General features: G+C 38.3%; 2 non-coding genes across 2 annotated transcripts; one reads left to right on the plus strand and one right to left on the minus strand.

Annotated features, from left to right (window-relative positions):
- Window positions 1-37159: 37159 nt before the first annotated feature.
- LOC131654281 (small nucleolar RNA R71) lies at window positions 37160-37266 on the minus strand. Its single transcript, XR_009299323.1, has one exon. It is a non-coding gene; the product is annotated as a small nucleolar RNA R71 (small nucleolar RNA).
- Window positions 37267-54504: 17238 nt separating this feature from the next.
- On the plus strand, window positions 54505-54611 carry LOC131654339 (small nucleolar RNA R71). The gene has a single exon (XR_009299380.1). It is a non-coding gene; the product is annotated as a small nucleolar RNA R71 (small nucleolar RNA).
- Window positions 54612-72089: the final 17478 nt, after the last annotated feature.

Consider the following 72089-nt stretch of genomic DNA (forward strand, 5'->3'; position numbering starts at 1 on the left):
GATCCACTACTCCCCACTCATCGATCAAATTATTTGTTACCAAAAACCTATCGATTCTACTCATAGCTTTTGCGTTATCTTTAAACCAAGTGAACTTTCTTCCTACGCATGGGACATCAACCAAACCCATACGCGCCATAAAATCCTTAAAATTCTCCATCCCTCTTCTATTACCACCTTCCCCTAGTGTTTCTTCACTCCTAGCCACTTTGTTAAAATCACCACCTAGGCACCATTCTTCGTTGCCATTCTATAATCTCCAAACCTCCAACTTATTCCAAAGCTCTCTCCTAGCAACCAAACTATTAGAAGCGTACACATTCACGAGATTGTAAATAATTCTATTCCAATTGATGTTAATGCCTACAAAGCCTTTACCAATAAAATTGTTATTGAGATTCAAGAAACCTCCTCCTCTAATATTGTAAGATAATAAATTCATGGTAACGTTGCTGAATTCACCCTCTTCCCCTCTACCACTTCTTTATCTCTATCTTCCAATTCCTCCACCAATTTGATGCTGGATTCTTCATCCACTCCATTCACCATACCTAACCTAGCTATCGACTTCCACACTTTGCTACCCACTTCCAAAATTGACGAACTTCTCATTCTAATGTTACAGCAAATGACATCAGAGTCATTGTGAGATGGGAAAGGATAGAACGTACCAGAAGGTATGGAGTCTTCGACTTGAGCAGGAGTTGTATCCGAAGAAGAATTCCGAGAGAGGCCACTGGTACTCCTAGGTGCAATACAAGAGAAATAAGAAGGCTTTGGCTCCACCTTTTCTCCCAGGTTCTGAACCGAACGCATTTTTCCCTTTCTTTTTTCTTTTGGAACAACGGGTAGAAAGTTTGGGTTTAGTTAGTGATAATCTTCTGCAGGTCGAGTCAAAGGTTATTGGGCTTCTAACAGATCCATCATTCTCCACCGGCCCAACATATTCTCCCTTTCTCCTGTTACTGTAGCTGGTCCCACCATTAAGGATATTAACCTGTATGTTTTTTCTTTGACTATTACCATCTGTATCGCTTCCCTCGATATTCCCCATTTCATCATGCCTTGCATTAATTGCATGGGAAGATAAGAGCAAGTTATTAGCCGAGAAGTTTTCATCAGTAAAGCCATGTTCCACCTTTTTGGACTCGGAAGACAAATTCTCCTTAAACATGCTACCATTCTTATTATCCAACCCCACTTCGCCATCTGTTCCTACTGTAACCAAGCTACTAACCTTAGCTTTCTCTGTTGTCACCATCTGCGCAGACTTGTCAACCATTGCTGTGTTGGGAACCAAATCCTCCTCGCCTGCCTCCTCTCCATCTGAAGAAATTTCCGCCAGAAACGATGCTTCTACTGTGCTATTATCATCGTCCTCCCCGTCGTAGTTCGGTACAAGAAACGTCTTTTGAAAGTGTAGTTCTTCTTTCAAAAATAGAGTGAAAAGAGTTCCATCAACTATTACATACAAGGCCTCATTTATCCACGACTGGTGTTTTGTTTTGATCAGAATCCTTGCTCCGTCCATCTTAAATCTGGCCAACATCTGATCATCACATTTGATAAAGGAACCAAAGGTTTTAGAGACAAGTTTAAAGAGCTTCAATCCCCACGCATGACATGGTATGCCGGATATTCTAAGCCATACCAGTCTCTCCACATCTAAATCTGTTGGTTTCCACTGAGTAATGCTTTTAAACCACTGTTCCCACCATCTTCTGTGTCTTCAATGAAAAGCTCTACCTCACCAAAGATTAAGTCTTCCAAAATGCACAAACTAGGGCCCAGGCGTGTGACTCTGATTGTGAAGATGCCCTCCTCAAGAAATAACTTTTTTAGATCAAACTCTACAACATGTTCTTTCAACACTCCCGTGAAAGATCTCTCATATCTATCGAGTTCTTCTTCATCGGATGCCATTCGTAACATGTTACGCACCGATTTATCTGAAGTCCCAGCTACCCGTGCCTTCCTGTTTCTAATGACTTCTGCAAAAGAGCGTTCTTCTATCCATCAAGAACCTCTACTTCTCAGCTTCCTGTTGCCTTCTTCACCCTCGGTCACCTTCGAACGATCAGCTCTGCTATTGCTCGCGTAATTAATGTTTGCTTCTGAGCGTTGAAATCTTGGTAAGTTGGCGAAAAGTTTCCTTCCTTCAAAAACGATGCTATCAAGTTTGATAGCCATGAGCTTCACGTCTCCAACGATGAAAAACCTCACAAAACCGAATCTTCTTCCTTTCCTATCTCTTTTAGGGGATATAACAACTTCATCGATCTCCCCATACTCCTTCATTTCAAAATACAGGTCCTTTGCTTTCCAATCGTCTCCAAACTCTGTGATAAAGAAGGAATTTGTAGCTGTTGTGGTTGCCCTCTTCCTTCCTCTGCCAGCTATGTCCCATGCCCCGTTAAGGTTCTTCCCTCCATGCTTCCTCTCAACTCTCTTCCACCCTTCAGCATTCCCTTGATAACAATCCATAAAGAACAAAGAAACAATGACTAAAAAGAAAAACAAAAGTTAGAGAGGAGGAGTTTCTCTCTCTAACATTTTAACTCTGGAGAGGTGCCCTGAGGTTACTGTACGTTTAGTTATACTTTTTATGTTGCATGCATTGACAATGCAGTGGACTTAAAATACATTTTCACGTTCTTAAAAGGTATATTCGAACATTTTTGCATTTCAAATTGATAAACGGGTGAAGTAAAATGTAGTCTTGTTATCTTACAATCTCTCCTTGAAGTAAGATTATTTTTTCGTAAATAGTTGATACCTTATCATATTTGACAATATATTCACGACGAAGTGGGAGTTTTTTTCATAAGCAAGATATGAAAGTATTACGTAATCCAAAACTAGAACAATCAAAGTTAATTTTTTATTATTTTAAGGAAATTAACATAAATAAATACTAATGAGTTAACGAAGGTCAATATGAACAAACGGCAATTCTCGACACAAAATAATTAACTTCAACCAATGGGTCAATGATATAACCAACTTCAACCAATAGATTAGCGAAGGTCAACAAACATCCTCAACCAATGGGTCGAATCAGATCGACATGATATAACCAACTTCAACCAATGAGTTGACGAAGGTCAATGAAGTATCGTTCTAAACCAATGGGTTGATTAAGATCAACATGATATCAAATATCCAACTACACCCAATGGAGTAATGAAGGTCCACAAGAAAATAAAAGACTGTCCTCAACTAATGAATTGATTTAAGTCGATAAGAAAGTGAATATTGTCCCCGACCAATGGATTGATTCTGATCAATATAAAATAACCTACTTCAACCAACGGATTCACAAAGGTCGACGAATGAAAAAGTCTTCCTCAACCAATGGGTTAATTCAGATCATCGTGAAATAACCAACTTCAACCAACGAGTTGACGAAGGCTAACAAGATCATAAATGACCAACTCCAACCGAGGGGTTAACAAAGCATAATTTAATGCCAGGCATATTCGTTTAGTAATTTTATAGTACATGATTAATGGCTTATGTATTTGTAGTGTTTATGAACCATGAGATTTAAATCTAGATCAACCATGGAATTCCCAACCAGATTTAGACATGGAATTCCTCTGTAGAGCCATAATATGCAATGTTTATGGTTTGCCATAAATTCAGTAAAGAAATTGTTTGCTGAGTTAATTTTTGTTAAGATGATAATTAATTTTTTTCATTGCCTTTAAAAGTGATTGTAGTGTTATTAAAATATGAGTTTTTTTTTTAAGAATAAGTTGTAGACTTGTAGTCTTCAACTATTTACTAGTAATACTTTTAACTTCAACACTAAATGAAATTATGGTTTCAAGTCAAAATACTAATAAAATATACCAATGTATATTATTAACATGTCCCTGTCTTACCTCACTGATAGTTCATAATTTTATTTATTTTTTGTTTAACTACCAGTTTCGGTCCACATAATGAACCCATTAATCTAATTTCGTGGTTCAGAGGGACGACTTACTAGCCAAGTCTTATTTCCACAAGAATCGAACTCAGGTAGTACCCGAGCGATTCGTCTTTAGTAGAAGCTCATTTCCCACTAGAGTCTAAGTACTTGCTTAGTGATAGTTCATAATTGATCTCTCATTCTTTCGATGACTTTTGTTTTGAATCATGCACACGTTTGATTATAATACTAGTAAGTAAGTAAGGCTTAAAACATGTCCATGTCTCACTTCAGTGATCATTAATAATTGATCTCTCATTGATAATACTAACTTATACTAAATTATAATGCTAGTAAGGTTTGATTAAAATATAGTTTTAATTTTTATAAACTAGTAAGAGACTTGTGCTCCCACTACAAAAAATAAGGCTTGTAGCGACGTGATTCCCATGCCACAAAATGGAATATCACGTCACAACATATAATTAGCGATATGGACATATATGTAGCTTGGGAGAGCGAGGCAACTTGGTTGTGTCATGATTCTCACGTCACTAAATAATGACATGGAAATCACGTCGCAACGTGATGCACAGAAACCAACAAATTTGTTGAGATGATAATTAATTTTTTTCATTGCCTTTAAAAGTGATTGTAGTGTTATTAAAATATGAGTTTTTTTTTAAGAATAAGTTGTAGACTTGCAGTCTTCAACTATTTACTAGTAATACTTTTAACTTCAACACTAAATGAAATTATGGTTTCAAGTCAAAATACTAATAAAATATACCAATGTATAATATTAACATGTCCCTGTCTTACCTCACTGATAGTTCATAATTTTATTTATTTTTTGTTTAACTACCAGTTTCGGTCCATATAATGAACCCATTAATCTAATTTCGTGGTTCAGAGGGACGACTTACTAGCCAAGTCTTATTTCCACCAAGAATCGAACTTAGGTAGTACCCGAGCGATTCGTCTTTAGTAGAAGCTCATTTCCCACTAGAGTCTAAGTACTAGCTTAGTGATAGTTCATAATTGATCTCTCATTCTTTCGATGACTTTTGTTTTGAATCATGCACACGTTTGATTATAATACTAGTAAGTAAGTAAGGCTTAAAACATGTCCATGTCTCACTTCAGTGATCATTAATAATTGATCTCTCATTGATAATACTAACTTATACTAAATTATAATGCTAGTAAGGTTTGATTAAAATATAGTTTTAATTTTTATAAACTAGTAAGAGACTTGTGCTCCCACTACAAAAAATAAGGCTTGTAGTGACGTGATTCCCATGCCACAAAATGGAATATCACGTCACAACATACAATTAGAGATATGGGCATATATGTAGCTTGGGAGAGCGAGGTAACTTGGTTGTGTCATGATTCTCACGTCACTAAATAATGACATGGAAATCACGTCGCAACGTGATGCACAGAAACCAACAAATTTGTTCTGTTGGAACAGACAACGCTAGGAAAAAGCAGGAAGGCACTGAACATAGAGAAGTTTTGTGGCGTGGAAAACATGACACAAATTAGCGACGTGGTAATCATTTCACAAACTTTCTGATTAGTTTAAAAGTGTAGCGATGTGATAAACATGTCACAAATTAGGGACATGTATAACACGTCACAAACTTTAATTTTTTTTAAAAATAAATTTTATTATTATAAAAAAGGTTTTATTATTAATTTTTTATATTCAAAATTAATAAATATTAATAAAAATATTTATTTAATTGAAATAATAATAATAAACAAAATGCTATAATATAATAAACAAAATACTAAAATATATTGAATTTATAATATAATAAACAAAATATTACATAAAATTAAATTATCTTACACAATTTCAAATTTAAATAAAAAATAAAAATAATCCTTAGGGTCATCTGGATCGGGAAAATCCTCAAGGTTCATATCTTCATCATCATTCTCTCGCTCATTTCCATCCACTCCTATGTTTCCACCAAACGGTTGATTACCACTTCTTTGTTGGAATTGCATAAATAATCGCATTTGCTGCTCCATCTCTACTTGCCTCTTTGCCATTGCCTCTATTTGTTGTTGTTGCCCCTCCATTTGCGCTTTTAGTGCCGCCTCACGTTGCGCTGACTCACGTCTCGCCTCAGTTAGGACCAATTGTCTTATTGTTTCCATTACTTGCGGTGACAATTGTGCTGGACGTGACGATCCTTCCCTATCTCTAACTCTTTGAAATAAAGTTCTATCCCCACTTCTCAAGCTTCCCGCCAAATTTCCACCACCAAAAAAATATCCATTAGGCCCTTTTCCGCCAAGGACTTCATTCCAAATATAAAAATCAACATCTGGATGAAGCGGCTCTCCTTATCTAGGAGTATATTGGGGAATATTAACCAAAAATGTTACAAGCAATGTTTGATAATCCTCCTACACAAAAAAAATTAAGTATTTAACTTAAATTAAAATATATTAAATAATAAAATGAAAATTAGTTGTCATGTGATTTTTATGTCACAACATCAGAGTTGCCACATGAAAATCACGCCGCAACTTTTTTAGTTGCCACGTGAAAATCACGCCACAACTTTTTTAGTTGCCACGTGAAAATCACATCACAAAATTGTCATTAAATATAAAAAAACAATAAAGATCGAATAACTTACCAAAGCTTTTCATGTACGCTCAACAACATAATCACCCGATTTTTTTGTCCGGGTTTCTTTAACCAGCTCGACCATCAGTGGTTGTCTCCCTAACCTCTTAGCCTATATAATAAAATTAACTTTAATTAAAAACAAATAATTAATCAAAACATAACTTTAAAAAGTGGTAATAATTACCATGCGTCGAGAATGTTCGTAAGTGCTTATACTTTCAACTGCATTAAGGTGACCCCCTTTCTCAGATGCCCTCATTTTTTTGGCATTTTCAGATTTAGCCTTAAATTCGTCTGATTTACAATACACAAGAAGTTTCTCAAAAACTTCTTGGCCCATCCACTCGGGACGACTACCATCACATTCCCAACGCTTTCTAATACGTCGCAACGTGTCGTAAGGTCTTTTTGATGTTCTGCTATAATAATTTTTTTAACAAGTTTCTCGCTCATTTGATCCCAAGTACATTTTTTCTGATGACATTTAAATAAACTGTTAGAAAACTATAGTAAAAAAAATTAAATAAACAATGACTCAAAAATTAATTAATTATACCTTAAAACAATTAAACCAAGCCTCTTTATTTGAAGCGTCTCAAAAAGTCGTCCAAGCTTCTTTATACATTTGTTGAATCACATAGTACACACACCTGGCAGCAGTCCGACTCGGCCCAAAACTAAAAACAATAATTTTAATTAGCATGCATTAAATATAAATTTTTATTTAAAAAAAGAAATGTAAACTTAATTAAAATTTAATATATAAGATACTTACGAACTTCTTGCGTGCCAAATATAATATATGCCGTCAATGACATGAATCTCTCTTGGATCATCCTCCCCCTGAGTATAGTCACCATCAGACTGATCATCATCTCCATCATGCGCAGTATCATCCCCAAGTGGCTCCACATGATCATCCTCACGTGTAGGTATAAGTGTGGTAGGTGAGGTGCGTGACCTTCCAATCTGCTGAAAGGGTGGGGGCACCTGTGTGGTAGGTGAGGTGTGTGACCCCCGAGTCTGCTAAAAGGATGGGGGCACCTGTGTGGGAAGTGGAGTGCGGGATCCCCAACTCGGCTGAAAACCTGGGGGCATCTGTGTGGGATGTGGAGTGCGGGATCCCCAAGTCATCTGAAAGCTTGGGGGCATCTGTGTCGGACGTGGGGTGTGGGATCCCCCAGTATGCTGGAAGCCTGGGGGCACATATGTGGTAGGTGGAAAGCTAGGTGGAAAGCTAGATCCTGCACTATGCTGGTATGATGAATAACTAGGTCCTCCAGTCTGGTGGAACGGATAACTAGGTTCCGTAGGTGGGCTAATTGTAGCAACCTGCCCTAAAAATTTATAACTTAGAGTCGCCACCTATTCTACCAAGGCGAATAGGAAACCTATGCAATTAAGAGGTCAGTGTAAGATACTATATTCAGGTCGAGGGAAGGTGTTAGGCACCCTCAACCCTTTCCTATGGCTTTGAATCTAATGGTCAAGTTTTATGGCTAAAAATTAAGGTTAGTAGCTAGGAAATTGAATAGGGGAAAAATTGAGATTTTAGGGAGGGGGACTCGCCTTGGTTTTCCAAGTGCCTACGTATCTCCTTAGGGAGAATCAGAGTCAACGTAGTTCGGGAAAGGGTTGTACGCCTTAGAATTTGATATGAAGGTGTTTGAAGGCTTTTTGAATGGCCTGTCGTAGTTTTAGTAATTGTGATTTGAAAGGCATTTTGAATTGCCTGATTGACAAGGACGAAAATCCGTAGTGTCGTGGTTTAGTGTTTTAGAGGTTTTGGGCGTACAACCCTGATTTAATATGTTACCGTTAGCTGCGATGATCAATGGGTTTAATCACCATAGTTAACGGATTAGTACAGAATTGCTGGCAATTCTAATCGATTGATTCGATTATCACTTTTAGCAAATTGAGGTATTTTAATTATTGACTTATTAATTTATCGTTATCTCTCATAATCGATAGATTCGATTACAAATGATAACGAATTGATAAGAAATGCTAATCATCATAACCAATAAGATGGTTACAACCTTTTAGCAAAATAAATATTATTTTAATTTATAGGATTTGATTAATTAAATTAACCGATTATTAATCATCGCGACTAATAAATTTAGTCGAAACGAATAATAATTTAAACCCTAATATTTTGATACTTTGGCCAAATGGGATGGGGTAAACCCTAATGGACGAATAAGTCTTTCTAGGATTTTTTATTGTGATTTTTCTTAATTATTAAATTTAGATAAAAAATAATTAAATCGAATAATTAAAATAATCGGGAGAAACTCTCAACCCTAATCATTAGCCTGATCCTATTATCTAATTCTAATTAAATAAACTAATCAAAACAAATAATATCAATTATCATTTTAATCTAAATAGTTTAAATAATAAAAATAAATAAATAAAACCTGTCACCAATCCTCTGTGACAACCTTTGAGGTGCATAGTGGAGCCTGGCAATTCTGATACGTTAGATCTGGATCCTAGGAGATCTGTTGGCTTATGAGTGAGGGTGTATGGTAACGCTGGCATGTGAAGCGCATAGGATCTGAAATCATTAAATGTTAGAAAAAGAATTTGACGTTGGGGGGACTTGAACCCACGTCTTAGGACCTGAAGACACCTTTCATTCACCAACTCAGCTGCAATAATTTCTTGCTATTCCGACACAACCAAATTATTAAATAATAAAACATATGTTCAATGGAAATTTCAAACACAAAGTCAAGCCGGGCCCACTGACTTATAAGCAGACCAATGAGGATTGGAGAGAACGTGTGGACTTGCTGACTGGCCATTCTGATTGTGCCACGCCTCCAGAGAGAGAAGAAGCTTGTGGACCCTCCAATGAACGCTTGCCGCGTGGTCACGTATTCCCTTCTTCAACTGGATCGCCGCCGGAACAGTGACGTTCCGTCACCTTTTCCAATAAGCCAGGTGGTCGCGCCTGCAAAAATCAACCAAAGACAAAACGGAAACTACCCAGATGCACTATATGAGACCTTGCAAATCTAATGGAACAATTGGTTTTCCCTGAAAAGACATGCAACCATGGTTTTGAAGCTTCTTCAACAACTTGCCCTAACAATGGCAGGTTATGCTACCACTCGGATAAGCTTCATGCGATTGCTATAACCTGTGCTATGGGCTCTCAGGAACACACTAGGAAGGTTAGTTGGGACAGAAATATGCTGGAATTTAAAACACGGAGACTTACCCTATGAGGTGATCGGAGCTCGTGGTGTGCGCGTTTTCAGAGGTGATATCCCATGGTTCTGGACCTGCACCTGTTTAATGATACCCCAGGAACACTCTCATGTGACTGGAACGGATTCAATAAGGCTCTAAGTACCAACTCGGGAATCTTACTTTGCATGAGAAATTCAAATGATAAACCCTAGTCCCTTGGCTGCTTTTCCCCTCCCCCTCGTGGCTGCTTCTTTTCACCTTATATATGTAATATTTTAGGTCTAATACCATAGGAAAGAATCAAAGGATTTGTTTAGAAAATTTTGATTTGAATTTTACTTCCAAACTTTCTATTTTGAGCTAAATATATTTCATGCACTTTTTCAATTCTTTCTTGGCCCTTGGATCAAGTTGGGATTTGATTAAAACAAAAGGAAAAAATTAGAACCATAATCACATAATTATTTCATGATTTTATTGGATTTTATTTGAAATTAAATAGTTAAAATCAAATTTAAATAAAATAAAAATCATAAAATATATAAGAATTGGTTTATGGGCCTCTTTTATGCTTGTAGTCACGTTCATAATCCATAGTCATAAGCCCATTACTCAAAATCCTAAATTTCATCAATTAGGGTTCCATGGTTTTCTTGAAAATCGACCATCTTGCACGCCTTGTATCTCCCTTCATTTTAATCATATACATGCATTCTAGGACTTTTTAGAAAGCTTGATGAGTCCTTTAAAACCTCCTTTTGGTTTCATCTCCATTGAATCTTCTATGTTCGAGTTATGAGCTTTGACCTAAAAGGTGTTTTACGTTGACTTTTCGGAGGACCTATAATGTATTGCACCATATCTCTTGAATGAAGCATTTCTGGCCTTGGCTTGTGAGAGACAAAGTTGTAGAGAATCAAATTTCCTTCAAAATAGGCTTTGGTTGGGAAATTTTTGATACTCCATGTGAAAGTTATGGTCAATCAAAGTTGCGTTGACTTTCTCCTAAAGAAACCCTAATTTGAACCTTTTGCATTTGTTCATTTCTGAGTTTCTATTGATGGATCATGATCAAGCTTTGATCAATTGATGGATATAACCTCACATACTTGATGTTGACCAAAAATCTTGAAGTTTGACTGTATTTTGACTATAGTTGACTTTCAGGTCAACATAGTCGATTATTGATCATCTGAGCCATTGAATGAGCAATCCTTGAGATATAAGCTTGCATTTTGACATGGAGATATATTGAGACATATGAGACATCTTGAGATCCATTTGAGGCCTTAGAAATTCAAAATCCCTTGATAAAGTGCAAACCCTAGCTTTGAGAGACCCTCGATTACGAGAGTGTTGTTTTGAACAGTCCCTTGAACTTTGAGCCATTGAAGATGCATAGAGGAACCTTTGATTGAATATAGGAGGGAAAATTTTGGGGTATGACACTAATAAAAGATGGTGCCCCAGACATAGGATACTCCTGAGAGGAGAGTAATGACGTAATAGGTTGAGTGCTGGCCATGGACATGTGATCTAACTGACTCTGTGGGGGAGGACATACTGCTCACTGAGGTGACTGGCATACTACTGTCCTTGGGCGTTGGGTCTTCTGACCCTTACACTTCTCAGATTGGGTTGGCCTATTACCTATTTATTGAGAATACACAATTAATTAAATACATACACTTACACAAATATATTCAAACATGTTTCTCATATATATTCATTAACTCATTCAATAGATGGTTCATTAAGTAAAATTATAAAAAAACACATTCTCATCCAAATACATTTATTATTCTAAATCTACATTGTAACACCCCATATTTTATAATTTTAATTTAATCGGAAATTAAATTATTATTTATAATTATTTGGCATTTGATTGGATTTAATTGAAGAATTATGGAAAAAGAGGTTATTGGGCTTGATGTGGTGAGGGGGTGCTATGTTAGTAATCCTTTTACTAAATTAAATCTATTTTCATAAAATAAGGAATTGAGGAAAAAGGAAAATAGATGTGGAAGAGAACAGAAAAGCAGAAGTGCTGATACGTGAAAGAGGAACAGAAGAGGAAAAGGGCTAATCAATATTCTTGGCTAAGGTAAGGGGGGACTCTTCCGATTAACCTCTTTTATCGTATTATAGATAATAGGACTGATTTAGATGCATTTTTTGTGTCAATTGGTTATATGCTAGATTGGGGTTTTGGGATGATTTGAAGGGAATTGTATGATTTGATGAATTGTGTGGTTATATGAATGTTATGATGATTAAATGATCCTATTTGTGTGTTATATTTGTGTTATAACATGTATGTGGCTGATATGGTGGTATTTGAGGTTCATGATATAACTCGATCTGGGTTTTGAGGATTTTGGGATAAATTTCGTAATGTTGTCAATTTCGATGAGAACTCTGACTTTGGCCAGTTCGCGCCGCGAAGGTAGGTGCGCGTGAAATTCTGGACTCAGACACGCGATGTCTTACAGGATGTCACGACATCACTATCTGAATGTTTTTAAAAAAATGAACAAAGTGTAAACAGAAAACAACACAGAAAATTGTTAACCCAGTTCGGTGCAAACACACCTACATCTGGGGGCTACCAAGCCAGGGAGGAAGTCCACTATAAGTAATATTAATTCAAGGTAATACAAATCAAGATTACGCCTTTCACTTAATATCTACCCAATGCAACTTCAATCTAAAACACTAGACCAGAGATCCTACTCACTCCCCCTCAATCACAGCAGTGATGAAGAACTAACAGGCGAATAACAAAAGAAGACACTCTTCAAAAACACAACTTGATCTTGCTTAAAAGCTTTGATCAAGTACAATAGTACTCTTGCTTAAAAGCTTTGAGTACTTCTTACAACTCAAAATAGCACACCTAGACCAAGACAATCATCATGATGATTGTTTGGCTTACACGAAAGCTAGTACACAAACGAGAAACAAAAACAACAAACAAACTTCTGGACGACAAACCCTAAAACCTCTAAAAAAAACACTCCAGCAGTTTCTTCAATGTTATAAATAACCTTGCAGCAGCTGGGCCTTGGATCCAATAATAGTTTTAAACCTAATTAAACCATTTCCATAAAGCAAAGATCCTATGAATAAACATCGCATAACGTTGTTCTGAAACAACTCAAAATCCAAAGTTTCCAAAAGAGGCGCGCAAAGTCTTAACAGATCACGAGAGCAAAAATAGAACACAGCAGCTTCGGATGTCATGACATCGGTCTTGACATCAGGAAAAAGCCTGCACAGGAAAAACTTCAAAACAATGCATGTCATGACACCAGGTTTGACATGATAAAGACACTATTTGTTTTACCAAAAAATACAGCCAATCAATAACATCTACAAACTCCCCCTTTGGCGAATTTTTGGCTAAAACAATAATAGATGATACCATCAGAGATTAGAGTACACGCAGCAGCCAATAGAAACAAGGATCCAGAAAAATAAATTCTGTTAGCCAACAACATCCTGCATGATTACTCATAGTACATCCAAGGAACCAAAAGTAACAGAATATCCCTTGTCAGGACAGGAGGATCCAGAGAGCAGCAACAATCAGCAACAACCAAATCATCATCTATCAAAACATCATCTATCACTTCTCCCCCTTTCTAGCCACAAAAAGAGCCAAACAACAGATGAAGATTTGCACTTCAGAACCATCCTCTTTACCCATCTCCACAACATTGGAGCTACTAGTCCGGGCATCAGCATCCTCACCCTCCTCAGCCATCACTACTAACAGTATGGTCATCACCACCATCAGCAGAGTATACTTGACAGTCAAGAGAGAAATAGTGCTGGTCCCACACTCAATTAATTGCTATAATCCTTCACAAAGACAAATGCCTAGTTTGCTTCTTAGATTTTCAAACTGATTTGCATCCAAGGCTTTTGTGAAGATATCAGCTAGTTGAAGGTTTGTAGCAACATGTTCCAAGACAATTGTTTTATTTTCAACAAGATCTCTAATGTAATGATGTCTAATATCAATGTGCTTGGTCCTGCTATGCTGAATGGGATTCTTTGAAATGTTAATGGCACTTAAATTGTCACAATATAATGTCATGACATCTTGTGTGACATTGTATTCGGTTAACATCTGTTTCATCCAAACAAGCTGAGAGCAACTACTTCCTGCTGCAATGTATTCTGCCTCTGCAGTGGACAGAGACACACAATTTTGTTTCTTGCTAAACCATGAAATAAGATTATTACCCAAGAAGAAACATCCTCCTGAAGTACTTTTTCTGTCATCAGCACTTCCTGCCTAGTCTGCATCACAATATCCAGTGAGAATGGGTTCACACCCATGAGAGTAGAGCATTCCATATTCACAAGTACCATTCACATATTTCAGAATCCTCTTGACTTGATTGATATGGCTGGTTTTGGGTTCTGCTTGATACCTAGCACATACTCCAACAGCAAAGGCAATGTCAGGTCTACTGGCTGTAAGATACAATAGACTTCCTATCATGCTTCTGTATAGACTTTGATCAACACTGATTCCCTTTTCATCTTTGGTCAACTTCAAATGGGTAGGTGCTGGTGTCCTTTTGTGAGAAGCATTTTCCATTCCAAACGTTTTGACAATGTTTCTAGCATACTTGCTTTGAGAGAGAAAGATTGAGTCTTCCATCTGTTTGACTTGCAGCCCAAGAAAATAGGTTAATTCTCCAACTAGACTCATTTCAAATTCAGATTGCATCTGATCAACAAAATGTCTAGTCATCTTGTCTGACATCCCACCAAATACAATATCATCCACATAGATTTGAGCTATCAGAATCTTCCCGCCTTCATCTTTAACAAAAAGAGTTTTATCTATCCCTCCTTTCCTGTATCCATTGCTAGTAAGAAACTCAGTTAGTCTCTCATACCAAGCTCTATGGGCTTGTTTCAGACCGTAAAGAGCTTTTCTTAATTTGTATACATGATCAGGGTGGTTTGGATCAGCAAAACCTTTAGGTTGTTCTACATAGACTTCCTCATTCAAATATCCATTCAAGAAAGCACTCTTCACATCCATCTAGTATAGTTTGAATTTTAGAATACATGCAATCCCTAACAATAGCCTAATTGACTCAAGTCTGGCAACTGGAGCAAAGGTTTCATCAAAGTCAATTCCTTCAACTTGGGTGTATCCTTGAGCAACTAGCCTTGCTTTGTTTCTGATAACAGTTCCCAGTTCATCTGACTTGTTCTTGTAAACCCATTTAGTTCCAATGACATTAGTACCTTTAGGTCTTGGTACCAGCTCCCATACTTCATTTCTTTCAAACTGGCCTAGTTCTTCCTGCATGGCATTAATCCAGAACTCATCTGTTAATGCTTCCTTGACATTTTTAGGTTCAATTTTTGATACAAAACAAGAGTTTGAGACTACTTCTCTTGACCTTGTAATAACCCCACTGTTGAGATCTCCTATAATAAAATCTTTAGGATGATCTTTCTGAACTCTTATAGAAGGACTCTTGTTAGGAGGTTCAGTCTCAGATTCTGTGATAGTGGGACTGCAATCATCTTCTCTTGTAGAACCTTCTGCTGTAATATCCCAGAATGTTCCGACATCTCCTGTGATATCTGCTTGATTGTGAATATCATCAACCACAACATTTATGGATTCCATTATTGTTTTGGTTCTTGAGTTGAAAACTCTATATGCTCTACTGTTTTTAGAGTAGCCCAGAAAGATTCCTTCATCACTCTTGGGATCCATCTTCCTCCTGTGGTCTCTATCAGTAAGAATGTAACACTTACTACCAAACACATGGAAGTATTTGACAGTGGGTTTTCTTCCCTTCCAGATCTCATATAGGGTGGTAGAGGTTCCTTTTCTTAAGGTAACTCTATTATGGACATAACAAGCAGTATTCATGGCTTCAGCCCAGAAGTAGATAGGAAGATTCTTAGCATGGATCATGGCTCTTGCTGATTCTTGGATAGTTCTATTCTTTCTTTCAACAACCCCATTTTGCTGTGGAGTAATAGGGGAAGAGAATTCATGATGTATTCCTTCAGAGGAGCAGAATTCAGCAAACTTTTGATTCTCAAATTCCTTTCCATGATCACTTCTAATTCTCACAACACCATTTTCTTTTTCTCTTTGAATTCTTTGACATAGGTCTTTGAAAACATCAAACACATCTGACTTTTCTCTGATGAAGTTTACCCAAGTGTACCTGGAGTAGTCATCCACAACCACATAAGAATATTTCTTTCCTCCAAGACTTTCTATTTGCATTGGTCCCATCAGGTCCATATGTAGAAGTTCAAGAACTCTGGAAGTAGTCAGATGTGTAACCTTTGGATGTGACATCCTGGTTTGTTTTCCTACCTGACATTCACCACATATTTTTCCTTCATCAATTTGTAGCTTCGGAATTCCTCTTACAGCTTCCAGGGAAATAATTCTTTTCATACCTCTTAGATGAAGGTGACCAAGTTTTTGGTGCCACAACTTTGCTTCTTCTTCTTTAGAACAAACAGTAGAATAGCTGGATTCATGAGACACCCACAAGTAGCAGTTATCTTTGGATCTTACACCCCTCATTACAACTTCCTTTTCTTCATTAGTAACCACACACTCAGCTTTGGTGAAGTTGACTTGATATCCTTGGTCACATAGTTGACTGATGCTTATGAGATTGGCAGTCAGGCCTTTGACCAACAAAACTCCTTCTAAATTTGGCACTCCTGAACAATCTAATTTTCCAACTCCTTTGATTTCTCCTTTAACTCCATCACCAAAGGTTACATAACTAGTAGAATGACTCTTGATATCAACAAGCAGATTTTTTAGTCCAGTCATGTGTCTGGAACATCCACTATCAAAATACCAGTCTTCTTTGGCTGAAACTCTGAGAGATGTATGGGCTATTAAAGCCATACTTTTAGGTTTCCATTGTTGCTTCTGGATGGGCATGATCTGCTTAGGCTTGTAAGAAGGAGCTTGATCTGGATATCCGTATAGTCTGAAGCAGAAGGGCTTAATGTGTCCAAATCTTCCATAGTAGTGACATCTCCATCTTTGAAACTTTCTCTTCATTTCACCTTTCTCGTGATGTTGAGTCACATGTTTTGACATCGGCTTCGACATCTCAGCTTCAGGTTTAGTTCCGCTACTATCTTGGACATATTTCTTTGCACCAACAAATCCTATACCAGACATATCTCTTGAACTTTTTCCAACCTGCAAGATTTCCTCCAACATGTCCGTGCCACTGTTCAACATTTTTACTGATTTTGACATCTGATCAAGTTTGGATTGTAGCAGGATAATTTCACCATTCAGTTCAGATATAGTTTCATTAAGCTCTTTGTTATTAGCCTCCAACTGGGCTATGTATTTCTTCTGCTTTTCACCTTGTTGACATACTTCAGCACTTCTGATACACAACTTTCTGTAGGAACTTGCCAGTTCTTCAAAGGTTAGCTCATCTTCCCTAGCATCTTCATCAGAATTGCAAACTCCAGTAAGGGCTGTGACATGTTTGGCTGATTCTTCTTCAAAGTCACTCTCAGAATCTTCATCAGACCAGGAGATTGACAATCCTTTCTTTTGTTTCTTGAGATAAGTAGGGCATTCAGCTCTAATATGTCCATACCCTTCACATCCATGACATTGGATCCCTTTGTTGTGGTTGTACTTTTCTTCTGGTTTAGCTCCTCTGCCAGAGTCATAAGATCCGTTGATGTCAGATGAGATGTTCTTGACATTAGGTCTTGACTTCTGATGCATCCTTCTCATAATTTTGTTGAATTGTTTACCAAGCATAGCTATAGATTCAGATACATTCTCTTCTCTACTTTCCTTTACTTCTTCTTGAGAGTTGGACACAAAAGCTATGCTTTTGTTCTTCTTTTCAGAATTTTCATTGATTCCCATCTCAAAGGTTTGAAGAGATCCAATTAACTCTTCTACCTTCATTTGACTGATGTCCTGTGCCTCTTCTATAGCTGTAACTTTCATATCAAATCTCTTAGGTAGGGATCTAAGGATCTTCCTCACCAATTTTTCATCAGACATTTTTTCTCCCAAAGCTCCTGAGGTATTAGCAATATCGAGTAAATTCATATGAAAATCCTTAATACTTTCATCATCCCTCATCCTTAGATTTTCAAATTTTGTAGTTAGCAGTTGAAGTCTTGACATCTTCACTTTGGAGGTGCCCTCATGAGTAGTCTTGAGGATATCCCAAACATCTTTGGCTAGTTCACACTGGTGGACTAGTCTGAATATATTCTTGTCAATTCCATTGAATAAAGCATTTAGGGCTTTAGAGTTGCCAAGCGCCAATGCCTCTTCATCTTTGTCCCAATCTTCCTCTGGTTTAAGAGTTTTGTTGCCATCTTCATCAGTAATAACAGGATGTTCCCATCCTTTGTTCACAGCTCTCCATGCTTTGCTGTTCACAGATTTCAGAAAAGCCACCATGAGAGGTTTCCAATAATCATAATTAGAACCATCCAGAATGGGTGGTCTCATTATAAATCCACCACCTTCTTTGTCCATCGAACCAGAAAATACATTCCCTAGATCTCACCCAGTAAAAACAGGCAGGGTGCCTGCTCTGATGCCAATTGAAATTCTGGACTCAGACACGCGATGTCTTACAGGATGTCACGACATCACTATCTGAATGTTTTTAAACAAATGAACAAAGTGTAAACAGAAAACAACACAGAAAATTGTTAACCCAGTTCGGTGCAAACACACCTACATCTGGGGGCTACCAAGCCAGGGAGGAAGTCCACTATAAGTAATATTAATTCAAGGTAATACAAATCAAGATTACGCCTTTCACTTAATATCTACCCAATGCAACTTCAATCTAAAACACTAGACCAGAGTTCCTACTCACTCCCCCTCAATCACAGCAGTGATGAAGAACTAATAGACGAATAACAAAAGAAGACACTCTTCAAAAACACAACTTGATCTTGCTTAAAAGCTTTGATCAAGTACAATAGTACTCTTGCTTAAAAGCTTTGAGTACTTCTTACAACTCAAAATAGCACACCTAGACCAAGACAATCATCATGATGATTGTTTGGCTTACACGAAAGCTAGTACACAAACGAGAAACAAAAACAACAAACAAACTTCTGGACGGCAAACCCTAAAACCTCTAAAAAAAAACACTCCAGCAGTTTCTTCAATGTTATAAATAACCTTGCAGCATCTGGGCCTTGGATCCAATAATAGTTTTAAACCTAATTAAACCATTTCCATAAAGCAAAGATCCTATGAATAAACATCGCATAACGTTGTTCTGAAACAACTCAAAATCCAAAGTTTCCAAAAGAGGCGCGCAAAGTCTTAACAGATCACGAGAGCAAAAATAGAACACAGCAGCTTCGGATGTCATGACATCGGTCTTGACATCAGGAAAAAGCCTGCACAGGAAAAACTTCAAAACAATGCATGTCATGACACCAGGTTTGACATGATAAAGACACTATTTGTTTTACCAAAAAATACAGCCAATCAATAAAATCTACAGCGCGCCGCGAAGGCGTAGTTATTTTCTCGTTCCACGCCGCGAACCTTTGTTTGTGCCGCGAAGGCGTGTTTTCGATTCGTCACGCGCTGCGGACTGTGTGTGGCGCCGCGTGCTGTAGCGATAATTGTTTTCTTTGAAAATGCAAAGATGTGTAACTTTCAAACCGTAAGTCCGTTTTAGACGCCGTTTTGGACGTTGTTCCTTAAATTGAATGTTCTACCATATGAAATAAATAAAATAACAATAACTTGATTTTATTTTGAAAAGTATCGTTTTCTCCAAATGTGGTTTATTCTTGTTTTGCATAGTTGATGAGGTGCAATGGTTTGTTGTTTGCATAATTGAATATGTGCAATGATGGGTGTTGTTGTAGTATGATTGCTCCTGCTTGTTATGCAAATGGACGTTGTTCATGGTAAATATGGTTATCATGTGTTTTGATGAATGATGAGGTAAATACTCTGTCGTTGATGAGTTGCTTTGTTGTACTTGGTACACGATTGTGAGGGGTGTTATTGTTGTTGCACTGTATAATGAATGATTTACCTATTATAATGTTGTGGTTGTAATTGGTTTTTGTTATACACATATTGTTGATGTAAAATATGTATTTTATTGTAGTTGAGAAAAAACATAACTGTGTATGGCTATTGATTATTGTGGTGGTTGATGATTTTGACATTTGGTTGATTTATGTGGGTGGTGAGCATGTTATGGTTGATACATGCATTCATAATCATTATGTGGCTGATCCTTGACGATGGTGGATCAGTGGTAGCTAATTCCCATTGTGTGGAATCAGTGAGTGGGTGTTGCCGTATCCTTGACGATGGTGGATCGGTGAGATGGGTTATCCAAGATTTTGGTACCACATGCATATAGTTGCATTTGCATTAGGCTACTTGTGTTATTATAACATGAATGGAAGATTGTCCAATGTTATAATATGTGATGATTGTGTAATGGCTATGATTTGTTTGGATGAATTATGGTGTTGTTCTTGGTAATGTATTCTATTTGTTGTTGTATGTTGATGAGTACTTCCTGACAATCTGAATATAATGAAATTGGATGAATAATGTGACTATGATGTGTTATTGTTTATGATTCGATAACATTTGTTAATTGTGAATGAGACTCACCCTTACTGTTGACATTTTCAGATTGAGGATAGCGGCTTGTGCTGGGTGAGGATAACTCGTAGAGTTACTTCGTGTAGTTCGGTTGTGTCGGTGTCATGCTTTGGTCTTGTAAAACTGGGGGGGGGGGGGGGGGGGGGGGGGTTCTTGTGTTTATAGTCGAATGATAACTCTAGTTTTGGTTTTGTTGTTGAATAATGTGGTTTATGCCTTGAACGTGGTAGATGATGGTTTTGATTATTCAACTAATAAAGTATTCCGCTGTGTTTTAAATATGTTTGCAATTGTTTATGTTCCTTAGAACAGCATGACAGATGTTTTATTTTATATGAGATAATTGTGACACTCTTAATTACATGTTTTACTCTGAATTATTTTATTAATTTCCGCGGGGTTTAGAAGGGTGTTACAATAGTGGTATCAGAGCAGGTCGGTCTGTCCGACCAATTGTTAAGTCAGTTGAGTTGCGCGACAGTTGTATATTGTCGGCGTTTTATTCCTTGGTACGTGACATGTGAGTGAATCACTGTCGGTACTTGGTTGTTTGTTGCAGGTGTTGGATTGAAACAAGTGGGGGAGAAGCTTCGCTTCTCGGTGATGTTTAGTTGTAAGACGATTGATTCAGTAGGCTGTTGTTGGCAACGCTGCAAGCGTTGTTGGAGTTTGTGTTTCCCGAATTGAAGGTGACTTGGAATTAAGATTTGACTGGTAATTGAGTTGGAACATCTTGAAGGAAGATGATTAGAAGTATTTGGTGATTAATTGAAGGAGAGGAAAATTAGAAAGTTGCATTGTGTCAGCTCTGCTGGTGTGCTGCGAAGTTGTCATTTGAGTAGCCTTGCGTCTCTAAAGAGGTTCAGCTGCAAGTTACAAAGAGGATTGTTGTCGTAATGTTTCAAAAAGCGCACTTCGGTGATGGGATATGTTACTTAAGTTATAAGAATGGTTGGAAGTGAAGAGATATGATAAAGGGCTGTTTGGAATGCGATCGAGTTGAAGAGAATGAGTTTTCGAGTGAGATTTTCGTAAGCAAAACGCAGGAAAAGTGCTGAATAGTTGCAGAACTTCGAAAATTCATAACTGGAGTTCTGGACATCTGATTTGAGTTCCGTTTGAAGCGTCGGAAAGCTAACTAGATGAACTTTGTTATAAAAATGGTTGTAGCAGCTGTAACATAATTAGTTATGACAGGATGACGTTGGAAAGAGGTGGAGTTACGGTTACTCTTGTTCTTAGAACTAGACTTGTTTGTTGGTACTGCACGAGATATCAGTGTCAGAGTGGATTGGATTGAAGGAATAATTAGAAGGTTTATTGAGAAGTAATTTTAAGAATTGAATATACCATTTGAAGAGTTTTGGGAATACCGAATTGAGTGTCGCTGCATGATGTCGATGTTGCATTTTGGATGACGTTGGAAAATTCATATCTTGAGTTCCGAGTGTCGGATTAATGTGCCGTTTGAGCCTACGAAGAGGTGAACTTATGTTCTACTTGATGGGAGAGTTATAAATACAGTAGAGTGACCCTATGAGGAGAGGTTCTGAAGTCGGTTATGAAAGCGTGAAACATGTTGAATAAGAATGCCTACTACCGCGATTGTTTGAAACGGCGTGGAGCAGAACATGTTGTTGATGGATAGGTTGATGAGAGGTTTGGTAATAAAGATGACTTGGGTACCGATGGATTTTAGTGAGAAGTGAATTAGTAGTAAAGATGGAATAAACTTTATAACTATTGGAATCGTATTGTGGTGGCAAGGTAACGATAAGTATAAAAGAAGAATTTTAGAGAATTTCTGACACTTATTGAATGTAAGGAAGACTTTGTTGAGATGTCGAGTGGGATGATATTTGGGAATGAAAGATGTCATAGAATTTGGAGTAAAGCCACACGTTATAAATGTTGTGTTATTGCGTTGAGTAGGAAGTCTTTAAATATGTCGGTGCTAATGGTGAATGAGTTGGATTTGATTGGACAATTTTGAGACTTGAGTTGGTATGTGAAGGCACTCCTAATAGTGTCAGATTGGGTATGCTAAAGACGACTAATGGTATCCTTGACGAGATTATAGAAGGTCAGAAAGATGATGTGAGTTGATCGATAAGTTGACTTTGAATTACCAAGGTAAAGGCGGTGCATTCAGAATCGACGAGAATAATATAATGAGGTTAGTGATTGGATTTGTGTTCCTGATGTTTTGTACTTCGGAAGAATATTCTAGGAGAAGGACACCATATTGAATTATTGAGCTATGACGATGTTAATGAGTTTGGGTGCAATCTTGGAAATGGACACTATTATGTAGTAATGACGGTTTATGCTTAAATATGATTTACAACTAATATTGACAAATTTAGGACTTGATCACCCTAAATCTCTTGTTGGTAGTGGACGGAAATCATATAAATGAGATGAACTTGTTTTGTTACCTTAATGTTATAAGATGTGATGAAATACTAAGCCGTGAGAATAATCACTCACTATGCTGTGTGGACTTATGAAGAGGTGAATATGGAAGATTGTGACATGATGGGCAAATGACTTAAGACGGGTAATCAGAGTCGTGCAGCGAAAGTACGATGTGGAGTAGTGTTATGAGTACTACTTATGGGAAGTAAGGAATTAATATGTCGGAAGCCTACATAGAGAATATGTATTGATCTATATGTTGGATTTAGAATCCAGTGGATGTAAGGATGTCAGTTCGAAGAATTATAACTCTTTTGAATAATTTCCGAGATGATGAATATGTCATTATGGTTGTACGTAGTTAACGAGTATGTATTCGGCGAAATTAAAACGAAGGATTGATAATATATGATGCTGTAATAATTTTGTGCTATTATTGAGGTGATATTGTAAATTCCAGATATAATGAGGAATTACACTCTATGAAGGACGGAGTTGATTTGATTCTTAGTAGAGAGCGTGACTTAGTTGAGCTATTTTGTAAGCGATGGTATATTGAGGCTGATGAGTGTGTACTTGTTCTGATGGTTAGGATGTTTAAATAAAGGAAGTAAATCAGGAATTGGTTTTCGTTGGATGCGAGTAAGGATTGCTAAATGGTAGATTAGTACCATGAATGATGAAGAATGATTCTTGAAACGAATGAGTAAAGAGAGTCGGAATCGGGTAAAACTCAGAAATCTATTTGGTATAGATGATTGTGATGAGTAGTCAGAGTAGTGCGGAAAAAACGGAATGTAACGTGTTGGATAATTACTGGTGTGACTTAAGAGGAGTCAGATAATTGGAATTCAATGGTATAGGAATATGAGTATTGAGTTTCTTGAAGGAAGCGGTTGGTGAAAAGTGTAAGTATTACCTTATCGCTCAGATGGAAAAGCGTGTCTAAGGTTGGTATGTTTGGTAGAAGGGATCCATTACTGTATTGTTGATCAAGTGTGATCATACTATAAGTTGTGTAATTATATTATTTAATCATTGGGCGTATTGTATAGGTTGTACCTCAATGTTCTGTTGTTGTTAACCTTTTGGAGATATGGCGAGTGGTATACTTTTGGATAGTCAAATGCGACGTAAGAGTGGAGATTGGATGCGTGAGATGTGTTTCCTGCTGGTTATGTCAGATGGATTTTGAGGATTGACTGATGGAAATGTTACCTGGAAGTTAGAAAGCTAGATGAAAGACTCCTATCCGAAAATTTTCACTTAAGGTATGTTTTCGAGGACGAAAACTCTTTTAGTGGGGGAGAGTTGTAACACCCCATATTTTATAATTTTAATTTAATCGGAAATTAAATTATTATTTATAATTATTTGGCATTTGATTGAATTTAATTGAAGAATTATGGAAAAAGAGGTTATTGGGCTTGATGTGGTGTTAGTAAAGAGGGCGGTGCTATGTTAGTAAGCCTTTTACTAAATTAAATCTATTTTCATAAAATAAGGAATTGAGGAAAAAAGGAAAATAGATGTGGAAGAGAACAGAAGAGCAGAAGTGCTGATACGTGAAAGAGGAACAGAAGAGGAAAAGGGCTAATCAAGATTCTTGGCTAAGGTAAGGGGGGACTCTTCCGATTAACCTCTTTTATCGTATTATAGATAATAGGACTGATTTAGATGCATTGTTTGTGTCAATTGGTTATATGCTAGATTGGGGTTTTGGGATGATTTGAAGGGAATTGTATGATTTGATGAATTGTGTGGTTATATGAATGTTATGATGATTAAATGATCCTATTTGTGTGTTATATTTGTGTTATAACATGTATGTGGCTGATATGGTGGTATTTGGGGTTCATGATATAACTCGATCTGGGTTTTGAGGATTTTGGGATAAATTTCGTAATGCTGTCAATTTCGATGAGAACTCTGACTTTGGCCAGTTCGCGCCGCGAAGGTAGGTGCGCGCCGCGAAGGCGTAGTTATTTTCTCGTTCCGTGCCGCGAACCTTTGTTTGCGCCGCGAAGGCGTGTTTTCTATTCGTCACGCGCTGCGGACTGTGTGTGGCGCCGCGTGCTGTAGCGATAATTGTTTTCTTTGAAAATGCAAAGATGTGTAACTTTCAAACCGTAAGTCCGTTTTAGACGCCGTTTTGGACGTTGTTCCTTAAATTGAATGTTCTACCATATGAAATAAATAAAATAACAATAACTTGATTTTATTTTGAAAAGTATCGTTTTCTCCAAATGTGGTTTATTCTTGTTTTGCATAGTTGATGAGGTGCAATGGTTTGTTGTTTGCATAATTGAATATGTGCAATGATGGGTGTTGTTGTAGTATGATTGCTCCTGCTTGTTATGCAAATGGACGTTGTTCATGGTAAATATGGTTATCATGTGTTTTGATGAATGATGAGGTAAATACTCTGTCGTTGATGAGTTGCTTTGTTGTACTTGGTACACGATTGTGAGGGGTGTTATTGTTGTTGCACTGTATAATGAATGATTTACCTATTATAATGTTGTGGTTGTAATTGGTGTTTGTTATACACATATTGTTGATGTAAAATATGTATTTTATTGTGGTTGAGAAATAGCATAACTGTGTATGGCTATTGATTATTGTAGTGGTTGATGATTATGACATTTGGTTGATTTATGTGGGTGGTGAGCATGTTATGGTTGATACATGCATTCATAATCATTATGTGGCTGATCCTTGACGATGGTGGATCAGTGGTAGCTAATTCCCATTGTATGGAATCAGTGAGTGGGTGTTGTCGTATCCTTGACGATGGTGGATCGGTGAGATGGGTTATCCCAGATTTTGGTACTACATGCATATAGTTGCATTTGCATTAGGCTACTTGTGTTATTATAACATGAATGGAAGATTGTCCAATGTATGTGATGATTGTGTAATGGCTATGATTTGTTTGGATGAATTATGGTGTTGTTCTTGGTAATGTATTCTATTTGTTGTTGTATGTTGATGAGTACTTCCTGACAATCTGAATATAATGAATTTGGATTAATAATGTGAATATGATGTGTTATTGTTTATGATTCGATAACATTTGTTAATTGTGAATGAGACTCACCCTTACTGTTGACATTTTCAGATTGAGGATAGCGGCTTGTGCTGGGTGAGGTTAACTCGTAGAGTTACGTCGTGTAGTTCGGTTGTGTCGGTGTCATGCTCTGGTCTTGTAACACTGGGGGGGGGGGGGGGTTCTTGTGTTTATAGTCGAATGATAACTCTAGTTTTGGTTTTGTTGTTGAATAATGTGGTTTATGCTTTGAACGTGGTAGATGATGGTTTTGATTATTCAACTAATAAAGTATTCCGCCGTGTTTTAAATATGTTTGCAATTGTTTATGTTCCTCAGAACAGCATGACAGATGTTTTATTTTATATGAGATAATTGTGACACTCTTAATTACATGTTTTACTCTGAATTATTTTATTAATTTCCGCGGGGTTTAGAAGGGTGTTACATACATGCTCTTCATCCATATCATTATCATCATCTAATGTGATATTATCCTCGGATCCAACGCCTTCATGCTCACCATCCACATTATCTTCAACCAACAGTATAGAAGCATCAACTTCATACCCCTCATTTTTTGTACCAGACAAACTAGTAATTTTCTCGACTGCAATGACATCATTAATTGGTCCAACTTCATCAACTTGGTAAGCAAGATCTTCCATTAGATCTCCAGTTTCAATATGGCACAATGGTTTTGTTTTTATTACAACATACCACCCTCGTTTACGTGGCACAAATGATGGATAAGGAACACAATAAACTTGCCTAACAAGATTTGACATTATGAAAGGGTCATACTCTTTATACCTTCGGTCCATTTGAATCTCAACAGTACCATATGTCGTGTCTGTTTTTGTGCCTCTAGTTGGATTATACCATTCGCAATAGAACAAGACAACTTTATTCTCCGAGTCCAAGTAATTGTATACCAACTCATACATATGTTTAACGAAGCCATGAAAGTCATCTTCACCCCCATATGTAAACTCCTTTTACGAATACACCACTGTTTTTGGTTTTTTTCCCTCCAGTCCAAGTCTCAGTGTGAAATTTATATCCGTTCACGAAGTACGTGTGCCATTCATTTGCGCTTTGAATAGGGCGTTCAGAAAAATTTCTCAAATGGAGTATTTCTGGATTCAGTGTAACAATGCATGACAATCTCTCCTTGAACCATGTTGGAAATTATGCATGAATGACACCAGATGTTAATTGTACACCTGTGCTTTGAAAATAGACGTTGTTAAATTCCCTATAAAAATACACTATAAGTTTCAAGGTAATAATATTTACACACTATAGATAAAATTAAATAGTTTGGTATACTTACTCAAGATATGGTTTAACTTCAACGTAGTTGATCAAGACATGGACATGTGCGGATTGCATTTCTTGTTGGGTCAACCAATGTGTAGATGTTTTCATGTTGGCTGTATTTGTGGTAAAACATACCTGGGTGTTTAATGTCTTGACTGATGTCATGACATGATTTTTAATGTGTAATGCAGGTTGCATTTGTGTTTAGCTAATACAGGTTCTGTTAGTGAATGTCATGACCGATGTCATGACATCCTTGTCTGACAGCAGGAGCTGTTATATTTTATTAATTGTGTTTCCTTATTTCTCTCAATCTACAATTTAGGAAACCTTTTATTGTGTGCTGAATATTTTGTCCAGAAGATTTCGCTGACAACGCATTCTGTAACAACCAGATGGCGTATGAATTAGGTTAACTTGGTTAACCCTAATGTGTTTCTAAAATAGCCTAAGGCTCAAGAGCTGCATATAAAAAGTTTGCAATCCTAATTTGGAATGTAGAGAGAAGGATTATTAATTGTGAAGAACCATAGTTATGTCGTTGTCTCTTGTACTCCAAGCAATTATCTTTGATGATTGCGTTGGAATAAGTTGTTTTTATTAATTGTCACTCTAAGCTTTTAAGCACGAATGTGTGTCTCTTGATTGAAGCTTTTAAGCAGAACAAGGTGTGTTTTTGATGTGTGTCTTCTCTCTGAATTGTTTTATGTTTATTTGTAATCACTGTTGTGATTGAGGGAGAGTGAGTGGAGATACTCAGGTCTAGGAATAGGTTGGAATTTCACTAGGTAGGTTTTCAGTGAGGAGTTGTAAACGGGGGAGTTTAACTCTGAATTAGTTCTGCTTATATTGGATTCCCTCCCTGGCTTGGTAGCCCCCATAGTATGTTGTTTGAACCAAACTGGGTAAACAATCCTGTGTGTTCTTTATTGTTTTTATGCGCTTCTGTTTTAGTTATTTGTGCAGTGTAATTATGGATTTCATAACATCCAGTATGACATCAAGCGTGATTTACTAGAATTTTTAATTGGCATCAGAGCAGGCACCCTGTCTGTTTTCATCTGGGTGAGATCTAGGGATAACAAAATCCTTGTTCAATGGAATTGACAAGAACATATTCCGGATTGTGCAACACTGTGAACTAGCTAAAGAAGCTTGGGATATTCTCAAAACAGCACATGAAGGCACATCCAAGGTAAAGATGTCGAGACTTCAAATGCTTACCACTAAATTTGAAAATCTCAAGATGAAAGAGGATGAAACCATTTATGAATTTTATATGAATGTCCTTGAGATTTAAATTATTCAGGAGCCTTAGGAGAAAAAATGTCTGAAGAAAAATTGGTAAGAAAGATCCTCAGATCACTGCCTAAGCGATTTGATATGAAGGTAACTGCCATAGAGGAAGCCCAAGACGTCAGCAACATGAAAATGGACGAACTCATTGGCTCTATACAAACCTTTGAGTTGAGTATCTGTGAGCCTGTTGAAAAGAAGAACAAAAGCATAGCTTTTGTTTCCAACACAGTTGACAAGTCAAGAGAAAGCAATGGTGGAAGTGATGAAAATCTATTAGAAGCCATAGCCATGCTTGGAAAACAATTCAACAGACTTATTAAAAGGGTTGATTAGAAGTCCAGACCAAATGTCAAGAACACTTCCAATGACATCAACCAGACCTATGGTCCAAGCAGAAGATTCAAAGCTGAGGAGAAGCCCAATCAAGGGAAAGGGTTTCAGTGTCATGGATGTGAAGGATTTGGACACATAAGAGCTGAATGTCCTACCTACCCAAGGAGCAAAAGAAAGGACTATCTGTCACTTGGTCTGATGAAGACTCTGCAAGACATGTCACAGTTCCAACAAGAGTCTATGCATCTGATGATGATTCCAGTGATGATGAGCTAACATTTGATGAACTTGCTGCCTCATACAATAAGATGTGTATCAAGAATGCTGCAGTCTGCAAACAAGTGGAGAAGCAAGAGATAATCATAGGAGAGTTAGAAGTTGAGAAGAATAGACATCTTGCAACCATAGACTCTCTCAGTAGTGAAGTAAGCATGTTGAACTACAAACTTGATCAAATGACCAAGTCCTTCAAAATGCTGAATAATGGAACTGATAATCTAGAGGAAATTCTGGAGTCTGGACAAATAACAAAAGATATGTTCGGGGTAGGATTTGTGGCTAAAGAAGAATTCACCTCTGGGTTCAGGAGAGCAAAGCCCGAAATTTGTGTGAGAACTGGATGCCAGCACCAATGTCACTACATCAAGGTCATAGAAAAAGGAGCCATTCAAAGAAGAAATTCCAAAAATGGAGGTGTCATCATTATGGAAGATTTGGTCACATAAAGCCATTTTGTTTCAGACTAGTTGGATATCAAACCAAACTCAACAAGTCAGACCTGAATATGATACCTGTAACAGAAAGCAACAGTGGGCAGCTAAGAATGTTGCTCTGGTAGAACACACTTCTCTAAGGATGCTTGCCAAATAAGATTTATACCTTGACAATGGTTGCTCAAACCATATGACTGGGAGGAAGAACTCTCTGGTAGATCTCAAACTGGAGGGAAACAACTATGTGACTCTTGGTGATGGAGAAATAACAGAAGTCAAAGGTGTTGGCAAGCCAGAAGGACAGGGTGTTCCTAATCTAAATAATGTCCTACTTGTACAAGGATTGGCTGCAAATCTTATAAGCATCAGTCAACTATGTGATGAAGCATTCAATGTCAGGTTCACTAAAGAGGAGTGTATTATCACTAATGAAGCGAATGAGGAAGTTGATAACACGATTTTATATCGTATATTTAGCCTGAAATCCATAGATATTTATAGCATTTTCCGTTTATTATATTGATTTATTATGATATTACGCGAGTTTTTGCTTTGTTTCAGGTTTTACGCTCTTATTATGACTAATTGTGAAAAAGAGAAGAAATGGAGCTAAAACGACCCCTTTCTATGCCTAAAAGATGAAAAAGGAGTGCTGAAGTGAAAGAGGGGTGCAAATAAGGCCCAAGTGTGCTGAAAGAGACCCAAAGACCCAATGAAGCAATCCAGCCCACGAAGGAAAGCAGCCCAAGCCACACAAGTAAGCGGAGACGCACGTCTGTGCCACATCAACAAAAGGGAGACGCACGTCTCCACTTCCCTAAAGATTCTCCACTTGAGACGCACGTCTCAAGTCACGCACCCAGTCTCCCTGAAGAATCGGAGACGCACGTCTCCTACCTAGTCTGAAGAAGTTCCTCTTTTCACGCAACGTCACTGCAAAGCATCCCCTATAAATAGAAGCAGTCACTTCAATCCAAACTGTCCGATTTTCTGCTAACGAAGTGCTGCCGAAATTGTACCGCGAACCGTATTTTCATTTTGCTTTCATTCAAACACTTATTTTCTCACAACGATTTCTACACCGGAAATTGTTGTGAACTTTTTATAAATCTAGCCTTACGTTAGATTTATCGCTTTTATTTCCTTGTTTTATTTTTCCGTCTGTTTTAATTCCGAAGAACGATCCAGCCAACCTGTGGTGGAGGTTCGATACTTGAAGATTTATTTGCCATTTATTTAATTCAGGTTTAATATTTACCGCTTTATTTATATATTTATTTGCATGCTATATTGTATGCCTATTAACATGCCTATTATTATAAACCGAATCTATTTATGCATGTTTAACCGTATTAATATGTCTGGCTAAATTACTAAGGTGTCGGTATGTAGAGTAAGTTAACCGTTGGATCCGAAATAAATTGGCTTAATTATGTTTTATTAAATATCACTTATTTTTGGTTTATATGTCTAATTTAATTAGTAAGTCTTAAAACCAATAGAGCGAAAGTTTGAGGGGTTAAGACGGTCAAAGGTTAAAATCAACAGAGCGAAAGTTTGAGATCTTTAACCAGATAGTAGACATAGGACATTAGTTTTAAGGATGGCGAAAGCGTATTAAAACTAATTGGGACTTATTTATTTTCAAAAATTGTTTTTACACCCGAGCGGGATGGCGAAAGCGTACGTTAGGGATATTAGCTTGCTCCGAGTCAACAGAGCGAAAGTTTGAGATTAGGAGATTTAAATAGATAACAACTTCATAAAATAGGCATTTTATTAATTACGTTGTTTCCAAAAAGCTCTTCTAAAATCTAATGGGATGGCGAAAGCGTACATTAGGATTAGGATAGTAATCTGAATCAATAGAGCGAAAGTTTGAGACGAGGATTTTTAATCAATTGAATTAGTAAAGATTTTTAATTAAATTATGCAAAAGCCAATGAACCTTCGGATTACCTTAAGTTAAACGAAATACATACTGATACCTGTCTTTTATTATATTCTTTATTTCTCACAATCACTCTCCCTTAGGAACAATCAAAATTTTAGTAGCCCTAGCTTTACATAGTAACCTTAGATAACGGTAGATCGATTCATAGTCCCTGTGGATTCGATATCTTTTAAAACTACACGACACGACTGTGCACTTGCAGTCATCAGATTTATAGACACGTAAAGTCGCGATCAAGTTTTTGGCGCCGTTGCCGGGGACTATTTAAGTCGATATCGTAACTCATTGTTACACCGTAGAGACTAGGACAATTCTTACCTTTCTTTGTGAACGATTGTATGCCAAATACTCGTTCACAAGGAGGAGATTTAATACAACGAATTAACGAAATCGAACGTTTCATTAACGTCAAACGTCGAGCTCGCAATCTTCCCGAAGTAGACCCAATTCCGATTAATCAGGAATTGACTTTTACTGATCAAACAAATCAATTCACCCCAAAGTTAGAGATGGCTGCTCCTCGTCCTCTTAGGGACTATGCCGCTCCTTCGCACGCTGAACCGCACTCAAGTATCGCACCACCTGCGATTGAGGCAAACAATTTCGAACTGAAGCCTTCACTGGTCCAAGCTGTTCAACAGAATCAATTCTCTGGAAGCCATGTAGACGACTCTAACCTCCATTTATCTGTGTTCGTGCAATACGCCGACACCGTCAAAGCTAACAACGTTAGTTCCGAAGCTATTCGATTACGTCTTTTTCCTTTCTCCTTGAGAGATAGAGCTAGAGCGTTGTCGCACGCTCGCGAAAAATGAACAGAGTCGCCACTAATATATTTATCCCATAAGGGAAAGGAATATCAGAAAACCTGAGAAAGGAAGGAACAAGGTCTTGCGACCAGAGAATCAAGGTACGGGAGTCGGTTACGCAAGGGGAAGGTATTAGCACCCCTCGCGCCCATCGTACTCGATGGTATCCACCTATGTTTGTTTCTATCTAAAGGGTGTATATCTATGTCTATGTCTACATGCGAAATGAATGCAGAATGTAGGGAAAATAAAGAATTGTACTCGCACGGGCCCTACCCCGCTGCCTACGTATCCTTTTCAGGAATCAGAGTTACCGTAGCTCGGCTCACGATTTTCTGTTTCTTTTTGTGTTTTTTAGTTGGGCGAAGTTAACGCTCGCGCTCTTGCATAAGGGATCGCCTAGGATGCAATGGAGCGGAGATAACGGTGCCCTTAGGCAAAAGAAATGATTGGTTTGTGTCTTTTAGGGTAGATGAGTGATGAACAGTTCCCAATACCGGGCCACTCACCACTTTCTCTACTTTGCTTTAGTCTGAACCATTGTTATGTGTTTTAAAGTGTTTTTGGTTGTGTATTTTTTTAAGGGAATTTACTTCACGATTCGAATCACATAAAATGTATAATGATCGAGAAGCAGATTAGGGAATGAATCCCACTCACTTCCATCCCATTATGTAATGTTTGAGAAACATATTAGAGAATGAATCTCACTCATTTCTCTCCCATTAATTAATGTTTGAGAAACAGATTAGGGAATGAATCCCACTCGTTTCTCTCCCATTAAGTAGTGACCTAGAAACAGATTAGGGAATGAATCCCACTCGTTTCTATGCCACTAAGTGATTGAGAAACAAATTAGGGAATGAATCCCATTCATTTCTCTATCACTTTCTTAATGTGATTTGCGTCTTCCGTTTATTAAGTATTTTAAAGAGTTGCAAAGAAAAAGGAAACAAAACTAGCCTAAGATGAAAACTATCCTAATATGATGGGAACTTCTAATTCCTAAAGTTGTCATGGTTTCTACCTAATGGTTAGGAGCAAAAAGCGGCATAAAAATATAAGCATAAGCGGAGATTAAAATTACAAGTAAAATACAAGTAAACAATGATACAAAAATTAGTGTGAAATGACTAACATAAACACTTGAAACTAAGGTACAAGGCATGAAAGCGAACGATGCAAAAAATAGTACAAAATCGAATGAAGGGACTATTATTTTTTATGGTTTTTTATGTTACAAAAAGACAAGAATTTAATCAAACAAGTGAATTAAAAACACAAGCCTAAACTAATATCTTTGTTGATTATTTTTATATGTCAAAAATCAGGATTAAAAGTCTAAAATTAGTGGGAGAAAAATTAGCAATTCAATTGTCAAGAAGAACTAGTAAAATCTAATTAAATCCTAAATTAAAAGAGGTAAACAGGGGGTGTGAAATTGAAATGCAGGCGTAAATAGCAATGGGCGCAAGGCCCAGCCCAGGGGCGTTTTTGTTTGGTATGATTTTACTGCCAAAAAAGGCATGGGCCCGAGGGGGGTGTCAACAGTGAACCGGCCCAGAAGTTTGTTTTCTTGTATTGATCCAATTACCATTTTTATCAGATTTGTCACCAGATTATCGACTTAATATATCATCTTAATGCCCTATTAAACTTAAGCATCCCACTAATCATGATTTAACTCATCTAATTCTAATTAATCGTCAATTAAAGTATTAATCCTAGTGTTAACTAAAAGAGCAAAATAAGTGAAAGAATTGGGATTAGGGTTCTGAATCCTGCGCCGTTTAGCCTTCTCTCTCACTCTCGTTCTCACCGGAACAAACTAACGGCGCCGGAGAAGCTTCCTTCTCCGAGCGGCCACCATTAGACCAAACTCTCATTTCCCTCTCTCGCTCGTTTTCCTCACCTCATCTCTCAATTTCTCGCCGAAAAATCTAACAAGAATAAACCCTAAGTCTGATAGAGTAGATTCGAGTCTAAGCATCAACGAATTCCAGTCAATCGGAGTTGAAACAAGCATCACATAGAAGGCAAGAATGAGTGACGAGGGAACTTACTGACCGGAGCAGTTTCCGGTGACTCTTCAACGACGAACAAGGTGATAGAGACTCGGATATGAGGATCGCACGAGCTCCGCAAAAGGAAAAGAGTTTCTTCAGGTAATTTCGAATCCAATGCTTCTATTAATTTTCGCCAAATCTCTTGCTTCTTCTTGTTTCTGATTCTTCTGCTATTCGTTTCTATTCTGTGAACTTTGTGTCGTTGTTGCGTTGTGAGATTGAGGGAAGAAGGTTCATGATGACGATGAAGACGTCGAAGTGTTTGAAGCAGTGCTTTGGTTTGGAATCGATTGAAGATTGTTGTTGTTCTTATGTGCGAATCTTGGCTTCATAATATATGAATATTGAAGAGATAGGGTTTTAAGAGAGTGCAGATTGGAGAAGATTGTGGGAAAGCTCAGAGTTGAAGAAGATGATGGAGGTGAATCATGGTGGCAGTGGTGATTGATTGAAGGTTGTGGAATCTGAAGAAGATGAAGAAGGTGGAGATGATGATGGAAGGGACTTCAAGAATGAATTCAGAGGGATCGTGAATGGTGAGAGGTTTGTCCCTTTTCCTCTTGATTTTTCTGTTATACTCTGTTTTGATTCAGTTGCCACTCTGCTTCTTCCCTTTTCTGTTACAGTCTGTTAGTGATGGTTGGAAAGTTGTTATGAAAACCTGTTGGAGTTAGTTACAGTTGGGGATTCTGTTATGGTTAGTTGGAGTGAGTTTGGACAGTTAGTTGTTTGTAGGTTTGAAGGTTAGTTATATGAAGAGGGTGATGTGTAGAAGGGGAAGTGAGAGATGATGCTGTTATATAGAGATTGAGAGGGAGTGAATTCAGTTAGGAATGGAGAAATCTGAGCTGTTATATTGATGTCAGTTATGGAAATTGGAGGGCGAGGATTGAATCGGTTATGATGATGTGGAGTGTTAGTTATATGACAGTTGGAGATTGGTTGGAATGGTTATTCGAACTCGGGCTAAAAGGGTGGTTAGTTAGTTACAAGGGTGGAAAGGTTAGTTAGGATTCTGTTGGTGGTTGGTAGTTTAAAAACAGTTGGTAGTTATTCTTTTGGTTAAGAAACTGTTATGACTTGTTAGAAGGGCTGTTAGCTATTTTTTGTTAGGGAATGGGTTCTGTTATAGCTTTGTTGGTTAAGAGGAGTTTGAATGAAGTGTAAAGTTCTGTTTCTGTTATATGTGTGAATGAAGTTTACATGGCTGCTAGGGAAGTGTTAGGATTCTGTTATAGGAATTGAGTTAGGAAATTAGAGAAGTTAGTTTGGTTTAGGAAAATGAATGTTAGTAATAACTGGTGATGGCTGAAAACATTGCAGGGTTGGTTTAATGTATGGAACTGTTTTGAATGTGTGTAATGTATATGGTGGATGAAGCTGTTAGTTGAGTGTTGAGTGAGAATACCTGTCTGCTTTTTAGTTTGTGTTGTATAATGGCTGCCACAGTCTTGTTGTTGACATATCATTTTTCTTTTGCTTGCTGAACTGAACTCAGTGCTATTAGCTTCGTCGTCGACTTCAGGCGCATCGTTTCCATTTGGTCTGCACCGGTTTGATGTATATTTTTTGAGTTTTTTGAACTGAATCAAGGATGCAATGATGTGGCCTCTTAGGTTGGTTCAAATGGTGATCCGAAACATGGTCTGACATAGGTGTATATGCATTGTTTTGCAGGTTCCGTATTTTGGCGGAGTGCACATGGCATGACAAAGCTCGAAGTGACTCATTGAGCTTTAAAGCTTTGAAGATCCTGGAACGAACCTTGATGTCGGCGCGTTATAAGCATTGAATCACTTTCGTTGATGAAACATGAATTGTGCCATGAAGGATGAAGCTGAAGCCGAGGTTTTTCTAATGTACTTTCCATGTATTGGTGGTGAAATATGATGTAAACCTTCTATTTAATGTAGCTTTGTGATGGAATATATAATGTAATTTGAATCTTGACTTTGTGATGGAATTTTGACATTCGTGAAACTGTAGCAACCTTTCTTTAAACTCCAATTTTGGAATTGTCACTTTTCTCCAATGATCAAATTTATTAGAACTTTGAACATCCTCACTTGATTGTGTGAATGCCAAACATAGCCCAGAAACATAATGATAGCCAATCCTCCCACATATGGAGGATTAAAATAAGCGGTCAACCCAAGTCCACTCATGAGTCTATATCCTCAACTGTTCTCCTCTTTTAGATGCTAAACAAAGCGATCATAAACAGGACAAACGTAGTAAAATTTTACTTTAACCAAGAGGTCCATTGCAACACTTTATTCAAACTTTGATCAAGCAACTTGCATTACAAGTCACAAAAACCTTAACCTTTTTTTCCGCCTTGGCCGTATATGGATGAAGAAAAGTAACTTGAGGTGTTTGAGAGGAAATAAACCTTAGCTCATAAGATCCTCGGTTGAACCTCTTATTCCATAGTCAAATGTCCAAAGATTAAACAGATGAATCAAGCTGGAGAGGAGTAGAAACCCTAATTTCCAAGATCATTGATCTTGAACCAAATTTATTGATCAATGAATGCATGAGTCATGTTAATGTCCTAATGGAGATATGTGCATGAGACTATGAAATGCATGAGCCTAAGCCAGATAAAATTGAAAGGGTAGGACAAATTTGGGGTATGACAAGCGTGGCTTCAATCCCTGCCTTCAAACTCCATAACTACATGGGACGAATTGAAGAGAGTATTCTTAGCGAGATACTTCCCGCCTAGCAAAACTGCTATGCTCAGAGGTCAAATCAACGGATTTACCCAGAAAGATAACGAATCACTCTTCGAAGCTTGGGAACGTTATAAGGACATGCTTAGACTATGCCCTCATCATGGACTCAAACCATGGCTGATCATCCATACTTTCTATGGTGGTCTTTTATATAACACTAAAATGACTATAGATGCCGCTGCTGGCGGAGCATTAATGGACAAGCCTCATGATGAAGCATATAACCTCGTAGAGAACATGGCACAAAACCATTACCAATGGGGTGGAGAACGAGCCGCTCTAGAGAAAGCCCAAACCAAAGGAGGAATGTACGAAATAAGTGGTATAGACCGCGTTAATGCGAAAGTAGACGCTTTAACTCAAAAGATCGAGAACTTAACCATCACTCCTTCAGCCACCGCTGCTGCTGTAACACCTAACTGCGAGATATGTGGATTGACTGGACATGTAGTTGCCGAATGTCAACTCTTGACTGGAGCCCCGTCTGATCAAGTAAATTATGCTCAAGGAAACCCTTATTCTAACATGTACAACCCTGGATAGAAGAACCATCCGAACTTTTCCTATAAAAACAACAATGCGTTGTACGCACCTGGACAAGCACCTGCTGTACCACCTGGCTACCAAAAAGCGCCTGTAGCTGCTCAAAACACCCCTAGGAAGTCGAATCTAGAAATCATGATGGAAAACTTTATAGCTTCCCAACAACAAACCAACAAAGACTTCCTGAATCAAAACATTCACAATAGCGAGCAACTAAAACAACTATCGAACAAAGTAGATGCCTTAGCTACGCATAACAAATTGCTAGAAACTCAAATCTCACAAGTAGCTCAACAACAAGCACCTACTGCTGCCCCTGCTGGCACGTTTCCTGCTCAACCACAACCTAATCCTAAAGGACATGCGAACGCAATAACACTACGAAGTGGAACGAATTACGATGGACCCATTGATCCTAGAACTCAAAACGTACCCATGTCACAACAAGAGCCAAAGGAAACCCAAAAGACATCAAATGATGACCAAACTGCTAAGACTAAAGAGAACAATAACGAAGTGGAATCTGAAAAGGAAAAACCTTATGTGCCACCACCACCTTATAAGCCGCCAATTCCTTATCCTCAGAGATTAGCTAAATCAAAAACCGAAGCGCAATTTAAAAGATTTGTAGAACTTCTGAAACAATTAAACATAACCGTACCATTCACAGAAGCCATAACTGAAATGCCTTCATACGCTAAATTCCTAAAAGAAATCGTATCAAACAAAAAGAAACTCGAGGATAACGAAACCGTGACGCTTACCGCTGAATGTAGCGCTATCATCCAAAATAACATGCCTCCAAAACTGAAAGACCCTGGTAGTTTCTCTATACCCTGCGTAATAGGTAAAACCATTATAGAGAAGGCCCTGTGCGATTTAGGAGCTAGTGTTAGTTTGATGCCTCTTTCAACCTGTAAGAAACTAAATCTAGGTGAGCTTAAAGCAACGAGAATGTCTCTTCAACTAGCTGACCGTTCAGTAAAATACCCTGTAGGAATGTTAGAGAATATCCCTGTTCGTGTAGGTCAATTCTACATCCCAACTGATTTCATCATTATGGATATCCGAGAAGATTCTAACATCCCGATCATATTAGGAAGACCATTTTTAGCAACCACTGGTGCAATTATAGACGTAAAGCGAGGAAAGCTTACTTTCGAAGTAGGAGAAGAGAAAATAGAATTTATCCTTTCCCAATTCCTAAAAGCACCTTCTATAATTGACACATGCTGTTCTGCTGACATAATCGACGAGTGTGTTAATGAAATACAATCCGAGCCAAATAAGGAAACCAAGATCCTAAAAATTCCTATACCGCCAATCCTTGAAGATTACAACTGGTGTGGGGAATATCAAGATAACCACTTGAGTGAATGCTTGGCATTTACTCCTGATCCTATACCTGGACCGAAGAAACCTGCTATAGAACTGAAAACACTGCCTACTGATCTTAGATACGAATTCCTAGATGAAGAACTAAACCGACCAGTTATAGTGAACGCCAACTTAGGACAAACCGAGACTGTAAAATTACTTACTGTCCTAAGAAAATACCCAACCGCTTTAGGATATAACATATCAGATTTGAAAGGAATAAGTCCTTCCCTCTGTGTGCACCGCATTATGCTCGAAGACGACTGTAAAACCTCTAGAGAACATCAAAGGCGGATAAATCCTATTATGAGCGATGTGGTTAAAAAGGAAATCCATAAACTGCTAGAAGCCGGAATAATATATCATATATCCGATAGTAAATGGGTTAGCCCTGTTCACGTCGTACCAAAGAAAGGAGGAGTTGCTGTAATCACTAACGCTAAAGGCGAATCTGTAGCACAACGTACCCAAACTGGATGGAGAATGTGCATTGACTATAGGAAGCTAAACAAAGCTACCCGAAAAGACCATTTCCCTTTACCTTTCATAGATCAGATGCTCGAATGCCTAGCCAAACACCCGCATTTCTGTTATCTGGATGGATACTCCGGATTTTTCCAAATTCCTATCCACCCTGACGACCAAGATAAGACCACGTTTACCTGTCCCTATGGTACATTCGCTTATAGAAGAATGCATTTTGGGCTTTGCAATGCACCCGCGACCTTCCAAAGATGCATGATGGCAATATTTGCCGACTTCCTAGATGGAATAATGGAGGTCTTTATGGACGACTTCTCTGTCTGTGGTCGAAACATGTTTAGAGAACCTTGAACTGGTACTTAAACGATGCGTAAGCGTAAACCTAGTCCTTAATTGGGAAAAATGCCATTTCATGGTTCGACAAGGAATTGTACTTGGACACATCGTATCCGATAGAGGGATCGAAGTAGATAAAGCCAAAATTGAAATTATCGAAAACCTTCAACCTCCCAAAACCGTTAGAGAAATAAGAAGTTTTCTAGGACACGCTGGTTTTTACCGACGTTTCATTAAGGATTTCTCTAAAATTACAAAACCCTTAACTGAACTACTAATGAAAGACGCCGAATTCATTTTTACTGATAAATGCACTGAAGCATTTCATACCCTAAAACGAGCATTAATCTCTGCGCCAATTATGCAACCTCCCGACTGGAATGAGCCTTTCGAAATAATGTGCGACGCGAGTGATTATGCTGTAGGAGCCGTTCTAGGGCAAAGAAAAGATAAGAAACTACATGTCATATACTATGCGAGTAGAACCCTAGGCGAAGCTCAAATGAATTATGCCACGACAGAAAAAGAATTATTAGCTGTCGTATTTGCATTAGACAAGTTTCGTTCTTACCTGGTAGGAGCCAAAATAATCATATACACTGACCATGCCGCCATTAGGTACCTCCTAACCAAAAAGGACGCCAAACCAAGACTTTTGAGATGGATTTTGTTACTACAATAGTTCGACCTGGAAATTAAAGATAAAAAGGGTACTGAAAATGTCGTAGCAGATCACCTCTCTCGATTGGAAAATCTAAAACCCGAGCAAGTACCAATTGACGATGATTTCCCTTATGAAAGACTCATCGCTCAATTAGAAGCAAATGAATTCGAACCATACCATCCAAACGCTGAAACCAACAACTTAGCTTAAATAGCTTTAGCCCGCTCTGACACACCTTGGTACGCAGATTTCGTAAACTACCTAGCTTCTGGTGTGCTTCCTCCTGATCTAAGTTACCAACAGAAGAAGAAATTCTTCCACGACCTAAAACATTACTATTGGGACGACCCACTCCTGTTCAAAAGAGGCCCCGATGGAATCTTTAGACGTTGTGTACCCGAAGAAGAAATAGGAAATATAATAACACACTGCCATTCTGCACCGTGTGGAGGACACCATAGCACATCTAGAACCTGCGCCAAAATCCTTCAATCTGGACTTTTCTGGCCCAACCTTTGGAAAGACGTTTATTCTGCTGTAATAAACTGTGATAGATGCCAACGAACCAGAAACATTTCGAGACGTGATGAAATGCCTCAAAAAGGCATTCTTGAAGTAGAAATATTTGACGTCTGGGGAATAGACTTCATGGGTCCGTTTCCATCTTCGTTTGGAAATCAATATATACTCGTAGTCGTCGATTACGTTTCAAAATGGATAGAGGCTATCGCTTCTCCTACAAACGATACACGAGTAGTCACCAAACTCTTCAAAAACGTCATCTTTCCTAGGTTCGGTGTGCCAAGATTGGTAATTAGCGATGGTGGTTCCCATTTCATTTCAAGAATACTTGAGAAACTCCTTCGAAAATATGGAGTAAATCATCGAATAGCTACACCATACCATCCACAAACAAGCGGACAAGTAGAAGTATCTAACCGCAAAATAAAACAAATACTGGAGAAAACTGTTGCTATATCTAGGAAAGATTGGTCAACCAAGCTAAACAAAGCTTTATGGGCTTATAGAACAGCTTTCAAAACTCCAATAGGAACTACCCCATTCAAACTCGTTTATGGAAAATCATGCCACCTACCGGTAGAGTTAGAACATAAAGCCTATTGGGCCGTTAAGAACTTAAACCTAAACTACACTGCCGCTGGTGAGAAACGACTTCTAGACATAAACGAATTAGAAGAACTTAGACAAGACGCTTATAAAAACGCCAAAATCTATAAAGAGAGAACGAAAAAATGGCACGACAAGCGTATATCTAGGAAAATTTTTAGCATAGGCGATAAAGTACTCTTATTTAATTCTAGACTAAAATTGTTTCCTGGTAAGTTACGATCTAGATGGTCTGGCCCTTTCGAAATAACTAACATATTTCCGAGTGGAGCGATAGAAATCAAAGGAGAAACTATAAAGCCTTTTGTCGTAAATGGGCAACGTCTAAAGTATTACCATCATCTCGAACACGATGAAAACATCAAAGTTTTTAAACTTGACGAGCTGCCCGCTCATTCGAAAAAATAGTTTTCTATTTTTAAAATCGTCGAGCTTACGACATAAAACAAAGCGCTTGGTGTAACACCCCTTTTCTAACCCCAAATATATCATACAATTAACAGAGTAAGCATGCATAAAGGAAAAGGGCGTCACATGTTATTTCCATCACAATGAAAACCTAAGGCAAAATATCCAACATTCTTAATATGCAAAGATTATATTTGTAACACAATGTAAATCTCATACTTCCATTCATATGCATAAACGCTTGCGGAAAACAATTGAATTGCTATTAAAATTGCAATGAATATATCCCATACTATATTCATCTACCAAATTCGAATTAACATCAAATCCACAATTTTGGCTACATAGCCTTAAACAACATATCCGAGATCTCAAACAAATATATCCGAATATCCAATAAAACATAAAGAATAGCAATATCCAAACATAAGCATAAGACTACAATAAAATTCCCCCCAAGTGTTACATGATCAGAGCATATGACTCGCTACCTAATCCAATAACAAACTCAGGAGCTCCTCGGCTAAATTCTCGGACAAGCTACTACTCGTCGGAACCTGCACGTTACCAACGAAGGATAACATTCAAACAGAAGGGTGAGAATTCAACTTCTTATAGAAAACATAATAATGGGAAATGTAAACATAAACAAGCATACATTTCACTATTCATCACACTTCTCAAGTAGGCTATTCACATATCACATACCAATCATCATTCCAAAACAAATCACATGTATACAAGACACACATAACACACAATGTGACCCGAGATGCAACAATGTGACTCAATGCATGTGGTACCCAATGTGAATCCAATGTTTCACGCTTCCGATCTGGACAAGATCAAAGCCAATACGCCTATCTCCAATTAAGGATCACGTCTTCTACGCCTATTTCCAATTAAGGATCAACGTCTCTTACCATGTGAACTGATCGCGACTTTACGTGTCTATAAATCTGGTTACTATGTAAAGCTAGGAGTACTAAAATTTTCGATTGTTCCTAAGGGAAAGTGATTGTGAGAAAATAAAGAGTAATAATAAAAGACAGGTGTCAGTATGTATTTCGTTTAACTAAAGGTAATCCGAAGGTCCATTGGCTTTTGCATAATTAAATTAAAAATCTTTACTAATTCCAATTGATTAAAAATCCTCGTCTCAAACTTTCGCTCTGTTGAGTCAGACTACTGTCCTAATCCTAATGTACGCTTTCGCCATCCCATTAGATTTTAGAAGAGCTTTTTGGAAACAATGTAATTAATAAAATGCCTATTTTACGAGGTTGTTATCTATTTAAATCTCCTAATCTCAAACTTTCGCTCTGTTGACTCGGAGCAAGCTAATACCCCTAACGTACGCTTTCGCCATCCCGCTCGAGTGTAAAAACAATTTTTGAAAATAAATAAGTTCCAATTAGTTTTAATACGCTTTCGCCATCCTTAAAACTAATGTCCTATGTCTACTATCCAGTTAAAGATCTCAAACTTTCGCTCTATTGATTTTAACCTTTGACCGTCCTAATCCCTCAAACTTTCGCTCTATTGGTTTTAAGACTTACTAATTAAACTAGACATATAAACCAAAAATAAGTGATAATTAATAAAACATAATTTAAGCCAATTTATTTCGGACCCCTACGGTTAACTTACTTTACATACCGACACCTTTAGTATTTTAGCCAGACATATTAATACGATTAAACATACATAAATCGGTTCGGTTCATAATAATAAGCATATTAAATGGCATATAATATATCATGCAAATAAATAATATAAATAAGGCGGTAAATAAAAAACCTGAATTAAAATAAATCTGGATTGAATTGAATCTTGAAGTACTCGAACTTCCACCACAGGTTGGCTGGATCGTTCTTCGGAATTTAAATGGCAGAAAATAAAAACAAGGAAAATAAAGCGATAAATCTAACGTAAGGCTAGATCTATGAAAAGTTCACAACAATTTCCAGTGTAGAAATCGTTGTGAGAAAATAGACGGTTAAATGAAAACAGAATAAAGAAAAGCAGTTCGCGGTACAATTTCGGCAGCACTTCGTTGGCAGGAAATCGGACCCTTTGGACTGAAGTGACTGCCTCTATTTATAGGTGAGGCTTTGCAGTTGCTTTGCGTGAAAAACGGGACTTTTTGCAGACCGGGACTTGGAGACGTGCGTCTCCTATTCTTCAGGGAGACTGGGTACGTGACTTGAGACGTGCGTCTCAAGTGGAGAAGATGTAGGAACATGGAGACGTGCGTCTCCCTTTGCTGACGTGGCATGGAGGATGTGGAGACGTGCGTCTCCACTTGCTGGGCAGGTTTGGGCCACGCAATTTTGTTCCTTTGTGGGCTGGTTCGTCTCTTTTGGGCCTTTTGGGTCCTAATTGCACCCCTCTTTAGTTTCAGCACCCTTTTCGTCTTTTAAGCATAAATATTGGTCATTTAAGCTCGATTTTCTTTCCTTTTCGCAAATAGTCGGAATTGAAGTGTAAAACCTGAAACAAAGCAAATACACGCGTAATATCATAATAAATTGACATAATAAATGGAAAATGCTATAAATATCTATGGATTTTAGGCTAAATATACGATATAAAATCGTGTTATCAAATTCCCCCAGACTTGAACCTTTGCTTGTCCTCAAGCAAAATAAGAAGATAAAGATAAATGAAACACACTTCCACCACGTCGTTCAGTCATACTTAGCTACATAGTGTTCTTATTCGGAAGTAACGAATCTTAGCAATAAACCTATAGTAACAACACTAAACAACTCCCAGTATGCATACCAATCCGAATCATGCCATTATAGCTCGACCTATTTGACTTGTCATCATGTTTCACCCTTTTCATTCGCGCGCAATCACATTAAGCCCATTATCTTGACACGCACATAGCAGAGTAGTCGGTTAGTGACTATGATCCTTCTCATGGAGTTCTGGCACAATATGTGGTATACTCCTTAGCATTCACTTGTAGATTGTGGGGAATCGGACAATAGTCCTTCCTACCAAGTTCATTACCAGATGACTTCTGAACCAATCGACAGTGAGTTTTTAAATTCTTTGTATATGAGATTTGCGACCGTTAGGTTAAATGATCTTGTGAGGATCACCTTACTTAGTAGGCACATTTCTTCTTATAGCTGAACACATAATTATTATGAGGATCATACACTTATATTCATCGACTCTCTGCGTAGTTTGTATCTAAGACGGTGCCGACTGCTAGAATAAACTACTAAGGGTTATTTCAAAACTTAAAGTCGATGGTTTTGGTATAACGGGTATTCAAATCGGTTATGTATACTCGGGGGTTTTAGAGTGTTGCGACAATAAGGATATTGATTAATTCAGTTTCGGTTCGTTGAGTGATTGAGTAGCTTCGTATTTCTTGAACGTGTGGGGTTTGCGTTTATCGTTTAGGAGCAAAAATTTTTGTTATGGCTCAAGAAAATGGAAGAAATTGAAATAACTACGGAATTATACATATAAGACTTAAATTCCATAAATATTCTTTATTGAATTAGAAAAACATTACAAGGAAGGGAAATAAACTGAAGGGAAATAAAACTAAAGGAAATATAAATAATACGACTCCCCCAGACTTAGATGATGCAATGTCCTCAGTGCATAAGAACTACTCCTCATTGTTGCGGTTTCGAGAACTGCTCGCGCCTCTTGTACGAACACGGCGACGTCTATCAGGAGAGTCATTAACACGAATGTCAAGATCATGCAAATATGTGGCAATTTCAGCGTATTGACTTTCGTTCCTAATAGCATAGTCACGGTGCTCCTGTTGCATCTCTCGGATGAGCCTAATTGTTTCAGTTTGGTTTGTCTGCATAGCTTGAACGAGTTGATCTTGGCGTTGAATAGCAGCATACATGGCTTCAAGAGTGATAGGCGGAGGGTTGTTTGGAGGAGGTTGGTTGACATCAGCTTGTCCTTGGTTGAGCTCTTCTTCATTTGCATCCATAGGTTCATTAGGATGATCAGGTTGGTTATCTTGAGGATTGTCTTCAATAAGCCTCCAACGCTGAACATAACGGATGTTGATTCTTTCAGGACATGGAAGGATGACATAAGGAATCAGAACTTTGTTGACGACCAAGGTGTATCGGCCATCATGGCGTGGTGAAACCAAGTGGGAGTCACGGCAATAGGTGAGGTCAAGTGATTGAGCAGGCATCATGAGATGAGAGAGTGAAAGGAGCTCGTCACCAAGACCTAAAGCACAGGCCAAGGAAGTAATAATTCCGCCAAACAAAAAGGGATTTGTAGCGGGGGCGTTGACACAGCCTTGGATGTGTTGGAGCATAAACGGTGCGGCATTAAAACGGATGTTGTTTAGCGCACAGTAAAGGAAGAATAGTTCATGTTGATTTACCTTGTGGTTGTTGGATCGCGCAAAAATAGTATGCCCCAAAACACGTTGAAAATAACGTATAGCGGGGTTTTGAATGTGAGAAGCATGTAGGGCCCTCCAACCAGTTTGAACTTCGCCAGTGAGGTGAAACCATAGGTCGAAGGCATGTTGTTCCCATGAACGACCATTGAGTTCTTGAAAGATATTGCGGAGAGCATTCGGTGATGTATTGAAATTCAAGTACGTAGCCACAACTTCTTGATCCAGTGTATATTCACGGTTGAACATCCTAAATTGGATGCTACCGGTTGAGAGTGGTTGATCAGAAGGAGTGTCGTAACTGAAAGAACTCAAGAATTCTAAGACGAGCGGCTCATAAGTGGGTACGAGTTCGGTACAGAGATGGTGTAGGCTAGATTTAGTGAGTAAACGGGTAACACCATCAATGAGGCCTAGAGTTTCTAGACATTCGGTGTTCACAAATTTTGTGGGAACAACCGAACGTTCGTAGAAAGCGAGGTATTTGGTTCTTTGAGCATCATTGTCGTCTTCGCGGAATATAATATTGTTAAGGTTAGGGGGTGGTCTCTCAGGACGCACACTACGGATGATTGAACGTGGAGGCATGATGAGTTTGAAGATGAAAAATAAAGATGGTATTAGAATGGTAGAAAAGAAATGGTATGAAGGTTGTGAAGAATAAGAGTGGTGGTGGTGTGGTTTTATAGTGAGGTTTGAAAATGGTGTGGTAAATGGAGAATTAAATATGGATTAATGGTGGTGTTTGAATTTTGAATAGAATAGAGAAATGGGAAATGAATGGAGTTTAAGAGGTGAATGATGGAGGATGAATGAGGTTAATGGAGTTTAAATGGAATAAATAGGGGAAGAATGAGGAGAATGAATTTTGAAATTCAAATTCAAAATTCAAGAGGGAGAGAGGAATGGTCTGCGTGGTCAAATGCAGACTGCTAGCCTTGGGAGACGTGCGTCTCAGGCAGCCAGTCTGCTGGGGCAGAGCATGGAGACGTGCGTCTCCTGTCCCTTGTTTCGCCCAACTGGTCCCACACAGATGGAGACGGGCGTCTCCTGTGGCAGCAAGTGGGTCACGCATGCAGGTGACCAGACAGTGCTGACTGATACCATTAACAGCAAAAAGGTGTCCATCAGTTCAGAACAGTGTCTTATTTTAATACTATTAACAGCAAAAAGTGATAGCCAGGCAAATATATATAGCAGTTAATAGCAGTGTAATTATAACACAACAGCAGTAGTGAATAAAATATTGCATTTAAAATTAAACCAGTACTGAGTGTTAACAATAGCAGAATGGAAAAGTGCAGAAAAAATGTAAATCTAAACTAAGAATAGAAATTACTAAAACTAGAAATAAAAATCTAATAATCTAATACGGTAACATCTAGCCACGTCTATTGTTGTTCTGATTAGACTGAATGTGTTTGAAAACTTCGTCGAACTGAGCATTGACGGTGTCGATGAAATCGAAGAAATGCATTTGCAAAGTGTGAAGCTCGTTGCGCACATGTTGTACATCTTGTTGTAGCGCATTGATTGCTTGTTCGTGCGTATTCAGATTAGGCATTCTTTGATTCACCGATGCGGTAGATGTAGCGGGTTGTTGTTGCTCGACCTCGACATCAGTCATATCAACAGTGTGATCTTCAACGGAATCTTCAGAACGAGTTTCAGGTTCATACTCAGATACAGGCTCGTCAATAGGAAGAGGTTCATAATCAGGAATGGGTTCATCAACAGGAAGAGGTTCATAATAACCAGGAGGTGTTTCAGGTTCAGATTCAGATGCAGGCATTTCCTCATCAAAATGTTCATAAGCTTGAGGAGTCTCAGGTGATGGCTCTCTCTCAGGAATCTGACCATAGTAAAGCCAGTTGGTAGGGTTGTGCACACTTGTCCTAGGATTCGGTAAGGTGAACTGATACCAAACTTTGTTATCAATGAGCAATTCAAAACGATCAGGTCCAAGATTACCGATGATACCTCGATTAAAGCAGAAATTGATGTCCATAGAGGTATGGGTACCAAAAGGTGTCAATCTAAGCAAAGGCACTCTCATTCCTATGGCATTAGCGATCATAGTGACAAATCCGCCAATCCTAATGGGTGAAACTTCGTCTTGCGTGATGCGCTCGAAGTTTGTTAGCATGAATGCGATGGCATTGACCGGGCGATTCTGAGATGTACAAAACATGATGAACAACTCTTCTCTAGTTACTTCAGTGACATTATCTGGTTTGCCAAAAATATAGTGAGCAAGGATCTTGTGAAAGTAGCGGAAAGCAGGATTGTGGATGTTCTCAGATTGAAATTCATTCTCTTCAGGGTTGTCGTTTCCAGTGATCTTGCCCCAGTATTTTTCCAACTCCCAGTATGGAAGATTTTCTTCAGCTACTTGGGCGTATGCATCAGGTCCATGAGGTAGTTCTAACATTTCAGCAAAATCTCGGATGCAGAAATTAAACTCCATACCAAAGAGTCTAAAGAGAATAACTCCTTTTTTCAGTCCTTGTCCACAGTTTGGAAGATAGGTCAGGGAGCTCAAGAATTCCAGAGTGAGCTTCCGATAAGTGCTAAACTTGCGGAACAAGTGAGAACCAGTCCAACCGATTTGGTTAAGCAGGTGTAGGATGCTTTCTTCGATACCAAGCTTCACCATAGTTGGTTGGTGAGGATAGCAAGTCAATTCCATGTGTCTTTCAGCCAGCTTGTTAAATCTTGCTTCTTGTCCTCTACCACGGAACACAACTTCCATATTGTCAACTTCTTGCATCGTAGTTAGTAATTAAATGAAAAACCTAGAAGTTGAAAATATTAGGATAAGTTAGAATTAGGCTAGTGTTAATTTAAAAAAAAAAAAGTTAAAATTAAGCTTAGGTAACAAGTTATAATAATAGATATAATTATAACGGAAATATTTTCTCAAATCAAGATAGTAGTTATAATTATAATAATTATTATAAGATGTATGAAAAATCAAAAATGATTAAAATTAAAATTAAAAATAGAATAAAGTTTTAAAAATGAAAAATAAAAATAAAATAAAAAAATAGAAAAATTAAAGTTTTAATAAAATAAAATAGAAGAATAAATAAATGTGGGTTGTCTCCCACCAAGCGCTTTGTTTAATGTCGTAAGCTCGACGATTTAAAAATAGAAAACTATTTTTTCGAAAAAGCGGGCAGTTCGTCAAGTTTAAAAACTTCGATGTTTTCATCGTATTCGAGATGATGGTAATACTTAAGACGTTGCCCATTTACGACAAAAGGTTTGACGGTTTCTCCTTTGATTTCTATCGCTCCACTCGGAAATATGTTAGTTATTTCGAAAGGGCCAGACCATCTAGATCGTAACTTACCAGGAAATAATTTTAGTCTAGAATTAAATAAGAGCACTTTATCGCCTATGCTAAAATTTTTCCTAGATATACGCTTGTCGTGCCATTTTTTCGTTCGCTCTTTATAGATTTTGGCGTTTTCGTAAGCGTCTTGTCTAAGTTCTTCTAATTCGTTTATGTCTAGAAGTCGTTTCTCACCAGCGGCAGTGTAGTTTAGGTTTAAGTTCTTAATGGCCCAATAGGCTTTATGTTCTAACTCTACTGGTAGGTGGCATGATTTTCCATAAACGAGTTTGAATGGGGTAGTTCCTATTGGAGTTTTGAAAGCTGTTCTATAAGCCCATAAAGCTTCATTTAGCTTGGTTGACCAATCTTTCCTCGATATAGCAACAGTTTTCTCCAATATTTGTTTTATTTCGCGGTTAGATACTTCTACTTGACCGCTTGTTTGTGGATGATATGGTGTGGCTATTCGATGATTTACTCCATATTTTCGAAGGAGTTTCTCAAGTATTCTTGAAATGAAATGGGAACCACCATCGCTAATTACCAATCTTGGCACACCGAACCTAGGAAAGATGACGTTTTTGAAAAGTTTAATAACTACTCGTGTATCGTTTGTAGGAGAAGCGATAGCTTCTATCCATTTTGAAACGTAATCGACGGCTACGAGTATATATTGATTTCCAAACGATGACGGAAACGGTCCCATGAAGTCTATTCCCCAGACGTCAAATATTTCTACTTCTAGAATGCCTTTTTGAGGCATTTCATCGCGTCTTGAAATGTTTCCAGTTCGTTGGCATCTATCACAGCTTAGTACAGCAAAATAGACGTCTTTCCACAGGTTGGGCCAGAAAAGTCCAGATTGAAGGATTTTGGCGCAGGTTCTAGATGTGCTATGGTGTCCTCCACACGGTGCAGAATGACAGTGTGTTATTATGCTTCTTATCTCTTCCTCGGGTACACAACGTCTAAAGATTCCATCGGGGCCTCTTTTGAAAAGGAGTGGGTCGTCCCAATAGTAATGTTTTAGGTCATGGAAGAATTTCTTCTTCTGTTGGTAGCTTAGATCAGGAGGAAGCACACCAGCAGCTAGGTAATTTACGAAATCTGCATACCAAGGTGCGTCAGATCGGGCTAAAGCTATTTCAGCTAATTTCTCGGTTTCAGAGTTTGGACGGTATGGTTCGAATTCATTTGCTTCTAATTGGGCGATGAGTCTTTCATAAGGGAAATCATCGTCAATTGGTACTTGTTCGGGTTTCAGATTTTCCAATCGAGAGAGGTGATCTGCTACGACATTTTCAGTGCCTTTCTTATCTTTAATTTCCAGGTCGAATTCTTGTAGTAACAAGATCCATCTCAAAAGTCTTGGTTTAGCGTCCTTTTTGGTTAGGAGGTACCTAATGGCGGCGTGGTCAGTGTATATGATTATTTTGGCTCCTACCAGGTAAGAACGGAATTTGTCTAATGCGAATACGACAGCTAATAATTCTTTTTCTGTCGTGGCATAATTCATCTGAGCTTCGTCTAGGGTTCTACTCGCATAATATATGACATGTAGTTTCTTATCCTTTCTTTGTCCTAGAACGGCTCCTACAGCATAATCACTTGCGTCACACATTATTTCGAAAGGCTCATTCCAGTCGGGAGGTTGCATAATTGGCGCAGAGATCAATGCTTGTTTAAGCGTTTGAAATGCTTCAGTGCATTTATCGGTGAAAACAAATTCGGCGTCTTTCATGAGTAGTTCAGTTAAGGGTTTGGTTATTTTAGAGAAATCCTTAATGAAGCGTCGGTAAAAACCAGCATGTCCCAGAAAACTTCTTATTTCTCTAACGGTTTTGGGAGGTTGAAGGTTTTCGATAATTTCGATTTTTGCTTTATCAACTTCGATTCCTCTATCGGATACGATGTGTCCAAGTACAATTCCTTGTCGAACCATGAAATGGCATTTTTCCCAATTAAGGACTAGGTTTACGCTTACGCATCGTTTAAGCACCATTTCAAGGTTTTCTAAACATGTTTCAAAACTTCCTCCACAGACAGAGAAGTCGTCCATAAAGACCTCCATTATTCCATCTAGGAAGTCGGCAAATATTGCCATCATGCATCTTTGGAAGGTCGCGGGTGCATTGCAGAGTCCAAAAGGCATTCGTCTATAGGCGAATGTACCATAAGGACAGGTGAATGTGGTCTTCTCTTGGTCGTCAGGGTGGATAGGAATTTGGAAAAATCCGGAGTATCCATCCAGATAACAAAAATGTGAGTGTTTAGCTAGGCGTTCGAGCATTTGATCTATGAAAGGTAAAGGGAAATGGTCTTTTCGGGTAGCTTTATTTAGCTTCCTATAGTCAATGCACATCCTCCATCCAGTTTGGGTACGTTGTGCTACAGATTCTCCTTTTGCGTTAGTGATTACAGTGACTCCTCCTTTCTTTGGTACGACGTGAACAGGGCTAACCCATTTACTATCGGATATAGGATATATTATTCCAGCTTCTAGCAGTTTTTGGATTTCCTTTTTAACCACATCGCTCATAATAGGATTTATTCGCCTTTGATGTTCCCTAGAGGTTTTACTATCGTCTTCGAGCATAATGCGGTGCATACACAGAGAAGGGCTTATACCTTTCAGATCTGATATGTTGTATCCTAAAGCGGTAGGGTATTTTCTTAGGACATTAAGTAATTTTTCAGTCTCGGTTCGTCCTAAGTTGGCGTTCACTATAACTGGTCGGTTTAGTTCTTCGTCTAGAAATTCGTATCTAAGATCGGTAGGAAGTGTCTTCAGCTCTATAGCAGGTTTCTTTGGTCCAGGTATAGGATCAGGGGTTAAAGCTAAGCATTCACTCAGGTGGTTATCTTGATATTCCTCACGCCAGTTGTCATCTTCAAAAATTGGCGGCATAGGAATTCTTAGGGTTTCGGTTTCCTTATTTGGTTCGGATTTTATTTCCTTGACACACTCGTCGATTATGTCAGCAGAACAGCATGTGTCAATTATAGAAGGTGCTTTTAGGAATTGGGAAAGGATAAATTCTATTTTCTCTTCTCCTACTTCGAAAGTAAGCTTTCCTCGCTTTACATCTATAATTGCACCAGCGGTCGCTAAAAATGGTCTTCCTAAAATGATCGGGATGTTAGAATCTTCTTGGATATCCATAATGATGAAGTCAGTCGGGATGTAGAATTGACCTACACGAACAGGGATATTCTCTAACATTCCTACAGGATATTTAACTGAACGGTCTGCTAGTTGAAGAGACATTCTTGTTGCTTTAAGCTCACCTAGATTGAGTTTCTTACAGGTCGAAAGAGGCATCAAACTAACACTAGCTCCTAAATCGCACAAGGCTTTCTCTATGATGGTTTTTCCAATTACGCAGGGTATAGAGAAACTACCAGGGTCTTTCAGTTTTGGAGGCATGTTGTTTTGGATGATAGCGCTACATTCAGCGGTAAGCGTTATAGTTTCGTTATCCTCGAGTTTCTTTTTGTTTGATAAGATTTCTTTTAAGAACTTAGCGTACGAAGGCATCTCAGTTATGGCTTCTGTGAATGGTATGGTTATGTTTAATTGCTTCAGAAGTTCTACAAATCTTTTAAATTGCGCTTCGGTTTTTGATTTGGCTAATCTTTGAGGGTAAGGAATTGGTGGCTTATAAGGTGGTGGTGGAACATAAGGTTTCTCTTTTTCGGGTTCCACTTCGTTATTGTTCTCATCAGTCTTAGCAGTTTGTTCGTCGGTTGTTTTCTTTTGGGTTTCCTTTGGCTCTTGTTGTGACATGGGTACGTTTTGGGTTCTAGGATCTATGGGTCCATCGTAATTAGTTCCACTTCGTAGTGTTATCGCGTTCGCATGTCCTTTAGGATTAGGTTGTGGTTGAGCAGGAAACGTGCCAGCAGGGGCAGCAGTAGGTGCTTGTTGTTGAGCTACTTGTGAGATTTGAGTTTCTAACATTTTGTTATGCGTAGCTAAAGCATCTACTTTGTTCGATAGTTGTTTTAGTTGCTCGCTATTGTGGATGTTTTGATTCAGGAAGTCTTTATTGGTTTGTTGTTGGGAAGCTATGAAGTTCTCCATCATGATTTCTAGGTTTGACTTCCTAGGGGTGTTTTGAGCAGCTACAGGCGCTTTTTGGTAGCCAGGTGGTACAGCAGGTGCTTGTCCAGGCGCGTACAACGCATTGTTGTTCTTATAAGAAAAGTTCGGGTGGTTTTTCCATCCAGGGTTGTACGTGTTAGAATAAGGGTTTCCTTGAGCGTAATTTACTTGATCAGATGGGACTCCAGTCAAGAGTTGGCATTCAGCAACTACATGCCCAGTCAATCCACAAATCTCGCAGTTAGGTGCTACAGCGGCAGCGGTGGCTGAAGGAGTGATGGTCAAATTCTCGATCTTTTGAGTTAAAGCGTCTACTTTAGCGTTAACGCGGTCTATACCACTAATTTCGTACATTCCTCCTTTGGTTTGGGCTTTCTCTAGAGCGGCGCGTTCTCCTCCCCATTGGTAATGGTTTTGTGCCATGTTCTCTATGAGTTTGTATGCTTCATCATGGGGTTTGTCCATTAATGCTCCGCCAGCAGCGGCATCTATAGTCATTTTAGTGTTATATAAGAGACCACCATAAAAGGTATGGATGATCAGCCATGGTTCGAGTCCATGATGAGGGCATATTCTAAGCATGTCCTTGTAACGTTCCCAAGCTTCGAAAAGCGATTCGTTATCTTTCTGGGTAAATCCGTTGATTTGACCTCTAAGCATAGCAGTTTTGCTAGGCGGAAAGTATCTTGCTAAGAATACTCTCTTCAATTCGTCCCACGTAGTTATGGAATTGGAAGGCAGGGATTGAAGCCACGCTCTCGCTCTATCTCTCAAGGAGAAAGGGAAAAGGCGTAATCGAATAGCTTCGGAACTAACGTTGTTGGCTTTGATAGTGTCGGCGTATTGCACGAACACGGATAAATGGAGATTGGGGTCGTCTACAGGGCTTCCAGAGAATTGATTCTGTTGAACAGCTTGGACCAGTGAAGGTTTCAGCTCGAAATTGTTCGCTTCAATCGCAGGTGGTGCGATACTTGAATGCGGTTCAGCGCGCGAAGGAGCGGCATAGTCTCTAAGAGGACGAATAGCAGCCATCTCTAACTTCGGGGTGATTTGATTGATTTGATCAGTAAAATTCAATTCCTGATTAATCGGAATTTCTGCTACTTCGGGAAGGTTGCGAGCTCGACGTTTAACGTTAATGAAACGTTCGATCTCGTTAATTCGTTGTATTAAGTCTCCTCCTTGTGAACGAGTATTTGGCATACAATCGTTCAAAAAGAAAGGGAAGAATTTTCCTAGTCTCTACGGTGTAACAGTGAGTTACGATATCGACTTAAATAGTCCCCGGCAACGGCGCCAAAAACTTGATCGCGACTTTACGTGTCTATAAATCTGATAACTGCAAGTGCACAGTCGTGTCGTGTAGTTTTAAAAGATATCGAATCCACAGGGACTATGAATCGATCTACCGTTATCTAAGGTTACTATGTAAAGCTAGGAGTACTAAAATTTCGATTGTTCCTAAGGGAAAGTGATTGTGAGAAAATAAAGAATAATAATAAAAGACAGGTATCAGTATGTATTTCGTTTAACTAAAGGTAATCCGAAGGTCCATTGGCTTTTGCATAATTAAATTAAAAATCTTTACTAATTCCAATTGATTAAAAATCCTCGTCTCAAACTTTCGCTCTGTTGAGTCAGACTACTATCCTAATCCTAATGTACGCTTTCGCCATCCCATTAGATTTTAGAAGAGCTTTTTGGAAACAATGTAATTAATAAAATGCCTATTTTACGAGGTTGTTATCTATTTAAATCTCCTAATCTCAAACTTTCGCTCTGTTGACTCGGAGCAAGCTAATACCCCTAACGTACGCTTTCGCCATCCCGCTCGAGTGTAAAAACAATTTTTGAAAATAAATAAGTTCCAATTAGTTTTAATACGCTTTCGCCATCCTTAAAACTAATGTCCTATGTCTACTATCCAGTTAAAGATCTCAAACTTTCGCTCTATTGATTTTAACCTTTGACCGTCCTAATCCCTCAAACTTTCGCTCTATTGGTTTTAAGACTTACTAATTAAACTAGACATATAAACCAAAAATAAGTGATAATTAATAAAACATAATTTAAGCCAATTTATTTCGGACCCCTACGGTTAACTTACTTTACATACCGACACCTTTAGTATTTTAGCCAGACATATTAATACGATTAAACATACATAAATCGGTTCGGTTCATAATAATAAGCATATTAAATGGCATATAATATATCATGCAAATAAATAATATAAATAAGGCGGTAAATAAAAAACCTGAATTAAAATAAATCTGGATTGAATTGAATCTTGAAGTACTCGAACTTCCACCACAGGTTGGCTGGATCGTTCTTCGGAATTTAAATGGCAGAAAATAAAAACAAGGAAAATAAAGCGATAAATCTAACGTAAGGCTAGATCTATGAAAAGTTCACAACAATTTCCAGTGTAGAAATCGTTGTGAGAAAATAGACGGTTAAATGAAAACAGAATAAAGAAAAGCAGTTCGCGGTACAATTTCGGCAGCACTTCGTTGGCAGGAAATCGGACCCTTTGGACTGAAGTGACTGCCTCTATTTATAGGTGAGGCTTTGCAGTTGCTTTGCGTGAAAAACGGGACTTTTTGCAGACCGGGACTTGGAGACGTGCGTCTCCTATTCTTCAGGGAGACTGGGTACGTGACTTGAGACGTGCGTCTCAAGTGGAGAAGATGTAGGAACATGGAGACGTGCGTCTCCCTTTGCTGACGTGGCATGGAGGATGTGGAGACGTGCGTCTCCACTTGCTGGGCAGGTTTGGGCCACGCAATTTTGTTCCTTTGTGGGCTGGTTCGTCTCTTTTGGGCCTTTTGGGTCCTAATTGCACCCCTCTTTAGTTTCAGCACCCTTTTCGTCTTTTAAGCATAAATATTGGTCATTTAAGCTCGATTTTCTTTCCTTTTCGCAAATAGTCGGAATTGAAGTGTAAAACCTGAAACAAAGCAAATACACGCGTAATATCATAATAAATTGACATAATAAATGGAAAATGCTATAAATATCTATGGATTTTAGGCTAAATATACGATATAAAATCGTGTTATCATGAACCCAAGTTTCACCGCTTCCACAATAAAGCCGACCATGCCATGAATGTATGTACAAATACCAACAAATTATGCAATTAAGATTATCTCATCAATCTTAACTCACCGCATAACACCATAATCCAACTCTATGAATTATCCATCAATTGTACACAACATTCACAACACAATTAACAAATTCAACAAGGCATAACACCCATCATATATCCAATCACACACATCATGATTACATCTACACAAAGTGTTTCCAACGATGGATATACATCACATACTAACATAACGCACATAAGGCAATTACACATCATTCCATTCAATAACATCACAATTAATCAATCAAGTGCAATTAGATCCTATACTATCATATAGAATATCACGATAGCTTTCTAACGCTTCGAACGGCGCATAAAACGGAGTTTTGGATCAAAAGTTATGGCCTTTCAAAGTTTAGAAAAAGTGCTGTAAAACAGGGTTCGCGGCGCCAAAAGTAGTTCGCGGCGCGAACTGAGTGAATCAAATGTTCCTTGGTTCTGCCAAGCAGTTCGCGGCGCGCACAGGGGTCGCGGCGCGAACTGGGCGAATCCAAAAATCCCCAACTTTCTGCCAAGCAGTTCGCGGCGCGCACAAGGGGTCGCGGCGCGAACTGTGCAGATCCAGTTTTTCCCAAGTTTCTGCCAAGAGGTTCGCGGCGCGCACAAGGGGTCACGGCGCGAACTGGCGATTTCAGAAAACCCCAAAACTCAAAAACAGCATACGAAACTCATTCAAAAATCCCAAAACTTAACCCAATCAAGTTGGAAAACATCACACATTACGAACAACCACAGAATACATGATATAAACACAAAGACAACACATATTATGGGTCTTATAACATCATTCCATCATCAAACATCAACTAGGCACATTTCAAATCATCAATTCATGTATTCATTCATAAAAACCTAACTTTTCTATGTTTCCATGAGATTTCAAAGATGAAGAGAAAATCACAATCAAACACATTACCCAATCATATAGCCTATAAGAACTTGTATTCAAACCCTTACCTCTTGAATTTCTCCTTCTAACTTCAAGAATCTACAATCCTCTTCTCTTCTCTCTTCTACTCTTTTGCCTCTTTTCTCTTCTCTACTTCTCTTTCTATCTTTCTATCTAATTTAGGTTAACTCATAACATTATCTTCTAACTCTCATTATTTCATTTGGGCTTAACCCACCTAATACTCTTTCTCACTCAACTAGGCCCATTAATTAATTCCAAACAAAATTCTACCACTTATTAATTAGGTAAATAACATATTACCACAAAATCAAATAATTATTATTCAAACAATAATTAAATAAACACATAAATAATGCCAATTATCAAATACTCCTAATTAATTAAAATAATAATAAAAATAGGATGTTACAACTCTCCCCCACTTAAAAGATTTTCGGCCTCGAAAATTACCTCAAACAAACAACTCCGGATACGATTCCTTCATCTTATCCTCGAGTTCCCAAGTGATATTACCATTGGCGACTCCACCCCATACCACCTTCACCAAAGCAATCTCTTTACCACGAAGCTTCTTCACCTCTCGATCTTCAATTCGCATAGGTGATGTATCAACCGTCAAATTATCCCTTACTTGAACATCATCTAATTGAACAACATGCGATGAATCCGAAATGTACCTCCTCAATTGAGACACATGGAACACATCATGAAGATTAGAAAGAGACGGTGGCAATGCAATCCGATATGCCACTTCACCCACTCTCTCCGAAATCCGATAAGGACCAATGAAACGCGGCGTCAACTTACGCGACTTCAATGCTCTACCAACACCCGTTATTGGCGTAACTCGAAGAAACACATGATCATCCTTCTCAAACTCAAGAGCCTTCCTTCTCTTATCATGGTAACTCTTCTGACGACTTTGAGAAGTCTTCATCTTCTCTTGAATCATCTTAATCTTATCCGTAGTCTCTTGAATTAACTCGGGTCCAACCACAACACTCTCTCCCGATTCATACTAACACAAAGGAGTTCTACACCTTCTACCATAAAGAGCCTCAAAAGGTGCCATTCCAATACTCGAATGGAAACTGTTGTTATACGTAAACTCAACCAAAGGTAAGAAACTGTCCCAATTTCCTCCTTGTTCCAAAACACAAGACCTCAAAAGATCTTCAAGCGACTGAATAGTTCTCTCCGATTGACCATCAGTTTGCGGATGATACGCCGAACTCAAACGCAACTTCGTACCCAAAGCACTTTGCAAACCCTCCCAAAATCTAGAAGTGAACCTTGGATCTCTATCCGAAACGATACTTGACGGAATACCATGTAAGCACACAATCTTCTCAATGTATAACTTAGCAAGTCTTTCCATCGAATAGTCCATCCTCATCGGAATAAAATGAGCACATTTCGTCAATCTATCCACAACGACCCAAATTGCCTCGCAATTACTCGATGTCCTTGGCAAACCCGAAACAAAATCCATAGAGATACTATCCCATTTCCACTCGGGAATAGATAACGGTTGCATCAAACCAGACGGCTTTTGATGTTCAATCTTCGACTTTTGACAAGTCAAACACGAATAAACAAACTCCGCTATATCCTTCTTCATACCTTGCCACCAAAACATTTTCCTCAAGTCTTGATACATTTTAGTAGCACCGGGATGAATACTCAAACCACTTCTATGCCCTTCCTCAAGAATTCTCTTCCTCAAATCCATAACATCCGGAATACAAACTCGATCACGACATCTCACAATGCCATTCTCGTCAATCCGAAAATCACCACCTTTACCTTGGTTAATCAATGTAATAATGTCAACCAATTTTAAATCCGATTTCTGACCTTCTCTAATCTCATCCAAAATACCACTCGTAAGCTTTAACATACCAAGCTTAACACACGTAGTCGTTGCTTCACAAACCAAACTCAAATCCCTAAATTGCTCCAACAATTCCAATTCTCGAATCATCAACATAGACATATGTAATGATTTCCTACTCAATGCATCGGCTACAACATTAGCTTTTCCAGGATGGTAGTTCAAACTAAAATCATAATCCTTCAAGAATTCCAACCATCTTCGTTGCCTCATATTCAAATCTTTCTGATCAAACAAATACTTTAAACTCTTGTGATCACTGAAAACATCAAACCTTGATCCAAACAAATAATGCCTCCAATGTTTCAACACAAACACAACGGCGGCCAACTCTAAATCATGTGTCGGATAATTCCTCTCATGAACTTTAAGTTGCCTTGAAGCATAAGCTACCACTTGCCCTTTTTGCATTAGAACACCTCCCAAACCCAACAATGAAGCATCACAATACACCACAAACGGTTCAAACGGATCCGGCAAAATCAAAATAGGAGCAGAAGTCAACCTTCTCTTAAGCTCTTGAAAATTCGATTCACATTGCGAAGTCCAAATGAAAGCTTGTCCTTTCCTAGTCAACAACGTCAATGGCAAAGATAACTTAGAAAATCCCTCAATGAACTTCCTATAATAACCAGCCAAACCAAGAAAACTTCTAATCTCAGAAACAGACTTAGGAGCTTCCCATTGAGATATAGCCTCAATCTTTGACGGGTCAACAGAAATACCTCCAGTAGAGATCACATGGCCAAGAAAACTCACTTCCTTTAACCAAAATTCGCACTTAGAAAGCTTAGCAAACAACTTCTTCTCTTTCAACACTGATAATACAATTCTCAAATGCTCAGCATGATCATCTTCACTTTTAGAATAGATCAAAATATCATCAATGAACACAACCACAAACTGATCCAGATAATCATGAAAAATCCTATTCATATACTCCACGAATACACCAGGTGCATTAGTCACACCAAACGGCATAACAGAATACTCATAATGACCATACCTTGTCCTAAAAGCAGTCTTCTGAATATCCTCCGCCTTCACACGAATCTGATGATACCCAGACCTCAAATCAATCTTGCTAAACACACAAGCTCCAACCAACTGATCCATCAAATCATCAATCCTTGGAAGTGGATACTTGTTCTTAATCGTTACTTTGTTCAATTGCCTATAATCAACACAAAGTCTCATAGAACCTTCCTTCTTCTTAACCAACAAAACAGGTGCACCCCACGGCGATACACTAGGACGAATAAACTTCTTCTCCAACAAATCCTCAATTTGACTCTTCAACTCTTTCAACTCAGAAGCAGACATCCTATATGGAGCCATCGATACAGGACTAGTTCCAGGAACTAAATCAATCGAGAACTCAACTTCACGTTCCGGCGGTAAATCACTTACATCTTCAGGAAATACCTCCGCAAAATCACAAACTATTGGAAATTCCTTAATAGTTCTCTTCTCATGCACATCTAAGGTTGCCAATAACATAAACAATTCAGCCCCATCTTGAACAGATTCACCAACTTGCTTCGCAGACAAAAACAAATCTTCCTTAACACTAATCTCAGGAAAGATAACCGTCTTGTCAAAACAGTTGATATACACACGATTAAATTCTAACCAATTCATACCCAAAATCACATCAAGTTGCTCTAACGGAAGACAAACCAAATCGATCCCAAAATCCCTACCAAAAATAATCAAAGGACAATTCAAGCACACAAAAGAAGTAGACACAGAACCCATAGCAGGTGTATCAATGACCATACTTCTACGCATATCAGATAACACAAGATTCAATCTCTTAGCACAATCCAAAGAAATGAAAGAATGTGTCGCACCGGTATCAATAATAGCAATCAAAGGTGTACCATTAATGAAGCACGTACCTTGGATTAGCCTATCATCGGTAGAAGCCTCCGCTCCAGACAATGCAAACACTTTCCCTTTCGCTTGTTCCTTCTTTGGCTTATCACATTTGGTGCTAATGTGACCTTGCTCACCACAGTTGTAACAAGTCACACTCGAACCAACTCCACACTTGTTTGCCTTGTGACCAATCTTGCCACACTTGAAGCATGTCACAGAATCCTTACCACAATCAACAGCACGATGACCTTCACTACCACATTTGAAGCACTTAAGAGGAGTAGAAGTTCCTCCCCCACTTGACTTCTTGCCAAAACCAAATTGTTTCTTCTTATCATCATACGGTTTCCCACGAAATTGACCTTTCTTCTCATTCATAGTCTTGTAGTGAGAAGCACTCTCCCTACTATCCTCATCATAGATACGACTCTTGTTAACCAACTCCGTAAAACGAGTAATTTGTTGGTAACCAATCGCCTTCTTAATATCATGCCTCAAACCATTCACAAACTTCAAACACTTAGATCTCTCTGCATTCATAGTATTGTAGTGAGGACAATACTTGATAAGCTCTTGAAATCTAGCAGCATATACAGCAACAGTACCATTTCCTTGCTTCAACTCAAGGAATTCCACTTCTTTCTTTCCACGGCAATCTTCTGGAAAATAGTTTTCCAAAAACGAATCGCGGAAAAGATCCCAAGTAACTTGAGTACCCTCCTCATCAAATCTCTGAGCCATATTGCCCCACCAATCTTCAGCTTCTTTTTCCAGCATGTGAGTACCAAACTGCACTCTCTGAGCATCGGTGCAATTCATGACCCGAAAAATCTTCTCAATCGCCTTCAACCAAGCTTGAGCTTTATCCGGTTCATGCTCACCCTCAAAGGTAGGAGGATTGTTCCTCTGGAACTTCCCCAAAGCACGATACTCATCATCATCACCATTCCGATTTCCAGCATTAGCTTGAGGAATTTGACCAAGAGATCCAGCCAACATCCTCAATGCTTCAGCAATGGCATCATCATTCCTTCCAGCAACCATCGTCCTACGACAACCAACAACCCAAAACAAACAAAACAGTATCGATCGTGTCAGATACACAAATCTAATACAACGGAATTAAAGACATTAACGACTCTGACCAACTGGTCGACCATGCTCTGATACCACTAATGTAACACCCCTTTTCTAACCCCAAATATATCATACAATTAACAGAGTAAGCATGCATAAAGGAAAAGGGCGTCACATGTTATTTCCATCACAATGAAAACCTAAGGCAAAATATCCAACATTCTTAATATGCAAAGATCATATTTGTAACACAATGTAAATCTCATACTTCCATACATATGCATAAACGCTTGCGGAAAACAATTGAATTGCTATTAAAATTGCAATGAATATATCCCATACTATATTCATCTACCAAATTCGAATTAACATCAAATCCACAATTTTGGCTACATAGCCTTAAACAACATATCCGAGATCTCAAACAAATATATCTGAATATCCAACAAAACATAAAGAATAGCAATATCCAAACATAAGCATAAGACTACAATAAAATTCCCCCCAAGTGTTACATGATCAGAGCATATGACTCGCTACCTAATCCAATAACAAACTCAGGAGCTCCTCGGCTAAATCCTCGGACAAGCTATTACTCGTCGGAACCTGCACGTTACCAACGAAGGATAACATTCAAACAGAAGGGTGAGAATTCAACTTCTTATAGAAAACATAATAATGGGAAATGTAAACATAAACAAGCATACATTTCACTATTCATCACACTTCTCAAGTAGGCTATTCACATATCACATACCAATCATCATTCCAAAACAAATCACATGTATACAAGACACTCACATAACACACAATGTGACCCGAGATGCAACAATGTGACTAAATGCATGTGGTACCCAATGTGAATCCAATGTTTCACCGCTTTCCGATTCAATGTTTAGAATCCAAGCCACGCTTCCGATCCTGACAAGATCAAAGCCAATACGCCTATCTCCAATTAAGGATCACGTCTTCTACGCCTATTTCCAATTAAGGATCAACGTCTCTTACCATGTGAACCCAAGTTTCACCGCTTCCACAATAAAGCCGACCATGCCATGAATGTATGTACAAATACCAACAAATTATGCAATTAAGATTATCTCATCAATCTTAACTCACCGCATAACACCATAATCCAACTCTATGAATTATCCACCAATTGTACACAACATTCACAACACAATTAACAAATTCAACAAGACATAACACCCATCATATATCCAATCACACACATCATGATTACATCTACACAAAGTGTTTCCAACGATGGATATACATCACATACTAACATAACGCACATAAGGCAATTACACATCATTCCATTCAATAACATCACAATTAATCAATCAAGTGCAATTAGATCCTATACTATCATATAGAATATCACGATAGCTTTCTAACGCTTCGAACGGCGCATAAAACGGAGTTTTGGATCAAAAGTTATGGCCTTTCAAAGTTTAGAAAAAGTGCTGTAAAACAGGGTTCGCGGTGCCAAAAGTAGTTCGCGGCGCGAACTGAGTGAATCAAATGTTCCTTGGTTCTGCCAAGCAGTTCGCGGCGCGCACAGGGGATCGCGGCGTGAACTGGGCGAATCCAAAAATCCCCAACTTTCTGCCAAGCAGTTCGCGGCGCGCACAAGGGGTCGCGGCGCGAACTGTGCAGATCCAGTTTTTCCCAAGTTTCTGCCAAGAGGTTCGCGGCGGGCACAAGGGGTCGCGGCGCGAACTGGCGATTTCAAAAAACCCCAAAACCCAAAAACAGCATACGAAACTCATTCAAAAATCCCCAAACTTAACCCAATCAAGTTGGAAAACATCACACATTACGAACAACCACAGAATACATGATATAAACACAAAGACAACACATATTATGGGTCTTATAACATCATACCATCATCAAACATCAACTAGGCACATTTCAAATCATCAATTCATGTATTCATTCATAAAAACCTAACTTTTCTATGTTTCCATGAGATTTCAAAGATGAAGAGAAAATCACAATCAAACACATTACCCAATCATATAGCCTATAAGAACTTGTATTCAAACCCTTACCTCTTGAACTTCTCCTTCTAACTTCAAGAATCTACAATCCTCTTCTCTTCTCTCTTCTACTCTTTTGCCTCTTTTCTATTCTCTACTTCTCTTTCTATCTTTCTATCTAATTTAGGTTAACTCATAACATTATCTTCTAACTCTCATTATTTCATTTGGGCTTAACCCACCTAATACTCTTTCTCACTCAACTAGGCCCATTAATTAATTCCAAACAAAATTCTACCACTTATTAATTAGGTAAATAACATATTACCACAAAATCAAATAATTATTATTCAAACAATAATTAAATAAACACATAAATAATGCCAATTATCAAATACTCCTAATTAATTAAAATAATAATAAAAATAGGATGTTACACTTGGTGGGAGACAACCCACATTTATTTATTCTTTTATTTTATTTTCATTTTTAACCTTTTATTTTCATTTAAACATTCTATTCTATTTTTAATTATTTTAATTTTAATCATTTTTACTTTTTCATACATCTTATAATAATTATTATAATTATAACTGCTATCTTAATTTGAGAAAATATTCCTTTTTTTATAATTATATTTATTATTATAACTTGTTACTTAATTTTATTTTTATTTTTATTTTTAAATAAACACTAGCCTAATTCTAACTTAATCTTAATATTTTCAACTTCTAGGTTTTTCTTAACTACTAACAAAGATGCAAGAAGTCGATAATATGGAATTTGTGTTCCGTGGTAGAGGACAAGAAGCAAGATTTGATAAGCTGGCTGAAAGACAAATGGATTTGACTTGCTACCCTCACCAACCGACTATGGTACGACTTGGTATCGAAGAGAGCGTTTTACACCTGCTAGACCAAATCGGTTGGACTGGTTCTCACTTGTTCCGCAAGTTTAGTACCTACCGGAAACTCACTCTGGAATTCTTGAGCTCACTGACCTATCTTCCCAACTGTGGACAAGGACTGAAAAAAGGAGTCATTCTCTTTAGACTCTTTGGTATGGAATTTAATTTTTGCATCCGAGATTTTCCTGAAATGCTAGAGCTACCTCATGGACCAGATGCATACACCAAAGTAGATGAAGACAGTCTTGCTCACTGGGAGTTGGAAAGATACTGGGGCAAGATCACTGGAAACGATAACCCTGAAGAGAACGAATTCCAATATGAGAACATCCATAACCCCGCTTTCAGATACTTCCATAAGATCATTGCTCACTACATCTTTGGAAAACCGGATAATGTCACTGAAGTTTCTAGAGAAGAGTTATTCATCATGTTCTGCTCCTCTCAGAATCGCCCGGTTAATGCTATCGCATTCATGCTAACAAACTTCGAGCGCATCATGCAAGACGAAGTTTCACCTATTAGGATCGGCGGATTTGTCACTATGATTGCTAATGCTATAGGAATGAGAGTACCTTTGCTTAGATTGACACCTCTTGGTTCCCATAACTCTATGGACATTCACTTCTGCTTTAATCGTGGTATCATCGGTAACCTTGGACCTGATCGGTTTGAATTGCTCATTGACAAAAAAGTTTGGTATCAGTTCACCTTACCGAATCCTAGGACGAGTGTGCATAACCCTGCCAACTGGCTTTATCATGGTCAGATTCCTGAGAGAGAACCCTCACCTGAAACCCCTCAAGCCTATGAACATTTTGATGAGGAAATGCACGTATCTGAATCTGAGCCTGAAACACCTCCTGGATACTATGAACCCTTACCTGAAGATGAACCCATTCCTGAGTATGAACCTTTACCTGAAGATGAACCCATTCCTGAGTATGAACCTCTCTCTGAAGACGAACCTATACCCGAGTATGAGCCTGAGACTCCTTCTAAAGATTCCACTGATGATTACACTGTTGACATGACTGATGTCGAGCTCGAGCCACAACAACCCGCTGCATCCACCGCATCGGTGAATCAAAGAATGCCTAATCTGAACACACACGAGCAAGCCATCACTGCACTGCAACAAGATGTACAACATGTGCGCAACGAGCTTCACACTTTGCAAATGCATTTCTTCGATTTCATCGACACCGTCAATGCTCGGTTCGACGAAGTCTTCAAACACATTTATTCTAATGTGCACAACGTGGCTAGATGTTACCATTTAGATTATTAGATTTTATTTCTAGTTTTAGCAATTTCTATTCCTAGTTTAGATTTTTATTTTTCTGCACTTTTACATTCTGCTTATGTCAACACTCAGTACTGGTTTAATTTTAAATGCAATATTTTATTCATTACTACTGCTGTGTTATAATATTCTGCTGTCTGACTGCTATATATTCATGAATGCATATAACTCACTCAGTCTAGTTTTTAGCTGTTTATAGTAACATCACATGTCCCATCTGTGCTATTCTCATAATTTTGTATCTGTCAGCACGTGACTACAACACCACATGCGAAATGGGCATATCCCTAGGCTAGGAGACGCACGTCTCCACCTCTGTGGGACCAGCCTCTGCATGCAAGGGACAGGAGGCGCCCGTCTCCACCTCTGTTCCCCAACAGACTGACTGCCTGAGACGCACGTCCCCCAAGGCCAGCAGTCTGCAAGTTTGACCATGCAGAATCTCTTTACTCCATTTTTTTGAATTTTGAATTTGAATTTCAAAATTCATTCTTCCTCATTCTTCCCCTATTTATTCCATTTAAACACCATAAAACATCATTCACCTCTTTAACTCTTCATCATTTCCCATTTCTCTATTCCATTCAAACTTCAAACACCACCATTAATCCATTTTAATTCTCCATTAACCACACCATATTCAAACCTCACTATAAAACCACACCACCACCACTCTTATTCTTCACAACCTTCATACCATTTTCTACCATTCTACTCTCATTTCTATTTTCTATTTTCAAACTCACCATGCCTCCACGTTCAATCATCCGTAGTGTGCGTCCAGAGAGACCACCCCCTAACCTTAAAAATGTTATATTCCGAGAAGACGACAACGATGCTCAAAGAACCAAATACCTTGCTTTCTATGAACGTTCGGTTGTTCCCACAAAATTTGTGAACATCGAATGTCTAGAAACTCTAGGCCTCATTGATGGTGTCACCCGTTTGCTCATTAAATCTAGCCAACACCATCTTTGTACCAAACCCGTACCAACTTATGAGCCGCTCGTCTTAGAGTTCTTGAGTTCTTTCAATTACGACACTCCCTCTGATCAACCACTCTTAACCGGTAGCATCCAATTTCGGATGTTCAACCGTGAATATACTTTGGATCAAGAAGTTGTGGCTACGTACTTGCACTTTAATACGTCACCAAATGCTCTCCGCACTATCTTTCAAGAACTCAATGGTCGTTCATGGGAACAACACGCCTTCGACCTTTGGTTTAATCTCACTAGCGAAGTTCAAACTAGTTGGAGGGCTCTACATGCTTCTCACATTCAAAACCCCGCTATACGTTATTTTCAACGTGTTTTAGGGCATACTATTTTTGCGAGATCCAACAACCACAAGGTAAATCAACATGAACTATTTTTCCTTTACTGTGCGCTAAATAATCTTCGTTTCAATACCGCACCGTTTATGCTCCAACACATCCAAGGCTGTGTCAACGCCCCCGCTACAAACCCCTTTCTGTTTGGCGGTATTATTACTTCCTTGGCCTGTGCCTTAGGTCTTGGAGATAAGCTCCTTTCACTCTCTCATCTCATGATGCCTGCTCAATCCCTCGACCTCACTTATTGCCGTGACTCCCACTTGGTTTCACCCCGCCATGATGGCCGATACACCTTGGTCGTCAACAAAGTTCTGATTCCTTATGTCGTCCTTCCGTGCCCTGAAAGAATCAACATCCGTTATGTTCAGCGTTGGAGGCTTATTGAAGACAATCCTCAAGATAACCAACCTGAACATCCTAATGAACCTGTGGATGCAAATGAAGAAGAACTCAACCAAGGACAAGCTGATGACAACCAACCTCCTCAAAACAACCCTCCGCCTATCACTCTTGATGCCATGTATGCTGCAATTCAACGACAAGACCACCTATTTCAAGCTATGCAGACAAATCAAAATGAAACACTGAGGCTTATTCGAGAGATGCAACAGGAGCACCGTGACTATGCTATTAGGAACGAAGGCCAATACACTGAAATTGCTACACAATTGCATGATCTTAACATTCGTGTGAATGGCTCTCCTACTGATAGACGTCATCGTGTTCGTACAAGAGGCGCAAGCAGTTCTCGCAACCGCAACATTGAGGAGTAGTTCTCATGCATTGAGGACAATGCATCATCTAAGTCTGGGGGAGTCGTATTACTTGCTTTAGTTTATTTCCCTTTTTTCTAGTTTTATTTCCCTTCCTTGTAATGTTTTTCTAATTCAATAAAGAATATTTATGGAATTTCAAGTGTTATCTTTATAATTCCGTAGTTATTTCAATTTCTTCCATTTTCTTGAGCCATAACAAAATTTTTGCTCTTAAACGATAAACGCAAAAACCCCACACGTTTGAGAAATACGAAGCTACTTAAACACCAAACGCGTAGCAATTGGCTAAGATTTTAGTCAATATCCTTATTGTCCCTACACTCTAAAACCCCCAAGTATGCGTAACTGATTTGAATACCCTTTATACTGAAACCATCGACTTTAATTTTTGGAGTAACCCTTAGTAGTTTATTCTAGCAGTCGGCACCGTCTTAGATACCAACTACGCAGAGAGTCGATGAATATAAGTGTATGATCCTCATAATAATAATTATGTGCTTAGCCATAATAAGAAATGTGCCTACTAAGTAAGGTGATCCTCACAAGATCATTTAACCTAACGGTCGCAAATCTCAAATACAAAGAATTTAAAAACTCATTGTTGATTGGTTCAGAAGTCATCTGGTACTGAACTTGGTAGGAAGGACTATTGTCCTATTCCCCACAATCCTCAAATGAGTGCTAAGGAGTATACCACATAACTGTGCCAGAACTCCATAAGAAGGATCATAGTCACTAACCGACTACTCTGCTATGTGCGTGTCAAGATAATGGGCTTAATGTGATTGCGCGCGAATGAAAAGGGTAAAACATGATGACGAGTCAAAGGTCGAGCTATAATGGCATGATTCGGATTGGTATGCATACTGGGAGTTGTCTAGTGTCGCTACTATAAGTTTATTGCTTGGATCTGCAACATTATTTTCAAACAAAAACACAATGTAGCTAAGTATGACCGAACGACGTGGTGGAAGCGTGTTTCATTTCGCTGTCCTCCTATTTCTATCTTGTTATTTTGCTTGAGGACAAGCAAAGGTTCAAGTCTGGGGGAATTTGATAACACGATTTTATATCGTATATTTAGCCTGAAATCCATAGATATTTATAGCATTTTCCGTTTATTATATTGATTTATTATGATATTATGCGAGTTTTTGCTTTGTTTCAGGTTTTACGCTCTTATTATGACTAATTGTGAAAAAGAGAAGAAATGGAGCTAAAACGACCCCTTTCTATGCCTAAAAGATGAAAAAGGAGTGCTGAAGTGAAAGAGGGGTGCAAATAAGGCCCAAGTGTGCTGAAAGAGACCCAAAGACCCAATGAAGCAATCCAGCCCACGAAGGAAAGCAGCCCAAGCCACACAAGTAAGCGGAGACGCACGTCTGTGCCACATCAGCAAAAGGGAGACGCACGTCTCCACTTCCCTAAAGATTCTCCACTTGAGACGCACGTCTCAAGTCACGCACCCAGTCTCCCTGAAGAATCGGAGACGCACGTCTCCTACCCAGTCTGAAGAAGTTCCTCTTTTCACGCAACGTCACTGCAAAGCATCCCCTATAAATAGAAGCAGCCACTTCAGTCCAAACTGTCCGATTTTCTACTAACGAAGTGTTGCCGAAATTGTACCGCGAACCGTATTTTCATTCTGCTTTCATTCAAACACTTATTTTATCACAACGATTTCTACACCGGAAATTGTTGTGAACTTTTTATAAATCTAGCCTTACGTTAGATTTATCGCTTTTATTTCCTTGTTTTATTTTTCCGTCCCTTTTAATTCCGAAGAACGATCCAGCCAACCTGTGGTGGAGGTTCGATACTTGAAGATTTATTTGCCATTTATTTCCTTGATATATTGTATGCCTATTAACATGCCTATTATTATAAACCGAATCTATTTATGCATGTTTAACCGTATTAATATGTCTGGCTAAATTACTAAGGTGTCGGTATGTAGAGTAAGTTAACCGTGAGATCCGAAATAAATTGGCTTAATTATGTTTTATTAAATATCACTTATTTTTGGTTTATATGTCTAATTTAATTAGTAAGTCTTAAAACCAATAGAGCGAAAGTTTGAGGGGTTAAGACGGTCAAAGGTTAAAATCGACAGAGCGAAAGTTTGAGATCTTTAACCAGATAGTAGACATAGGACATTAGTTTTAAGGATGGCGAAAGCGTATTAAAACTAATTGGGACTTATTTATTTTCAAAAATTGTTTTTACACCCGAGCGGGATGGCGAAAGCGTACGTTAGGGATATTAGCTTGCTCCGAGTCAACAGAGCGAAAGTTTGAGATTAGGAGATTTAAATAGATAACAACTTCATAAAATAGGCATTTTATTAATTACGTTGTTTCCAAAAAGCTCTTCTAAAATCTAATGGGATGGCGAAAGCGTACATTAGGATTAGGATAGTAATCTGAATCAATAGAGCGAAAGTTTGAGACGAGGATTTTTAATCAATTGAATTAGTAAAGATTTTTAATTAAATTATGCAAAAGCCAATGAACCTTCGGATTACCTTAAGTTAAACGAAATACATACTGATACCTGTCTTTTATTATATTCTTTATTTCTCACAATCACTCTCCCTTAGGAACAATCAAAATTTTAGTAGCCCTAGCTTTACATAGTAACCTTAGATAACGGTAGATCGATTCATAGTCCCTGTGGATTCAATATCTTTTAAAACTACACGACACGACTGTGCACTTGCAGTCATCAGATTTATAGACACGTAAAGTCGTGATCAGAAGTCATGAAGGGATTTAGGTTTAAAGATAATTGCTACCTATGGAAGCCTAACACCCCAAACTACCCCTCTGACTACTCCATGATCAGAGAAGAAATAAAAGTTGACTGCCAAGAATCTGATGAAGAATCATATGTTGGAGAGCTCA

Source organism: Vicia villosa, linkage group LG2, assembly GCF_029867415.1.
Source record: "Vicia villosa cultivar HV-30 ecotype Madison, WI linkage group LG2, Vvil1.0, whole genome shotgun sequence".
Taxonomy (NCBI): domain Eukaryota; kingdom Viridiplantae; phylum Streptophyta; class Magnoliopsida; order Fabales; family Fabaceae; genus Vicia; species Vicia villosa.